The sequence below is a fragment of the Pleurodeles waltl genome, chromosome 2_2 (assembly GCF_031143425.1).
Source record: "Pleurodeles waltl isolate 20211129_DDA chromosome 2_2, aPleWal1.hap1.20221129, whole genome shotgun sequence".
Classification (NCBI taxonomy): Eukaryota; Metazoa; Chordata; class Amphibia; order Caudata; family Salamandridae; genus Pleurodeles; species Pleurodeles waltl.
In genome coordinates, this window is record NC_090439.1 from 42,276,998 (window position 1) to 42,349,086 (window position 72,089).

Below are 72,089 nucleotides of genomic sequence, written 5' to 3' on the forward strand. Positions count from 1 at the left end.
TCTTGGGCCTGACGGGAATTCCTTGGTAATTCCCTTTCCTCTCTCCTCTCTTTAAATATGGTTCAACACACGGGACGCGTGCATTTACGATTAAAAATACGGGCGGCACACGGCCGGGCCCTTAAACCTTTCCAGACTTACCGGCCTTGACACTTTTTGGAGCGAGCAAGTTAGAGGATAACTTGTTATTTGCACGTGCTTTTCAGGTACACATGGCGAACTTTAGGGTGCTTTTCTCTGAGAGAGATTTAACTTTCCAAAACGCATCTTCTTTCATGCGTAGCAGGCCAATTGTTATTTACATATATATATATTTTTTCTTTATATTTCTTTTGTTCCAGGCTTATTATGTGCCTTTTAGCGGTCGTCTTGTACCAGTTTTCTTTCACATCATCAGGAATATCACACTGGTATGTGCTGCCCTCCCCCCCCCTTTTCTTCGACTTACCCTCTTCTTTCTAAATCCTCTCATAATCTATTTTACTCTTTCCATCTATGGGAACGTTGTTTTCAGGTTGGGGTACCGTCTTGGTTTATACTTTTAATACATTTTCTGTATACTTTTTTTCCATTAGGAATTTGATCCTATCACGCTTTCAATATGGTAATTTTCTTTAATCTCCAAGTAGCTCACGTTTGCACTTTTTTGACGTCGTTGGTGTGTGCTTTATCTTTCTTGCCGGCTTTTTGGTTCACGCGCTATCCTTTCTCTTTTCTCGATTAATACTATACTCAAATAGTTTAGAGAATGTAACAATTTAGTAAATATTTGCAAATTTGTAAAAAATTGCTTTGTTGCACTATATTTGGGAATCATCATTACATAAATGTGTTTACTCAGATGTTAGCATCTAAAACTTAAATATTACACCAATTGTTAATATCGTCTTTTTTGATGGTTCATGGGTTTTATTATTATTATTTCTTTGTTGGTCTTATGGCTATATGTTACTTTTGCAGCCCTGAGGAAGCCCCCTGTATATGAGGCGAAACGCGTTGGCTGCTTTCGTGTTTATGCACCTTTCTGCCATAACAAGCTCCATTTGCCTACAATAAAACATCTTGGGAATACAATCTGAAAGGATCTTCGCATTATTTCTACGACATTGGACTTTTTTTACTGTGATCTTTGGAGGTTCTCATAGTGGTGCACCCCCGAAAAATTGTTTATCAGGTTTTCAGAGTGTGTTAGGGTGTGGTCCCTTTTCCAGGGCCTTCCGAGACTTTCCCTGCAACATGCCTGGGCGTGGTTCTGGGCTGGGCCAAGACTCTATAAAAGAGAGCCAGCCCAACTCCCAGTGGTCACTATTCAGAGGTCCCGGTGCAGAGCAGCAGCTTCTTCCTGAGCTCCTGTCCCAGCGGCCTATTTGGATCTTCCAGTCTTCTGCCCTTCATCCTTCATTGGTGATCATTGTTCCAGGCGGTAAGACGGTGGTTGGACTACCCCAACACCGTTATTTAGAATTTTCATATTCTTGGTTTAATTCTTAAATGAGTAACAGATTACTTGCGCGCTACCACTTCTTTACATTTATATGGTAGTTTACAAATAGGCAAGACGCGCGGTTTGTTTCATAAAGGTCTGACTTTGTTATTCATTACGTGCTACCATTTCTTGACATTGGCAGGGTGGCTTAAGAATCGGCAAGACATGCGATTCGTTTTATGGTGTTTAAACATTGTTGTCGATTGCGCGCTACTATTTCTTGACATTTACATGATGTTTTATGAATTGGCAAGACGCGCAACTCGTTTCATGAGGATTTAACTTTGTTGTTTATTGCGCGCTACCATTTCTTGACATTTACATGGTGGCTTAAGAATCGGCAAAAGAAGCGCGATTCGTTTCATTGTACTTTGATCTTGTTATTTATTGTGAGCTGTTGTTTCTTGACATTTACATTGTGTTTTACGAATCGGCAAGACGCGCGATCCGATTAATGATGATTTGACTTTGATATTCATTGCATGCTACCATTTCTTGGTATTTTACATGGTGACACTTGAATCGGCAAGACGCACGATTCTCTCCTCAAGTTTAATTCTTGTTGTTTATTGTATGCCACTATTCTAAGATATTTATTATATAATATTCGAGTTGACAAGTTATGTGATTTGTTTCCTGAATCCATATTGTGTTATTCATGGTGCACAATCCTTTTATGGTTTTTACTATATATATATATATATATATATATATATATACATATACAATACATATATATATATATATATATATATATATGCAATATGTGCAATTTGTGTTGAAACATTTTAAGAGTACACAGAAGGCCAGAGTTTGTAGATTTCTAGATGCAATATTGTATGGTCCTAGTATACATTCTCAAAACAGGATTTATATGACTGGCTTAAAATTTAGTCAGAATGTTTTTCTGATTCTCATGTAAAGGAAAGTACTTGAATAAGAAAGTTTTCATTTAATTCATCTTGATTCCCCTACAGGTGTCCGGCCATCTTGAAACTTAGTCATTTTAAACTTAACTCTTAGATTGTTCATGTTTTCAGAGTGACTAGGCTTAGAATCATAGTCTAGTATTGATTTCAGGAGAAATATATTTTTTATTTTGTGTTCTAACCTTTTTCTTACTACAGGTCTCCTTCCCAGCTGTTCCCTTCCTAATCCCCTCTTCCCCTCTTCAAGTCTCTCAGTCTCTGTGATTTATCTATCAGAGTCTTGGAGCTGTTCAGTGGTGGACGTGTTGGGAACGTGCACAGACCCCAAGGATCTGGTGACTCTGACATAATAGTGAGCCTACGAATTATTATCCTCCTGGCTTGTGTATGTTCTCAGCATGGCCATGCTAGACGAGTTAGTCAAGGCTATCACCCAGCTCCAAGCAGAGGTGGTATCATCCTAAGAATTGACAACTAGCTTAGCAGGGAGAGTGAGTCAGTTGCAAGATAAGGTAGAGAAGAAGGAACAAAGTCCCACAGGTGTGTCTTGGCCAGGTACTTCTTCTCAGGTTTCTGGAATTAATCCGATTTCCTAAATGTACCTCCTGCAATTCCTTTAGCTCCCCCAGAATGTTTCTCAGGTGACCCTTTGAAAGCACAATCTTTCCTGGTTCAAGTGGAACTACACTTCACCTGAAAGACCAAATAGCTTTCTTGTTATCATATCTGTCTGGGGATGCAGCTACTTGGGCAATTCCCCTTGTGCGTAAAAATAGTCCCTTATTGTACAACTGGAGAAATTTAGTTTGAGAGAGTTTTTGATCGTAGAACTGTAACACAGTCAGCAGATTGTGAATTATTAGATTTACGCCAAGGGAATCAAGACCTAGTGTTGTATTTAGCCAACTTTAACCGGTTGGTTGCTGAGACATCCTGGCCTGAAGAAAAACAAGCGGTCTTGTTTTACAAGGGACTCAAAGAGGAACTAAAAGATATCTTAGCGTAAATCGACCCACAACCTACAGACTGTCAAGAATTAATAAATCTTTTCTTGAGACTTGATCATCGTTTAGCAGAACGTGAAGGAACGCGCAAAAAGATTAAAAAATATTCATGGCGCGTTCATGGTAACAGAGGCTCAAGAACTCCGAAAGAAAGAACGCCGGAACCGATGGAAATTGGAACCATCAGAAGACCTTTGACCAAAGATGAAAAGGACCTATGCAGAAAAAATGGACAATGTCTTTATTGTGGGCGAAAAGGTCATTTTGCCAAAGATTGTCCAATCAAGCCAAAGAACAAGCAAGGTCCAGTTCAGAAGGTCGCAGCCAATACACCAGTCAAGTTGGAAAACTAAAACACCCAAGATGCAGAGAAGGGTTGCTCTTGGGTGTCATTGTAGACCCTTCACAATCTAGACATCTTAAACTGGAAATAAGAGTTCAGGTCAAGAAAAAGATCTATTTCAAAAAGGCTCTAGTCGATTCTGGGGCTACTGGGAACTTTGTTGATGTCCAATTGGTTTGTGCATGGGGGATCCCATGTATTGAAAAGAAGACCCCAGAAATCATCCAGGCAGTCGATGGAAAACTCTTGACTGGAGGTCCGGTAACTCTTCAGACTATCCCCTTGTCGATGATTTGTGAAGATAAGAATCAAGGAAAGAAACATAAAGAGAAAATCATCCTTGACGTGATCCATGCTCCCCAATATGGGATTATCCTCGGCTTGCCATGGTTAACTCTTCACAATCCGGAGATCAAGTGGGCAGAACGAAAAATCGTGTTCTCATCTGCACTATGTAACGGACAATGTCTCCAAAAGATTCAAGTACCAAAAATGTGCAACTCTTACATAGCTACTGCCGCGGAGAAAGAAATTCAGCTGCCCAAACAGTATTCATCTTACAAAGATGTATTTGATGAGAAAGGAGCAGAGACTCTAGCTCCTCATAGACCTTATGGCTGTCAAATTGATCTAGCCCCAGGTGCGATACTTCCCAACTGTCATGTATATGCCCTGTCAGAACATGAAAATCAACATTTACGAAAATACCTAGATAACTTTTTTGGAAAATGGCTTCATTCGCCCCTCTAAGTCTCCTGCAGCTTCACCTTTGTTTTTTGTTTCAAAAGCTAATGGAGAACTTCGACCTTGCATCAACTATAGGGGTTTGAACAAAGTCACCATCAAGAATAAATATCCTTTACCCCTAATTCCGGTCTTATTGGAACAAGTAAAGAGAGCAAAAATCTACACGAAGCTTAACCTTCGAGGTGCTTATCATTTGGTCAGAATGAGAGAGGGTGACGAATGGAAAACAGCGTTTAAGACAAGATATGGCCTTTTTGAATACACCGTCATGCCTTTTGGTCTGTGTAATGCTCCAGCAGCATTTCAATTTTTCTTGAATGACGTTCTTAGAGAGTACCTCGACATATTTGCCATAGTCTACATCAATGACATTTTGATCTACTCAAACAATGAAAACGAACATGTCCAACATGTCAAGAAAATTCTTGCAGCCCTTCGAAAACACCATTTATACTGCAAACTAACCAAGTGTGAGTTTTCATGTTACCACAGTTGAGTTTTTAGGGGTTATTCTTACCCCTCAAGGTATGGTGATGGCAGAAAAGAAAGTAAAAGCCGTATCTGATTGGCCCACCCCACAATACTGTTTGTGATGTACAATGTTTCCTGGGATTTGCTCATTTTTACCTGAGGTTCATAAATCATTTCTCCCAGACATTAACTCCAATCACTAAGCTACTAAGAAAGAAAGAAACATTTGTATGGTCCCCAGAAGCTGATCAAGCCTTCTTGACTTTGAAGGAAGCTTTCTCCACTTCCCCAGTCCTGACTCATCCTGATGCAAATTAACCTTTCATAGTGGAAGCTGATGCTTCAGATGTAGCAATAGGAGCCGTCTTATCACAACGAAATAAAGACACTGGTCAACTTCATCCTGTAGCTTATATGTCTCGGAAGTTGAACGAAGCCGAACAGAGCTATGTCATTGCTGAAAAAGAACTTCTGGCGATTTGTGATGCCTTTAAAGAATGGAGACATCATTTGCTGGGTGTCAAATACACAGTCACAGTATATACTGATCATCGTAATCTTCAGTTCATGAGTTCCGCCAGACTTTTAACCGCTCAGCAATTACGCTGGATGCTTTTTTTTGCCGAATATGATTTTGTAGTAACCTTCCGGCATGGTAAAGATAATCGCAAGGCTGATGCCTTGTCCTGTCAAGAGTCTACCACATTCCCTGCATTTCAAGCCTCCAGAGCTATCATTGCTCCTGACAAGGTTCTAGGTAACATAAAAACTGAAGATTTCTTTGAAGAAATTCGCAACTCGTTCACTGTTGAAAAATGGCAAACATGGGCCCAAGCAGATCCCAAAAGGTCAATCAAGCAAGGTTTACCCTTTCATGACGCTTGTTTGTTCGTACCCAATACCAAACTTCGCGAGATAGTGTTTCATTGGTTGTATGTTATACCTACGGCAGGTCACCCAGAAACTCCTAAAACTCTTGAACTGATCCAACACTATTTTTGGTGGCCTACCCTAACAAAAGATGTAAAAGCAATGGTAAACAACTGTGACGTTTGTGCTCGCATTAAAACAAGTCATTCAAAACCAAAAGGGTTGTTACATCCACTTCCAACCCCAAGTCGTCCATGGGAGCACAGTTCTTTAGACTTTATTACCAGTCTGCCAGTGGTTCAACAGCATTCAGTAATTCTGGTGGTAGTAGATAGTCTCACAAAATATGGACATTTCAGCGCCTGTAAAAAATTACCCACCTCTAGTGAATTGGCAACTATTTTATTGAACAGAGTGGTTCTTTATCATGGACTGCCAAAGGTTATCCTCTCCGATCGGGGGTCACAATTTTCCTCCAATTTCTGGAAGACATGGTGAAAAACACTCCAAGTGACATCTATGCTATCTACTAGTCACCATCCTCAAACAGATGGTCAAACGGAGAGACTAAATCAGACTTTGAAACAATACCTACGTGCCAACGCTGAAAAGGCACTTCATTCTTGGGCATCTATGCTCTGGTTAGCTGAGTTAGCTTACAATAACTCATTCCACACTTCTATTGGTGTTACACCCTTTTTTGGTTTATTTGGCTATCATCCTGACACCTTGCCCATCACAATTCCTCAAGAAAGTTCTCTTACTCCAGCTGTGTCAGAAACCATTCAGCATTTAAATCAAACCCAGAAACTGATTCAACAACATTTAGAAAAAGCCAAACAAAAATATAAAAGGCATTATGACAAGAAACATTGTGGCTTTCCACAAAACATATAGGGGGTCATTACAACATTGGCAGTAAAAGCTGCTTTCCGCCGTGCAGAAGACCGCTGCGGCAGCAGAAAACCGCCACAGCTATTATGACCCACGTCTCGGAATCTGCTTAAATTCAGACACCCACACAACTACGCCACACCAAAGGTCAGTGATAAACTGACGAAAACAAAACCTCCACCGTCACACCAACAGAAACACGCCCATGCTATCACGACCCACGAATCCATGCGGCAGCCTTTCAACCGCGGTATTCCATTGGCGGTACATACCGATGTGCTCAAAATACACACACATCTCCATTACACTGCCACATTGGACAATTCCAAATACACACACCTGATACACATACAAACACCACTCCCACACACCCAACACAATATAAAACATACACCCACATCACCCACAAACCCCTACGACCAAAAATGTAGACGAAGGCCAGAGAGAGAGCACAGCATAGACAACCCCACCACACAGAGGCACACGACACCATCACCCACACTACTTCCACGCACAAAACACCACACACCCCTACATATCACCACACTTATCACCACATACACCACCCCACACATCACCTACACCACCCCATGGCACGGCAAAGACACCTCAGGTTTTCAGAGGAGTAGCTCAGGGTCATGGTGGAGGAAATCGTCCGGGTAGAGCCACAGCTATTTGGCTCACAGGTGCAGCACACCTCAATTGCAAGGAAGATGGAGCTATGGAGAAGAATAGTCGAAAGGGTCAACGCAGTGGGAAAGCACCCAAGAAATTGGGACGACATCAGGAAGAGGTGCAACGGCCTACGGGGGAAGGTGCGTTCCGTGGTCTCAAGATACCACATCACGGTACAGCGGACTGGCGTCGGACCCCCATCTCCTCCCCCACAACTAACAAAATGGGAGGAGCAGGTTTTGGAGATTCTGCATCCTGAGGGCCTCGCAGGAGTAGGTGGAGGAATGGACTCTGGTAAGTCAAAACTTTAACTACCACATCCCCCACCCCACCTGCATGCTATCATAGACCCCCACCCTCGCCCCCTCCCATATCACTCCAACTCCTCACTAATGTACTAATAACACATTCCACACATCCCAACACCAAGCCCTGCATGACACAACAAAGCATGGATACCCATCACTAAAGCATGCCCACTGCACATACCCAAACACCCCCCTCAACCATCATCACACAAGCCCCCACACAGGAATGCTAGCAATGGGGTACACGCTCACCCACCCATTGCACACCATGACACACACAGATGCAATAATCATGCTTTTACACCCCTGCAGGACCACTACCCAACGTCACCAGACAGGAGGGTCCAGACATCTCCACCCCACCCACAAAAGAGGCCCACAGTGATGACAGCAGCTCTGTCCAACTGGATCCAGATGACCAGCCCAGACCATTGTGGGCCTCAGGACAGTCAGTTCCCCACACCCAGTCACAGGCCACCACAGAGCTTCCACCCTCTGGTAACACCAGCACAGCACCCACCCAGCGGGCCCATACCTCTGTCCCCAGGACACGTCAATCAGCTGGGTGTCCACCACTACAGGGAACCCAGGATAACCCACCACCCCAACAACAACAGGGACCTGGGGGCAGTGGCAGTGGGCACACGGTCTAGGGGACGGAGGCCCAGGAACACAGGGGAACTGGGAGGGCTGCTGTGCGACAGGGGGCGGACAGGCCTAGGGAACCCACTCTCCACGAGGCCCTCTCCTCCATCATGGGAGCATACCACCACTCCCAGGAGACGATGACAACGGTCCTGGCCAAGTTTCAGGAGACCCAGCGCATGCAGGAGGAACAGTATTTGGGGTTCAGAGAGGAACTCAGAACCATCAGCTCTGCCCTGGGCACCATCGTAGGGGTGCTGAAGGAAATACTGAACACCAGACGGGACACTGTGGCACTCCAAGGGGCCCCTGACACTAGCCTGGACGATGAACTCCGCCGGCGCTAGTGGACAGGAGGCACGCCACAGGACCACAACACCAGCACCCCACCCCCTGCAGATGGAGAACCACCCCGCAAGCGGTCCCTGAGATCCAGGAACAAGACAGAGCACGATGCCAAGACCCCCGCCAAGAAATGAGACCACCCTGATTGTCATCCCACTGTCCCACTTAGTAACCCTGTCCAAATTTAAACTGCCCCAGCTCCACTTCCTAACCCCATATGGGCAATGCACCTGTGAGACGAATAGACTGGACTCTGCCATGGACATTCCTCCACCATCACCCCAGCCCATTTTACAACGACCCTCCAATATTTAGCACATCAATAAACACCCTTGAAGCAAAAAACTATCTGGAGTCAGTCTATGATTTTGAATATGTGTATTAGCAATGACAGTGACAAAATGCGTTTTCAAATGTAATGTCAACATACCTATGTCACACATCTCAAGTCCATGAGGAATCTAAGCAGATGATACACATTGGAAACCACACCTGTGAAACCGTAAGGGAAATGTACAACTCAGTTACCATATACTGGTTGAAATCGACAGACAGGATAGAGGTGGAAGTGTGAAAGTACTCGTAGTATGCAGGAATGTGTTCTCACCTGTGTGTCACTGGAAATATTGCTGGATAACTGAGTCCCTGTTGTCAATGTCTTCTTCCTGTGTTTCCTCCTCATCACTGTCCACAGGCTCCACAGCTGCCACAACACCGTCATCTGGACCATCCTCCTGCAGAAAAGGCACCTGTCATCGCAAAGCCAAGTTGTGAAGCATACAGCAGGCCACGATGATCTGGCACACCTTCTTTGGTGAGTAGAATTGGGATCCACCTGTCATATGCAGGCACCTGAACCTGGCCTTCAGGAGGCCGAAGGTGCGTTTGATCACCCTCCTAGTCCGCCCATGTGCCTCATTGTAGCGTTCCTCTGCCCTGGTCCTGGGATTCCTCACTGGGGTCAGTAGCCATGACAGAGTCCCCTAATAACCACACCCGGTGCCTCAGGAGTTGACCCATCACATAAGGGATGCTGCTATTCCGCAGGATGTAGGGCCCATATTTATACTTTTTGACGCACAACTGCGCCAACGCAGTTGTGCGTCAAAAACTTTACCGCCGGCTAACGCCATTCCAAAGCACCATGCGGGTGCCTTATTTATTGAATGACGTTAGCCGGCGCTGCGGACTGGTGTGCGTAAAAAAAAATGACACACACCAGGCAGCGCCGGCGTAGGGGAAAATGGAGGTTAGGCGTCAAAAAATGGGGCAAGTCAGGTCTGAGGCAAAATTCAGCCCTCAACCCGATTTGCGCCATTTTTTTTTACGCCCAACCCCCATTGAAATGACTCCTGTCTTAGCAAAGACAGGAGTCATGCACCCTTGCCCAATGGCCATTCCCAGGGGACTTATGTCCCCTGGGCATGGTCATTGGGCATAGTGGCATGTAGAGGGGGCCAGATCAGGCCCCCCTATGCCACAAAAAAAATACTTACCCCAACTTACCTCTACTTCCCTGGGATGGGTCCCTCCATCCTTGGGTGTCCTCCTGGGATGGGCAAGGGTGGCAGGGGGTGTCCCTGGGGGCATGGGAGGGCACCTCTGGGCTCCTTCTGACCCCACAGGTCCCTTAATGCCTGCCCTGACCCAGGCGTTAAAAAACGGCCCCTGTAAGGCTGGGCGCCGTTTTTTAAGGCCTGCCCCCTCCTGTGCGTCAAAATGATGTCACAGTATAAATATGGGGCACAGGCCTTAAAGTCATTTTTTGGAAGGGAACGCCTACCTTGCATATAATTAACGCAAGGCTGGTTCCCCCTTTCAAAAAATTACGCACATGGTGGAACTTTGACGCCCGCGGGGTCGGACGTCAAAGTATAAATATGGGGCAGAGTTTGCGCTGATTGTGCGTCAAAACTTTTGATGCACATTCGGCGCAAACAGAGTATAAATATGCCCCTAGGTGTCATGCACAGAGCCAGGGAACATAGCATTTACCTGGGAGATGTACTGGTCTGCCAAACATACCATCTGTACATTCATCAAATGATAACTATTCCGGTTCCTGTACACCTGTTCACTCCTGTGGGGGGGGACCAGAGCTATATGGGTCCCATCAATGACACCTATGATGTTAGGGATATGTTAAAGGGCATAGAAGTCACCTTTAACTGTAGGCAAATCCTCCACCTGAGGGAAAACGATGTAGCTCGGCATGTGTTTCAGCAGGGCAGACAACACTCTGGACAACACGGTGGAAAACATAGGCTGGGACATCCCTGATGCCAAGGCCACTGTTGTTTGAAATGACCCACTTGCTACGAAATGGAGCACTGATAGCACCTGCACTTGAGGGGGGATCCCTGTGGGATGGCGGATTGCTGACATCAGGTCAGGCTCCAACTGGGCACACAGTTCCTGGATTGTGGCACGGTCAAACCTGTTGGTGATGATCAAATGTCTTTCCTCCATTGTCGACAGGTCCACCAGCGGTCGGTACACCGGAGGATTCCGCCATCTCCTCACATGTCCCAGCAGACGGTGCCTAGGAATGACAACAGTGACCACAGAGTCAAACAACTTAGAGGTATGTACCCACAGTCTACACAGAACACCATTCATACACAAAATGTGTCCTTTATTTGCGTTGTGATACATGGCCTAGGTCTGTATGACGCAGTTGGTAATTAGGGCATAGGGGGCCCTGAAATGGCGGCTGTCTGACCTCTAAAGTGGGACAATGGGATGTGAGGTAATTGCGCTGGTGTTGTACACCGTCGCGGTAGGCGGACGAAGACCGCGGCGCAATGCTGCATTGATTAATATTGGACCCTATGGGTCCCAGGAGCCAATGACGATGTACACCGGTGGTGATGGTACGCACTGCCGCAGATGTGACCGCCGCAGACGTGACCGCCATTTTCTATCCGTTCAATCACTCGATACCTGATCTTCGACAGGAGAGGACCTACACTGCAAGTGCTGCTGTGCCCTCGGTCTGGAAGAGACAATGGCTTGTGCGTCTGGGGAAAGGGCCCCTGCCTTCACTGCAGAGGAGATGGAGAAGCTCATGGACGGTGTCCTCCCCCAGTACACGCTACTCTACGGTCCTCCAGACCAACAGGTAAGTACACAAGGAGCATGTTGTATGGGCTATGCCTGTGTGGAGAGGGCTGGTTGTAAGAATGAGGGGGGCACAGTTCTGCGTGCATGAAGGACTGTGAATGCATGTGCCACATGGCAAGGGTAGGGATGGGGGCCAATCACTTAGACGGTGCAGTTGTTAATGACTTCTCTTCTTCCCCTGTACATGTCATGTAGGTCAGCGCACACCAGAAGAGGGATATTTGGCGTGCCATCGCCAAGGATGTCCGGACCCTGGGGGTCCACCACAGACGGAGCACCCACTGCCGGAAAAGATGGGAGGACATTCGCCGCTGGAGCAAGAAGACGACGGAGGCTCAGCTGGTGATGGCCTCCCAACGTGGGAGGGGTGCCCGTCCCACCATGACCCCCCTGATGTTCTGGATCCTGGCGGTGGCCTACCCTGAGTTGGATGGGCGCTTCAGGGCATCACAGAAGACACAAGGGTGTGAGTACACTATCATTCAGCGGACTTTGCGCGCAGTGAAGGTGTCTGGGTGGGGGAGGAGGGCTTTGGGTTTCCCTAGGCCAGGGCGAGTTCCGTAGGCTAGGCTCCTCTGTAGTGCAGGCCATGTGGCACCCCAGCCCACCTCTGTAGAGTGCCAAGTACAGGTATTCATGCCCCTGTGTCAACTATGTGTGCAGATGTCGTCCATAGCCATGTAGGCCATATCCCAGGAATTGCATCTGTAGAGCCCAACAACGCGACTTACTGCAGGGGGCTGCTGTTTCTGTATTGTCCACCAACGGTAGCGGTAAGCCATGCACTCAACCTGTCTTTCTTCTGTCTTCCCCCCTTTTTGTGGCTCCCTGTTCTTGTGTGCATCAGCATCATCAGGCAGAGGTACAGTGACACCGGAGCACGAGGGAGCTGCATCCCACATGGCCATGGAGGCCCACACCACAGACTCAGAATACACCAGTGGGACGGAGGGCGAGGGGAGCACCACGGCAGTCACAGGATCTGCAACGAGCGACACAGACTCGTCCTCCGATGGGAGCTCCCTAGTGGTGGTGGCAAAATCTGTGCCCCCCACTTCTACAGGTACAGCCGCCACCCCCCTACCAGCACCGCCCTCCCAGCAGCCCCTCAGCCTTCGCCCCGTGCCCGCTCACCCAGGAGGGTGGGCATCACCTTTGCCCCAGGCATCTCAGCCCCTGCCCCTGTCACCTCTGCTGCCCTCAGTGAGGAGGCTATTGACCTCCTCAGGTCCCTCACTGTTGGGCAGTCTACCATTTTGAATGCCATCCAGGGTGTAGAAAGGGAATTGCAACACATAAATGCATTCCTGGAGGGCATTCATTCTGGTCAAGCTGCCCTTCATCGAACACTGCAAACTCTGGCCTCAGTACTGATGGCAGCCATTGTCCCTGTGTCTAGCCTCCCCCCTCCAACTTCCTCTACCCGACCCAATCCCCTGTACCTAAGCCTATCCCAAGCACACCTACAGACCAGCATGCACACACGTCAACACACAAGGGAAGCTCAGGCAAACATAAGCACCACACATCCCACAGGCACTCACGCAAGCATCACACACATACAGACACACCAACATCCACTGCCTCCACTGTGTCCCCCTCCTCGTCATCTCCCTCCTCCCTCCCAGTCTCGTCTACACTCACACCTGCATGCCCTACCACTACAGCCACTACGTCCCGCAACAGCACACCCACCACCACACCCCGCTCACGTGCACTCACCACCCCCACTCCCATTCACACGTCCCCTGTGTCTTCTCCCAGTGTGTCTGTGGCGTTTGTCCCAAGATACACAAACGCAGGCACACACCCACCCAACAGCCATCCACCTCACTACAGCCTCCAGCCGATGCACCTGCACCCAAATCCACAAAACGTACACCTCCTACAACCACCACTGCTTCCTCCACTCCCAAACCCCCTCCATCTACCCGTCCCAGTGTCTCCCAAATACTTTTCCTGGCCCCCCTTAACCTATTTCCCACCACCCCCCTCAAACTCATAGGTCCCGTACTAGCACCTCAGCCAAAAAATCTCCGGGACCAGTGGTGCCTATTGTTACAGGTATGTGGAGTGCACCAGCTACCAGGCCAGCCAATGTGGCACGGAGCCACAGCACAGCCAGTCCCCCCCAGTGAAGCACCAGAAGTTCGACAGTGCCCGGCGGGAGAGGGGGAAGGCTCCAGCCAGTAAAGCCGCTCACAAGCATCCTGGGCGGAGTGTCAACTCAGCTGTGACTCCTCCCAAGGTGGGGAAGGGACAGAAGAAATATCCAAAGTCTGGGAGGAGCAGCACGGCAGAGAGGACCGCCATCATCCCCGCTGCCCAGGAGGCCACTGCCAGAGTCACTGCCCAGGAGGCCAGCCCCATCGTCACTGGCCAGGAGGCCACCGCCAGAGTCACTGCCCAGGAGGCCAGCCCCATCGTCACTGGCCAGGAGGCCACCGCCAGAGTCACTGCCCAGGAGGCCAGCCCCATCATCACTGGCCAGGAGGTCACCGCCAGAGTCACTGCCCAGGAGGCCAGCCCCATCGTCACTGGCCAGGAGGCCAGCCCCATCGTCACTGGCCAGGAGGCCACCGCCAGCCCCAGAGTCACTGGCCAGGAGGCCACCACCAGCCCCAGAGTCACTGGCCAGGAGGCCACCGCCAGCCCCAGAGTCACTGGCTAGGAGGCCACCACCAGCCCCAGAGTCACTGGCCAGGAAGCCACCGCCAGCCATAGCCCAGCTGGCCAGGAGGGCCCCGCAAGCCACAGTCCAGCTGACCCATGAAGGACCACCAGCCACAGCCCTGCTGGGCAACGAAGGACCGCCTTGGCAAGCACTGCTGAACCGGCCAGGGACCACTGAACAGGGCAAAGACCGCCATGGAATGCACCGCTGAACAGGTCTTACACTGGCAACGCAAGCACCGCTGAACAGGCCAGGGACCGCTGAACAGGGCAAAGACCGCCATGGAATGCACCGCTAGCCCATTTGCGGCAGGGGCAGTGATGCAACTGGGACCGTCACGGTGTGTGCTGCACTCTGGACACCAGTCCCCCTCCAGAACCAGTGGAGACTGTTCTCCACTTGAGAGACTGTGGCTTTGCACTCCCCAGGATTGAACAGTGGGCAACCCACCCACTGTAGAGACTTGAGAGACTGTGGCTTTGCACTCCCCAGGATGGTACAGTGGGCAAACCACCCACTGTAGAGACTTGAGAAACTGTGACTTTGCACTCCCCAGGATGGTACAGTGGGCAAACCACCCACTGTAGAGACTTGAGAGACTGTGGCTTTGCACTCCCCAGGATTGAACAGTGGGCAACCCACCCACTTGTGAGATTTGAGAGACTGTGGCTTTGCACTCCCCAGGATTGGACAGTGGGCAAACCACCCACTGTAGAGACTTGAGAGACTGTGGCTTTGCACTCCCCAGGATTGAACAGTGGGCAACCCACCCACTTGTGAGACTTGAGAGACTGTGGCTTTGCACTCCCCAGGATACATCAATGGGCATAGAGCCCCCTTGTGGATCTGGCATGGTGCACTCATCCGGCTGAGGTGCCCCCTTCCCTTCCACCTGAGGTGCCTGTTGTATTCCTATCTGATGCCCCAGCAGTGTTCTCTCCGTTTTGATCAGGTATCTTGTGTGGGCCTCGCCCATGCATTTTGGGCCCAGTGGTCCACGGACAATGAATGGTGCATTACCTGCACTACTAATCGTGGTGTATATTTTGTTGATAGTGTATATATGTATATATTTGCTTCCTGTATTTTGATATATTACAATGGTTCAACTCATTTCCTTTTGTGTTTGCATTCTTCTGGGGGGGTTGGAGGGGTTTCTGTAATGTATGGATATGCATTGGTGTGTGTGTTGTAGTGGGTGAGGGTCAGGTGGGGGTTGGAATGTTGGTTGTGTGTGTCCCTTTGTTTTTGCCTCCCCCCTCCCCTATGTCGTAGGTGCAGTACTCACTGTGCTCTTCGCCGCCTGAGTTGATGATCCTCATATAGGAGCAGGAAGACTATCGCTGGCAGAATATGGAGTTCTGGCTCCATGGTGACCCTCTTCCTTGTGGGGTGTGTAGAGGTGAGCGTTTTCCCTTTGAAATGGCTGTTTCCGCCGTGTTTTTATCCGCCGTAAATCCGCCCCGGAAAAGGTGGCGGATTGGTAGGTTGTGATACTGTGGGCGGTACATTGTCCTCCGCCTGTCTGTTGGAGGTGACCGCCGCGCTGTTTGTCTGTACCGCCGTGGCGGTCGGAATGTTAAAGTGGCTATCTTTGTTGGCAGTTCCCGCCACGGTCATAATTGCAATTTTTTTACCGCCGGCCTGTTGGCGGTTTTACCGCTGCTTTAACACCGTCCGCCAGGGTTGTAATGACCACCAAAGAAAGAAACATAAAGAGAAAATCATCCTTGACGTGATCCATGCTCCCCAATATGGGATTATCTTCGGCTTGCCATGGTTAACTCATCACAATCCGGAGATCAATTGGGCAGAACGAAAAATCGTGTTCTCATCTGCGTTATGTAATGAACAATGTCTCCAAAAGATTCAAGTACCAAAAGTTTGCAACTCTTACATAGCTACTCCCGCGGAGAAAAGAATTCACCTGCCCAAACAGTATTCATCTTACAAAGATGTATTTGATGAGAAAGGAGCAGAGACTCTACCTCCTCATAGATCTTATGACTGTCAAATTGATCTAGCACCAGGTCCGATACTTCCCAACTGTCGTGTATATGCCCTGTCAGAACATGAAAATCAACATTTACGAAAATACCTAGATCAGTTTTTGGAGAATGGCTTCATTCGCCCCTCTAAGTCTCCTGCAGCTTCGCCTTTGTTTTTTGTTTCAAAAGCTAATGGAGAACTTCGACCTTGCATCGACTATAGGGGTTTGAACAAAGTCACCATCAAGAATAAATATTCTTTACCCCTAATTCCGGTCTTATTGGAACAAGTAAAGAGAGCAAAAATCTACACGAAGTTTGACCTTTGAGGTGCTTATCATTTGGTCAGAATGAGAGAGGGTGACGAATGGAAAACAGCGTTCAAGACAAGATATGGCCTTTTTGAATACACCGTCAAGCCTTTTGGTCTGTGTAATGCTCCAGCAGCATTTCAATTTTTCTTGAATGACATTCTTAGAGAGTACCTCGACATATTTGCCATAGTCTACATCGATGACATTTTGATCTACTCAGACAATGAAAATGAACATGTCCAACATGTCAAGAAAATTCTTGCAGCCCTAGGAAAACACCATTTATACTGCAAACTAAACAAGTGTGAGTTTCATGTTACCACAGTTGAGTTTTTAGGGGTTACTCTTACCCCTCAAGGTATGGCAGAAAAGAAAGTAAAAGCCGTATCTGATTGGCCCACAACAATGACTGTTCGTGATGTACAATGTTTCCTGGGATTTGCAATTTTTACCGGAGGTTCATAAATCATTTCTCCCAGACAGTGGCTCCAATCACTAAGCTACTAAGAAAGAAAGAAAAGTTTGTATGGTCACCAGAAGCTGATCAAGCCTTCTCGACTTTGAAGGAAGCTTTCTCCACTGCCCCAGTCTTGACTCATCCTGATGCGAATCAACCTTTCATAGTGGAAGCTGATGCTTCAGATGTAGCAATAGGAGCCGTCTTATCACAATGAAATAAAGACACTGGTCAACTTCATCCTGTAGCTTATATGTCTCGGAAGTTGAACAAAGCCAAACAGAACTATGTCATTGCTGAAAAAGAACTTCTGGCGATTCGTGATGCCTTTAAAGAATGGAGACATCATTTGGTGGGTGCCAAATACACTGTTACAGTATATACTGATCATCGTAATCTTCAATTCATGAGTTCCGCCAGACTTTTAACCCCTCGGCAATTACGCTGGATGCTTTTTTTTGCCGAATTTGATTTTGAAGTAACCTTCCGGCCTGGTAAAGATAATTGCAAGGCTGACGCCTTGCCCTGTCGAAAGTCTACCACGTTGCCTACATTTCAAGCCTCCAGAGCTATCATTGCTCCTGAAAAGGTTCTATGTATCATAAAAACTGAAGATTTCTTTGAAGAAATTTGCAACTCTTTCACTGTTGAAAAATGGCAAACATGGGCCCAAGCAGATCCCAAAAGATCAATCAAGCAAGGTTTACCCTTTCATGACGCTCGTTTGTTTGTACCCACTACCAAACTTAGCAAGATAGTGTTTCATTGGTTGCATGTTATACCTACGGCAGGTCACCCAGGTACTCCTAAAACTCTTGAGCTGATCCAATGCTATTTTTGGTGGCCTACCCTAACAAAAGATGTAAAAGCAACGGTAAACAACTGTGAAGTTTGTGCTCGCATTCAAACAAGTCATTCAAAACCAAAAGGGTTGTTACATCCACTTCCAACCCCAAGTCGTCCATGGGAGCACATTTCTTTAGACTTTATTACCAGTCTGCCAGTGGTTCAACAGCATTCCGTAATTCTGGTGGTAGTAAATAGTCTCACAAAATATGGACATTTCATCGCCTGTAAAAAATTACCCACTTCTAGTGAATTGGCAACTATTTTATTGAACAGAGTGGTTTGTTATCATGGACTGCCAAAGGTTATCCTCTCCGATCGGGGGTCACAATTTACCTCCAATTTCTGGAAGACATGGTGTAAAACACTCCAAGTGACATCTACGCTATCTACTAGTCACCATCCTCAAACAGATGGTCAAACGGAGAGACTAAATCAGACTTTGAAACAATACCTACGTGCCAACGCTGAAAAGGCACTTCATTCTTGGACATCTATGCTCTGGTTAGCTGAGTTAGCTTACAAGAACTCATTCCACACTTCCATTGGCATTACACCCTTTTTTGGTTTATTTGGCTATCATCCTGACACCTTGCCCATCACAATTCCTCAAGAAAGTTCTCTTACTCCAGCTGTGTCAGAAACCATTCAGCATTTAAATCAAACCCAGAAACTGATTCAACAACATTTAGAAAAAGCCAAACAAAAATATAAAAGGCATTATGACAAGAAACATTATGAGGGACCGCAATATCAACCAGGTGACAAAGTGTGGCTTTCCACAAAACATATAGACTTCAAGAAGAAGCACATGTTTAACCCCAAATTCATAGGTCCTTATACTGTCCTTCAGCAAATCAATCCGATGACCTTTAAACTACAATTGCCCAGATCTTTACAGATTCAACCAGTGTTCCACACTTCCCTCTTGAAAAAGGCAGTCCAAAAGGTCCACCCTCATCCAGCTCCTGTTCTAGTACAAGGGGAAGAAGAATACAAAGTCAAGAAAGTGTTGGATTCTAAACTGAGAGGGTGTAATCTATGGTACTTAATCTCATGGAAAGGTTATAGTCCTGAAAGTAACTCATCATCTTAATCCAAGCAAACCAGGCCCTAGAGCGCGTCTGAGGGAGAGGGGAGTACTGTCAACACCAGAGCAGTACGCCCTCTACTGGCGACAAAAATGCAAAAACCCAGCACTCTCAAAACCACATAATTTATGCATTGGGCTGACATGTTGTGGTTTAACCTTTTGCATTGCAGAGTTCAATCCTGAAAACGTATTTTTAATATGCTTACAAATACTGTTCCTTTGCAATTTATTGTGAGTGTGTTAGGGTGTGGTCCCTTTTCCAGGGCCTTCCAGAGACTTTCCCTGCAACATGCCTGGGCGTGGTTCTGGGCTGGGCCAAGACTCTATAAAAGAGAGCCAGCCCAACTCCCAGTGCTCACTATTCAGAGGTCCCGGTGCAGAGCAGCAGCTTCTTCCTGAGCTCCTGTCCCGGCGGCCTATTTGGATCTTCCAGTCTTCTGCCCTTCATCCTTCATTGGTGATCATTGTTCCAGGCGGTAAGACGGTGGTTGGCCTATCCCAATACCGTTATTTAGAATTTTCATATTCTTGGTTTAATTCTTAAATGAGTAACAGATTACTTGCGCGCTACCATATCTTGACATTTATATGGTAGTTTACAAATAGGCAAGACGCGCAATTTGTTTCATAAAGGTCTGACTTTGTTATTCATTACGTGCTACCATTTCTTGACATTGGCATGGTGGCTTAAGAATCGGCAAGACGCGCAAATCGTTTTATGGTGTTTAAACATTGTTGTCCATTGCGCGCTACTATTTCTTGACATTTACATTATGTTTTACGAATTGGCAAGACGCAACTCGTTTCATGAGGATTTACCTTTGTTGTTTATTGTGCGATACCATTTCTTGACATTTACATGGTGGCTTAAGAATCGGCAAAAGAAGCGCGATTCGTTTCGTTGTACTTTGATCTTGTTATTTATTGTGAGCTGTTGTTTCTTGACATTTACATCGTGTTTTACGAATCGGCAAGACGCGCGATTCGATTAATGATGATTTGACTTTGATATTCATTGCGTGCTACCATTTCTTGGTATTTTACATGGTGACACTCGAATCGGCAAGACGCACGATTCGTTCCTCGAGTTTAATTCATGTTGTTTATTGGATGCCACTATTCTAAGATATTTATTATATAATATTCTAGTTGACAAGTTATGTGATTTGTTTCCTGAATCCATATTGTGTTATTCATGGTGCACAATCCTTTTATGGTGTTTACTATATATATATATATATGTATATCTGCAATATGTGCAATTTGTGTTGAAACATTTTAAGAGTACACAGAAGGCCAGAGTTTCTAGATGCAACATTGTATGGTCCTAGTATACATTATCAAAACAGGATTTATATGACTGGTTTAAAATTTAGTCAGAATGTTTTTCTGATTCTCATGTAAAGGAAAGTACTTGAATAAGAAACTTTTCATTTAATTCATCTTGATTCCCCGTCAGGTATCCGGCCATCTTGAAACTTAGTCATTTTAAATTTAACTCTTAGATTGTTCATGTTTTCAGAGTGACTAGGCTTAGAATCATAGTCTAGTATTGATTTCAGGAGATATAATTTTCTTATTGTGTTTTCTAACCTTTTTCTTACTACAGGTCTCCTTCCCAGCTGTTCCCTTCCTAATCCCCTATTCCCCTCTTGAACTCTCTCAGTCTCTGTGATTTATCTATCAGAGTCTTGGAGCTGTTCAGTGGTGGGCGTGTTGGGAAAGTGCACAGACCCCGAGGATCTGGTGACTCTGACAATTATCTTCAAACTAGAGAGCAAAGGATCTAAACATGCTCAAGGTTCAAAATCCTTAAGTAAGGCGCAATACTGGATGCATATTTTCTTGTATTGAAAAAAAATCTTATTTGTTTATTTCCTATGTTGCCACTATCTTGTGGCCTGTGAAGAGGAAATATCCATGCATATAATTAACAGAAATGCATGGCCCTACTCAGAGGCCATCTTAAAGTAGCCCACCCATTAACTAGGGTCACTGCTAACATCATCTAGATGTATGGAAATGTTAAGAGACCTTGAAAACCAGGTTGGATGGGGATGGGAGAGGAGGAGGGAAGAGGGAGACAGAGAGGGAGAAAGGTAGGAGAAACTCTTATCGCTGACTGTTCTGTTATAGATAATAGCATTCTCCCACAATATTTTGATATTCAGCCCCCGTACTTGTGTGTCCAGTGTGAAGATCAAATAAACCTCTCTTCCTTTCCTTATTCCTATTGAGTCCATGCCTCCTTTAGTGCCTATTTTTACAGAATCAGCCATCTTTTGTTTATCCCTCTTGGGCCCATTTTCCAATTAGTGTTTTACTAGGGGTGCGTTTATTTTGCCCGTCTTAATTGCTGATCTGTGTTATATCATCCTAGTTGCAATGCTACTCCCCGTCTATGCTACATATTCTTGACCACATGGATATACAACTAGCTAAACAACTTTGGTGGTCTTACAGTTTGTGAGTGACCTTAGCAGTACTGTGTAGCGGTTGATGATATATTAACTCAACCTCAATGGCACTGTCACACACCTTAGACTGCATGTATTTGTAATTGCCATGCACTTGAGAGGTCCCATTCACTTTAGGAAGGTGTGATCTAACTATATTGTCTTTAAGATTTCTGTTACGCCTATGTGCAAATGAGGGTTTAGGAATAGTTATACCTTGTTCGACATCACTGTTCAACATATGCCAATGGGCTTTTATAGTTTGACCCAGTTTTCTATTAAAGACTGACTATTACTTTCAATTAAAAACACCTTGAAAGTTACTAAAAACACCGAAGGCTGAAGTGATGTTATAGTTAGGCATGGTTATAATATCACTGCTTATGTCTTCACATATTACATCACTCATGACATTGTCGCTTAGGTTCTCAGTATGCTAATGAGGCTACTGTATTTGGGTGGCATAATCACATGGATTGTGGGTACTGAGTACGATCCCACCCAATATGAAACCTGTCAGTCTAATCTGGGTTCTCTGGCTAACTAGCAGCGCTTTATCTCTGGCCCAGATGATTGTGGCAACCAGGCGCATGACAAGAAAGACTCCTCAGGGGAATCGTGTTGGTTCAGATCTCATCCCCTTCTCTCAGTTACAAAAGTCTCACATAGGCAAAGACAACAGACGTAGACTATAGTTCAGTAAGAATTTATTGAAGTAACTGAATCTTAGAAAAAATAGCATGTAATGCAATAACTAGGTTGATAAAACACTATAAAAACAAGAATGTGACTAAAAGAGTGAAACACAAAAACAGTCCTACTATACTGTCAAATAGGAGTGATATATAGTCCTCCTGCCTACGCTATGTTTGAGCACAGCTTAATAAGCATAATCTGCCCTTCATTTTCCCCCTGGGAGAACATCATCCCTCATACCTGGAGAAAGAAGCCTGTAGTCTAGAGAGATACCAACCCCATATGGATCAGGGGTTCAGCCGTCTAAGCAAGTAGCTGTAGCAAAGCAATTGGCAATCAGCATTCAGTAGTGGTTGTCTGGCTGAAATATCCCTCTAATGTGTTTGGGACAAAGGGGCGTTTATATAATAAAACAACTGACATTCGAAAAAATGGTCCACATCTTTGAGCATGTGTTTTTCTGAGAATGTTGGAGATACAGCATACCATATTTGTCAGCAACCCTATCTGACTGTAGCCTTGGAGAAAGCACAGAGTGAAAGAAGTGTCCTACTAAGAATGTAATGCTTTTCTAGGTAAAAGGACAATGAGATAGTAAAAATAAAACAACACTGCAAATGTGGCTATTGCTAGAAATATAAAGCAATGCTGAATAAAATGTAACTGGGTAAATGTGGGAAGCAGCTGCCCTAGTTAGCTAAAATAACATGTCTAAAATATGGCTAAAATAGCTATACAACAATATAATCTATGACATCATTGATAACATCAATGTGACATCTGAAATTGCATCATTGATAACAACACTGTGCATGGTGATGGTGCAAGTTTTTGGTCACTTCAGTTGATTATAACTAGCGACTAAAAGTGTTTTGGGGGTTAGAAATGTTGCATTTTAACTGATATTTTCACCTAACTGTGATATCACTTTAATGTGTGGTTGTTTAATGAGTTTCTAGGGATTTAATAAATGTTAAGTCAGATAATATTGGCATGTCTAACTATCACCTCACTTTAACCACATATGTTTGTATATATGTCACTGGGTACTTATAGTTAGGACTACCTTCCCAGAGGAAATGGCTTGATAAAATGACCAAATATAATTACACCAAATTTGTCAGAGAGCTAGATCTTGATCAAGAAAGTGTACTTTTTCTGATTTTGTAATTTATGGATTAAAAACGTTGTATATCTGAACAGTTGGATTCTCAGGACTCTCACAAGAGTCACTTGATCATGTAACTTCAAATACATAGGGAGGTCTGATTGGCCGAGTCGCTTTTCTCCTTAAGGCTGACCCACTCCAGTGGGAGTGAGAGTCCTGTGAGAGCAAGTGCTCTGATTGGCTTGTGTTCACATTAAAAGAAATGTTGAAGCAGCCATTATAGGACATGGAGACTAAGGGCCATATTTAAAAGGCCCATAGCGCAGGAAGATGCAGAAAGTGCCTTGTTTCACTGCCCTGCACCAATGGGAAAGGGCAGAAATGCACCATATCTACAACATACAGTGCACTTCTGTCCTATCTCCCTGCGCTGGCACATAAACTTCTGCCAACTCTGACACCCTTCCACCACAGTGCAAGGGTGCCTGTCTTGTGGGGGTGATTGTTGTTGTACAGGAAGGGACAATTTCCTGCACAAAACAGTAAATGGAGGAGAGTTCCTTCTATGTCTGCTGCAGAATGCAGCATACATGGAAAGAAGAAAACGTGGGGAGAAATAATTGTATTTCTCTCTGTTGCACTGATCTTACTCCAGCCCTGGGGAGGTGAAGGCTTTTTTATGCATTCCAAGCTGTACAAAAACTTGTAAATCTGGGAATTCATCAAAATCAATTGGTATAGCATGGGAGCACCCATGCAACACCCATTGAAATGCCTCCCTGGTGCAAAGTAAGGCAATGCAGCTACTTGCACTGCATTGCCTTACTCCACATCTGCAAGGCCGTTCAAGCCACAAAAAGTGAATATGGGTGTGCAGCCTGCACCCTTGGTGCATCTCAAGAAGTAAAGCACTGGTAGTGAAGACTGCTTGCATATATGAGCATTAGGGCCTGATTTAAGAGGCAGTAGCACACCTTAGCATCACCATAGCGTAATATTTTAATGCTACGGGGGCGCTAATGGAGCTTTTACACATGCCATATTTACAAAGTGGTGCAATGCCGTGCACATTGCACCAGGCATAATGTATGCATGGGGGCATTCCACCGTTAGGGGGGCCAAAAAATGGTGCAAGGAAATCTAAGAGATTTCCATGCACCATTTTTTCCCACTTTTCAAGCCTGCTCAGACCAGGTATTAAAAGGGGCCATGCCATTGATTACAATGGGCCCCTGTGTTCCAAGGTTTTGGCGCTACTCCTGCAGAGTACTTCAAAAGAGTCAGGAATTCTGACGCTATTGCTCCCTACCCTGCGCCATGGTGCACTGTATTTTAAAAACGGTGCACACATGGTGGCAGTAGGGGGATGCTAATGGGGGAAGGAAAGTAGCACTGCACTGGGTGCAGCACCGCTTTTCTTAAATCAACCCGTAGTCTGCTGTCATGATAACATTTTTTTAAAAAAATATGAAGGGGCAGGTTAGGGATACAATGCTCCCCTAGTCCTAGTGGAAGGGTTCCAGACAGACCCTTCCCCATATGATTAAAAGTGTTTTTTTTCAGCAATCCCGCAGATGGCCCTGTGGACACCATCCCATGAATCTGCATTCACTTAAAAGTGGAGGGGGTCTTGACGTCTCTCTCCCCCAGGCTTACTCAGGCCTAGGGACCCCATCACCTGGTGCTGATACATAAGTATAAAGGAGGGGGCCCATCTCCTCAAGCCTTGGATGGCCCTGGGTACCACTTCCTCTGTAGCCGACTAAATCATTATGTCCTGGGAAGTTCACTCCCTAATGACCTAAAGTAACTATAACTCATTCCCTCACCATGCATTGCTTATGATCTTTTATATTACATTATTAAAGTTAAGGTCTATGCCAACAACTGTGCATGGTGGGTGCGAGTTATAGTTGCTTTAGAGCATAAGTTATAGGTACTTGAGATAACTATACCGTGAATTTCAGTGGTTTTGTTTACTTAAAATGGTGCATTTTAAATTACATTTTCACTTAACTATAAACCCCCTTCAACCTTTAGTTTTTTTCCCAGAGGATTTCCAGGGTTTCTTTTAACGCAAAGCAAAAGTTTATTATCATACTATAACATTACCTTATCCCTTGATTTTTATATATATATATATATATATATATATATATATATATATATACATACATACATACATATATATATTCTAATATTCTAACTAGTGGCGGTTAGTTATATCTTCACGAAAGGTTCCCCAAAAAATTCAACAGTCATGTGAGCTGCTCACTGGAAAGTTTCAGAGTGGTCCATCAAACAGGGACCAAGATAAAAGGGGGGGGGTGAAATTTATTGTTTTCAATGTTAATTCCCATATGAAAAATTTAACAGTGATAGTGCACAAACCACTGAACGGAATTAAACCAAATTTGGCAGAAAGGTAGCTCTTAGGGGTATGAACACTCTTACCCCCTTGCTCTGATGCTGGGATCCCAAAGGGGACCCCCCTCCCCCCAACCGGGCTACAAAGCATTTTTTAGAAAACAATTATCACAAATTTGCGAAGGGGTCACGAATCCGTGGCAAAAAAAAACATGCACTGGCTCCTGCAATGGTTTTTATATAAGCCACTTAGTGGGCCAGGTCCCAGGGACACTCTTTTCTTTTAAATAGGAGGTCTCCTGCCCCCCACCCATAGCCATGGGGACCACTATCTCCCCAAGGCGAATAATGAAACATGAGTGGGGGGGTCACATGGCCCCCCTACCCCATGGACCACCATCCCCCATGGCTAAAATACTTTTTATTATGTAGGGGAGGCCCAAATGGCCTCCCCCACAGCCTATGGGGACAATCACCTACCCAAGGAGAAAAATGAAACATGAATGGGAGGCTGCCTTGCCCCCCTGGGACCACCTCCCTGGTACAAAAATGCTTTTAATATGTACCTATATGGCATATGATGGCCTCCCCCACAGCCCTGGGGTCCACCACCTCCCCGGGGCTATAATGAATTCTGAGTGGGGGCAGCATGGCTCCTGCACTGTCCCGGGGACCACCACCTCCTTAGAGCACATACTAAATAATGTAAAGTGGTCCATTTCAGACCCACATTCATCTTGGGGACCACAACATCCACAGGGCTATTCCTGCATTGGAGTGGGGCTGCGCAGCTTTGAAGCTGCAGTCAAGTCACAGTAAATACTCCAGTTTCTGACAGCTGGACCTGAAAACTGGAGCTTTCATCTCTGTCTCCTACACATAGGTATACCTGCAGGGAACAGAGATGAAAGGGTTGCTTCAGTGAGCACGGAGCTGCTTTTAAAGGCAGCTCCTTGCTTGCTCAAGCAATGGCAAAGCAGGATAGGCTTTGAGGCTTACCATGCAGTGCCAGAGAGCACTTAAAGGGCATTTTGTGTAGTAAAAATATTATATTAAACGATATAAAAACATGAAGGCTCCCCCACGGTCACAGATAGCTCATAAAGGGTTACAAAACAACAGGAATAAAAAACAAAACAAAAAGGTCAGCATGAAGGTCATGGACCTTTGCACTGAGGGTGTAAGTCCCGCAGGATTTGTTTCCCTCTTTTTTTTTTTTATGCAAATGTTTAAAGGTAAAATAGGTGATCTTATTTTTTTAAAATAAAAAATACATTTTTCTTTTTAAGTTGAACAGAAATATCTCATCCTAAATATATCATACATTAAAGCCTAAAAAAGTCTCTCACTTTATCTCCCTCCCTCTCACTCATTCTCTCTCTCCCTTTCAGTCTCTTTTTCCCACTCACACACCCACTGAGACACTTACGCACCCACAAGCAAACCCACTCAGATACTCACAAACCCACTCACTGACCCAGTCAGGCCCGAACGCGCCCACTCACAGACCCACTCAGACAGTCAGGCACCCACTCACAGCACACTTAGACTCTCACACACCCACTGACAGACTCACTGACACCCTCATGCACTCACTCACAGACCCGCACACACACTAACACAACAACTAAAATACTGATATTTGCACTGTCATACCCATACAGACACTCTCACAGGCACTCTCATCCCCAGATACACCCTCACACACCTATTCTTAGACCCAGAGAGCTCGTGGCCAACCTCCGCTGCACACGGCCAAAAGGCTGCACAGAGCATGGGGCTTGGTGGTTAGGGGGCTTGGCTGCAGGGACTGGCTGCAGGCCAGCCCTTGTGTGCAACCCTTTTGCTTTTGATGCACAGGCAAAGGCAGTGTACGGTGAAAGGTTCACAGCTTTATTGGGAGTTAGCCTCCACACTCGGCCAAACATCCTGTCCAGTGGTGGTTGGAGTAGCATATAGTAATGAAAATGATTATACTTTTTTTTTTAAACATAGGAATTCACTGAAAAAAACAAAGGTTACAAAGACAGTATAGTTAGGAAATAGAATGTAAGCAAAGGTTACATGGACATTATAGTTGGACTCACATTTTAAACATACAAAACAATACGAAGTCACCAGTTATAGTTAGAGTTACATCACTGAACTATATTTCGCACCCTAAGGTAACTATAACTTGTTCTCCTACCATGCACTGCTAATTAACACACAAGTTACAGCACTCATAACATCTTTGATAAAATCATTGATAATATCAATGTAATAGTTGTGGGTTACATTTTTCAGAAAAAATCTTTGAATGGCGGGGGCACGAGTTCTAGTTACCTTAGGGCATGAGTTATAGTTACTTGAGGTAACTAACTCTATTTATAACTTCTATGAAGTTATAGTTGTAGTTACTATGGAAATTATGGAATTCCTATGGTTTTGTATGTTTAAAATGTGAGCCTAACTATAACATCCCTTTAATCTTTGTTGAATATATATATACGTGTAGACACACACACCCCTATTTGTTAATAGAATATTTCCTGCTTCCTACATTAGTTTTATATCTTTGAATTACTTTCTTTTTAACTAAATTAATTTGGGAATCTTGCCTTATTTATTTTCTGTCTTGCATTTTGTTTTTTGTTCGACTGTCCCTGTGTTCATGTACCACATGCTTTTTTTCTAAAATAGCCTTGCTGCTTATGCCAAGCTATAAAGGGTAAATTTTGGATTTCCCACAGAAACCTGCATTTATTTATAGGAACTAGTTTGTCTAGCTTTGTAGCGGCGAAACCCGTTACTCCTATTGAGGCCAATGCATGTCTCTCGCATTTAACAGTCGAGTTCCTTACACTAAGTTGACAGGCAGAAAAAAAGTAACACGTTTCTCTGACTTAGCTCTTGACACCAACCCTTAAAGTAAGAACAAATTACAACCCTGTATTAAAAAAATTAAACGATGCTTGTATGAAGAAAGGGGGCTTTATTTGTGCATGATGGTCTCAGCAGTGTCTAAAGTTTGTCAACATTTGATCTAGCTTAATAAAACCTTCTTAGTTAAATTTACATAATAATACAGTTCTTTGTCATACTCAGACTCGTGTAAAATGTATATACATAATTCCTAAATTGTTCCTGTATTGTTTAATATAGCAACGGGTTTCGCAGCTTGATTTAACAATCTATCAGTAATGTCTTATCGTAATACTGGAACGAAAGAAGGCAGTTTGTAACTACATAACTAGAAGTTATCTTCCCTCATTGCTATGAAACGGTCAGGATCCTTCAGCAGGCCTCTTCTGGTTGTAATTAAAACCCTGCATCAGTGAATAATGTTTTCGAAGCATGGCCCTCTCCTTACAGTCGGACAAAAGATTATATAATTGATTATGTTGACAATTAAGCTGTGCGTGATTATAATATCAATCAGTCTATACAGGAACTTTCTGCATTAAATTTAAAGAATGGTAATGAATAAAAATATGCTTTTGTTTCTTCGTGCTTTAAAACTCCAATTAAGGAGGACTCTGGAGTTGAAAACTACTGGTGGATAAAGATTTTGCAGACTGAAGAAGCAAACATTAAAACAGAATGTGTTTTAAGTATATTTATTGAACTGTAACATCAGTTTACTGTTTTCCATTTGGCATCGTAGGTAATGCATTTTTACAATGTTATGATTAATTAAATTTGTCTACTCAGGAGGCTGTCTGGTGCAGTCAATTATGACGATTTTTACGTTAGCCTTGAGGCTTTAGTCTCAAGCTTCATTTAGACAGAGTCTAATGAACTTATATTTACCTAAATGCTCTGAATACCTAATGATTTGCACCGTTTCCACATTTGCTTCTCAAGAAGAAACATTTCTAACTATAGGATAAAATCAGTCCGTTCAAACGAATTATCAGGTAATTCGGCTTGTTGCATCTCTCCATGTCGATAAGGTGCATTTAACCCTGTTTTGCATTTTCCATTTAAGCACCGGTGCAGTCTGGGTCATGTAGTCTTTGCTAAAGTTCACCCAAACTGTATCGCACACCTGTTAAGAATAAGTTTTCGAAAGGGGCCTCTTGAGTGTTTTCAACTTGCCTTTGACAAATTTTAAATTTCAGCAAGTCAAACCACTATATTTAGTCATATTTCTATATACCAGTTTGGTCACGGGAATGAAATACATTTTTAGAAGGTTCACAACTGGATATGTGTCCGCTATTGTATGGTATTCACTGCATAGTTTTTTTTTATGTCATTACTACTACGTAGAAAGAAGTCAGCAACATTAGCAATAGCATTTCAAGGTATTTTATTCATGGCTTTGTATCTAAGTAAGATCCCATCTCCAAGAAGTTAAAACGTGCTTTGAAGTAGCACCCCACAAAGTATTTGCACTTCACAGGCTAGTATGGTGTATAGTGTCTGATCATCAGATCACAAAAATGATAACACTTGAAATGGTGTGTACATTTGGGGGGGGCAGTCCAAGATATACCACTGTTTTTTATGTTGTATGTTACATGCGTTAATACGTACGTCTTTATATTACACAGATTTGCAGTTTGACGCGCAGGAAGCCAAAGTGATTTTCCAAAAATGGTATGATTTATTTTGATAAAACACTGAACTTCAGTTCAGGACGCAGTCCCCTAGTATTCACCACATGGTCCCTAAACGAACAACTGCATCTTCCGTATATAAATGGGACTCAGTACAGCACTGCGCTGAAGTTGAACGGTATGGTTTTGTTACAGGGCAGATATTTTCCCTGGGTCTAGAACAGTAGCACACATCAAGCGCAGAGCCCAAGTTACTCCCACCCCACTCCTCATTGGCTATGCAGAATGGCTCTTTCATTCATTGTTAAAAAAAAAAAAAAAACACAGAACTATCAGCAGTGCACGACCCAACTCAGGGAGTGGGAATGTGCAGTGCAGACATGGCAAAAGGGAAAAGTAGTATACAGTGCTTAATTATTAAATAAAAACGTGCCTGTGCCCAAAGCTCTTCTCTGAAACAGGCAACTGCTGCAATTAAATGTGTGAGCACGGAATACTGATGCAGCATAATCCTAAAGTTATCTGGGGACTCTTTAATCCATTTACAGCCACTCCCTGTCCCTTCAACTCACTCTGGCAGCTTTTGCTTTCTCACTTTGTGGCGCTTTTTGACTTCTTCCCAGCACCCCACCTTTCTTTCTGTTTAGACTGTTCCTAGTGGGGTTGATTTAGAATGTTGATGAAGTCTGTTAGATCTGCACTGTATCCTGCGCCTGAAGAAACTGACATAAAGCCCCTCCGGTCCAACTCTATTTTATGTAGGCCCCACCTCCATCTTATTCAATTGAAGTTGCCATCTTCCTCAACTTAGACAATAGACACCACCATATTACTTGATTTATGCGGAATCATTGTCATGCCTGCCTTTTAATACAGATGTCACCAGACCTCTTCGTTCTAGATACAATACCAAATGTGGCATTTGTCTGGGTCAAATGTCTCCTGTTCATCATGTGAGGGTTTACTAAGAACATGTCTAGACATATAACCTAATATAATGTTTATATGTCCAGGTTAATAATGGACATATAAACCTGAATTGATGTCCATTGACCTTATATTTTCATAAGGAAATGTCTGCGGCGCCATAACTTGATGAACATAATCTATGTCAGATATTCCTAAACTTATGTCAGAAATTTCAATTTCTAAGACTTAGGATATTACATTTGACCACTTGTCAGGAGAGATCCTTCACCCATATTATCACCCATGAATCTTTTAGAGATAATCCCACCTGCTGTCAGCGCACTTCACACTTTGTGGATGCTACATTCTGCCTTAAGCATGAAGCTGATAAAGACAAGTCCTGGAGGAAGACTGACTCCTGCCACAGCACACATTTGCAATTCAAGGGGAACACTGTCTTCACGCCTCCACCGATAAAGACAGAGTTTGATGTCAACAAGGTATGAAGTGCATCTTTTCTCCCTTAAAAACTCTAGACTGCAAGTTGCTCTGCCTTTCATGCTCTCATAGTATAGTGCATTGAAGTAGGCATGAAGTATTAGTTTTTCAAAAACATTTTAAATGAAGTTTAAGCAATGCTGGAAATGTTAATTTTGTTCTCATTATTTATACTTTTAACATAAAGGGCATAATTACTACTTTGGCGGATGAAAAAGCCCACCTGCCAAAGTTCTGACGGGGAGGTAGCCGCCAATGTAGCTGCCTCCCCGCCAGAGCCATTACGAGTTTCCCACTGGGTCAGAGGGCGGAAACTCTGTTTCTGCCCGCTGGCCCAGAAAGAAACAGCCAACAGCATTGTCTCAGGCTCATAATAGAACCAGCGGCAAGGCTGTAATGCGTAGGGTGCATCAGCACCCGTCAGACAGTGAACTTTGCGACAGGGCTGGCCAGGGGTCTCCCTGCACTGTCTAAGCCAAATGCATGAGAAGTGTAGGGGCCCCCCTGGAACACCCTGGACCCTGTCTCCGCCAGCTTTTTTATGGCAGTGCTTCCGCCATGAAACCTCAGGTGGAGAAGGGGGTTGTAATCCCCATGGTGGCGCTGCTTGCATGGCTGACCTGGCGGATTAGGATCGCCAGTACCCCCAGACCGTCGTGTTGATGAAAACTGGTGGTGCTGGCAGTCCGACTGCAGCGCTACCGCTGCAGTTGTAATGTGGTGGTCCGACCACTGCATTTGCAGCAGTCCGACCGCCCCCATGACCCTGGCAGTCGTTGGACCGCAAGGGTTGTAAAATGGGACAAAGTGTTCATTGTTCTTAGGACAGTGTGTGTGAGAGACTGTGAATAATGTAAAAAGGTTTGTTGGTGGTTCCAGGGTGCTCCAGATCCCTTCATGGGATTGTTAGTAACCCAAATTGAGTACTTCTATGTCAATTACGCATTGAATAGTGTTTTGAGAGGCTACAATAACTTGTCTTTCACATTCATCGCTGATGCATTGAACCAAGTTCACCTGTGTCTTTCATAGGTAGGAAAGCACACCTTGTAGAGTTACACCAAAGTTCCACATCAAGCAACAGTTGACGCCCAACATGGGACTATATCTTATGGCTATGCCTTGGGGAGTTTACACTCATCACAAAAATTTCAACCATTATTACGTCATTATGGAGACGTCTGTATAAATCATGGTTGCCTTCTGCTAGAGATAAGGGAGCACCTATTTCTGAAGGTTTGTCAAGGTTGACTCAAAAAGGGTATTCAACATTCAGTGGGTTCTCTAATTCTTTGATTCCAGTTACAAATTGAATCCATTGATCATGGCAACACCTATCATTATAGGGGCTAATTGCAGGGAAGCAGATATCCAACACCTCAAAGCTTGAGGTGTCCCTGCTTGGGAGGGCAGTTAGCTCTGATTGAGAGGGACAGTTAATTTTGTAATAGCTGCACATCCAACTTATGCCTTTAAGACATTTTACTCCTGGGTGGAGTTCGAGCCTATTGATGCTGCCTCAGGGCAGTTTTATGAATACACAGTAGTGAATCCATCTGAACACTATAGGGTGTATCCTCTAGTTGTAATTCCCTGTAACAATCTAAGAACACTATTATTGGTTTTGTTGTCATTTGGCACCAATGCACAGACATGTTCATTTTTTGGGTCTCCTAGCAATGAGGGGGTTACATGATCAGTCTTGGCTAGTTACAGTTCTGTTCCTTGCCCTGAAACAGTATCCTATGCAGAGGTTGTCAGGTTAGTAAATTAAAAAGATTGTTTAGACAGGAGACTCGTACAGTTTGTGCAACATACCTTGAACTTCAGACCTGCTTTCACAGCAGGGCTTGCTGCTTCTGCACAAATACAAACCATTAGTCCACAGACTAGTAACGCTATCATAGGCAAAGTGCCCACGATGTGTGAAGAAATGGTTTCTGGATTGCTAACAAGACCAACCAGTTAGAAGCAATGTATCCATACAAAACATCCCAAAACAAACACAGAATACTGACTGTGTCTTTCTCATGTGATGGTGCCTACCATAGAGAAGTGTAACTCCTGGGGAAGCACCTTTGCATGCATTTATACCAGTACGCATGGTACGCCTTCATTGGTGGTCCCCCCAATGTACTTAGACAAGTGGAAAACAAATACAGAGCTGACCTAGCTCTGGATTTAGGAATGAAGTTAATTGGAAACTTCTCTGCAGTTTCCTCTATCATTCTAAGCAACAGTAAGGGAGAAGCCATGGTTCTTGAAATACATCAGAGACTGGAAGCAGTTCCAGTTCAAGCCCATAAATGGGTACTACCAAAAATAATCATGGATGATTACACTTCTGTATGTAGAGATATCTTAGGTACTCAACCCGTTAAGCCACACTCTAAACTTAAAAATGACACAAAGGGCTCTGTGAAGAAAAAGTCTGCAACAGAAGAGAAGAAAAACAAAAGAATAAATTAAAAGATGGACTGGATCATCCGCTTCTCGAGAATCCAGCAGGGGTTGTTATAACTTAAGAGACCATGAAAACATTTTAAAAACCAGACTGGGGTCAATTTTCTGAACAAACTTCTTCATGTATTTTTCCTGAAACTGAAGGTAAAAGGACAGAAAGGGGGATCTGATTTGAGTACCGGAAAAAAGAGGAGCACAGTAAAAATAATTGAAGGAAACTGTAGGGGGCTGGCCCTCTATGTAGCATGCAAAGATAGGCACCCTCTGCAGGAAATCCAGGCAACCACACATTAGTTTACAGAGGTAAAAACTAGACGACCTAATGCTCTAATTTTTATGGTAGCTTGTTTGAGTAGTTAGGCTAATCTTGGAGATGTGCAAAGCATTTGATGTACTCACAGTATCAATAAATCGAGGCACACACTCAAAAGAATAACTTGAGACCAATTTTCAAAAATACTTCAGATTTGTATAAATGTTTTAATACCAAGAGCATCAAAATTTGGTAAGTACTGTTTAAATTATGAATTTGTAATGTTTTAATAAAGTTAGTCTTACGCACCATAGAAATCAATGGAGAACTATTTTGAAAATTCAGAGTAAATCAAGTAAATTGTTTATCAATGTCTCCTTTTGCAGGTATGTCGAGGTCTTCAATGGGTACCGTGAACCAGATGGAGAAGTTCGGGCTGCCCCAGTTCTGGCAAGAGCAGCTGCAGAAAGTCAATGGAGCTTGTGCCTGGTCACTGCCGGGGACCACTTGGAAAATCACTGCAAAGGTGGACTTAAAGGTATGTCCAGTGAGTCCCCTTGGGGTGTCTAGGACACAGGGGGTGTGAGACCCTTAGGGCACAGCTGGATCTTTGGTGGAGGGCACAAGGCAGCTGTGTGAGGAGCAAATCAGTGAGCAGGAGCTGTGCGCAAATGTGCCCTTGGAAGCCAGATATAGGCCACTTTGAGGGTTGCTTGCACGTCAGCAGGGGCACTGTGGTGGGAGGTCCAGGTGGTTTAAAAAGTCCTTCAATGGGGGATTCCTCCTAGACCTTTTTCAGTCCAGAATGGACTGTCCTTCTGGGTGTCCTATGTGAGGTGACCAGTACCTATGGCTATTGCACAGTTTGGCCATTGGAAGGCACAGTGAAACCAAACTTGGCACACTGGTAGGTTCTGTCCTTTTGGTCCGATAGGCGAAGTTTGGTCTGGCTGCAGAATCTGGTTACTTGGTCAGAAGCCGGTCAGTGAAGTGGCCTTCACTGGATCTTCGGTTCCTTGGGGTTGCAGAGTGATGCCTTTCCTCTGGAGGGAAATCATTGGCAATTTTTGAACAGTGTAGGCCTTCTGGGGGTTTATAGAGTCTGTCCGATGTCCAAGCAACCCCTCATTGGCGATTGTCAAGTCCTGGGTGCAGCAGGTAAGGTTTGGTGCCTTTTTCTTGGTTCAGAAGTTCTCAAGCCTTGGGTCTTCTTTGTTGCTGGTCTTCTTTTGTTTGTGTAATCTGATTTCTTTGTCTAGGAATGCCCACTAAACACTGTATTTAGCAGGTGTTTTAGGGGGTACCAAGTAGTGACCTATGGGTCATGTACCTTAGGGTGGCTACACCCACTAAGTGACCACTTCCTGTGGGAAGAGGTCATTTCCATACACCTGATTGGCTATTTCCCTTCCATGCAAGATGGAGGAAAATTAAATGGAGAGGTCACCTTGCATGCAAAAAAGTGGGGGTTTGCAAGGCCTACGGGCTAAATTTCATGGGTGGTAAGCGCTTTGAAGCTTGTTGGCAGAGCAGTGCACATTCCTGACGGAGGGGGTATTAACACCTCCACCTAGGAAGGGCTTTGTTCTGAATCCCAGAGAGAAGAATCTCTCACCCCAATGATTCAGACTATTGTCTCATGGCAGCAGGCTGATTATGGCAGGCCAGCAACCATGCCAGGGTAGTTAGCTTTTGCAGTGGGCACCTCTAAGGTGACCCCTGGGTACATTTTGTAATAAAACCAATATTGGTACCAGTTTGGATTTATCATTCTGAGTTGTTTGATACCAGACAACCAAGGATTCAGGGCAGCCATCATGTAGCTGTGAAACTCAAACTGACCAGTGTCTAGCACATGCATTAAAATGGCTGCCCTGTTCACTTACTATATCCCAGGTTTGGCAAGGACACAGTAGGGACATATTGCTCATACATATATGCCCACACATACCATATAGTGCACCCAGCCTTAGGGCTGGAAGTCCTGCCAGAGCGGTGACTTACCTATAGTGCATGCAGTGCATGGTGGACAGGGCACACAGGCTGTGTACCAGGTTGAGTTTGCCTTTTAGGATTGCATCAGACCACTCACCCTGCAATAGCAGTGCAAGGTGCTTCTGTTGTGTAGCCATTTTAGTTATAGCTCCATGCACGTTAGTTTAACACACTGGGCCGCTGTGCACTTTGAACTAGATATATTTTATTCGGCTTCGCATTGTTATTTTTACAATAACCAGTTTTACGGTCTTGTTTTATTTTCATCTATCTAACTGTTTTGCTTAGCCCACCACTGTGTTCTCAAACAAGACATTCTTGATCACTTTGTGCTTCAGTCAAGGCTACAGTTTGGTACATTGCCGGTGAACGTGGTAGAAGTTTAGTCTCCAACATTTGTAGAAAATACACATCCTTACGTAGGGACATTTTCCTAGAACATCAGCGGTGTTATTATAAAAACACTTCCTAGTCCCATTACACATTAAGAGGGAGATTACAGCCACGGAACCACGACTGTATGCTGACTGCTCAATGCTTCGCTGCAGATGCTAACGCAGACTACAGGCCTTTGCTCAGGTATGAGGGTTGATGTCCTCCTGGGGGAACCTGAAAGGCAGAATTAGAGCTTAACATGCTGTGCTCAGATTATGACTTATATAGGAAATAGTCTAGGAATCTTAGTAACAATATGATAGCATTATTCTTATGCTTTACTCTTCTCGTCACCATTTTAATATTGGCATGTTGTGTCGTCCTGGTTATTGCAGCTCACGCTTTGCTATCTAAAATGCAGTTGTTTTATTAAACCAGTCTTTAAAAATCATACTGCTTCTTATTGTCATTCATATATGAGACTGAATTGTGAATGAGAGAACCGGATGTGACCTGAGAGACCACGACTTCCCTGAGAAGTATGATATGTCATGCGCTTGACTGCCCAATCGTCTCTACCCCTTAGTAGAGACGAGGCACTACTAGTTAGCCGGAGCAAAACCCGGATTTGGAGCAACAGGTGTTACCCACAGTGAGTCAGACTCAGTCTCCCACACCATGGATGATCTTGCTGCTCAAAATCCAGTAGTCTCATTAGAATCACTTCTGGATGCATGGCCCTAGAGGGTGGCACAATCTGTGCTGCTGCCCTCAGGGGCCTATCCTTAGTACTCCATGCCCTGGGTACCTAGATACCATTTACTAGGGACTTATAGTAGCAGCTGAAGGTGTTGCCAATTGTGCCAATGCATCATAACAGTTTTAGGAAAAGAGATCTGGCCTAGGGAACTAGGTTAGCAGGGGCTCTGGGCTCTAACAACTTTGGGGCTACATCACATACCGGACAAAAAGTTGGGGCTAACCATGATAAAAAGATGCCTTTTCTCACAGAGACGCAAGACTGGTGTTAGCGTAAAGAAGGAAGAGAAAGGATAGGACCCTAAAACCCCAGTAAAAAAGAAGGCAGTGACAGGACTTTCTAAAAAACATGCCTATTCAACTAAGAGTCCTACTGAGAAAAAGTACTTGGACAGAAGTGCTTCTAGACAGCTCTGCAGAAGTCACAATAGTATAACAGACACTTCAGTGGTTTCTGGATATGAAATCCACCTGATGAATTTATACAAATCAAGACTCCAGATCAATATTTAAATCCTCCTGATGGGGTTTATAACTTAAAAATACAAATTGAAGGGGACACACCATGTATAATTAAAGCTGTCTCCCAGACCCAATTATTGGATGATTAGGATAATGTTGTAGCAGCAGAAGACAAGACCCCAGCTTTCATGAGAGAAATATCTTGGGGGAAGAAGAAATAAAGATAGCCTTCTCCCCAGTGCTATCTGAGGATAGCTGGGAATTTTATGCAAGTGATTGGGTAGTAAGACAGGCTCCAACTTTATATAGAAATCAAGCAGGGTTAGACAAAAGCTATAGTCAACATGTCATTCCCATACGCAGTGAACCACAACCTGAAGAACAATACCCTTTAAATCCAGAAGAAAACCATGGTATTAAAGCAATATTAGAACACTTGCAAAATCAAGGCATAATAAAGCCTTGGCTCTCACCCATGCACACCTCTTTTTCCAGTCTCTAAGCCAGATTGTTCCTATAGAACAGTCTTTGACTACTTTGAATTTGCAAACCTGAACATATGCAGTGCGAAATGTACAAAGCAAAGGTTTAATGACACATGTGGTGTGGAAAAAATACAAGATGACCCTGGCTATTTCCAAAGGGTGATTCAGTCAGAATATAGCTCTTAACACTGAGTATCTAACCAATTTCAGTTTCAGGGGAGTTCAGCTTTCAGTCCGACGATTGCCTATGGGCTCTAAGAATAGTCCTAGCTTGTTTTCAGCTCTAATCATGGAGACATTACAACCAGATCCTGAAGTATTGCCATATATTAAGGATATCTACTTAACTGACAATGACTTGAATCTACACCGTACCAGAGTAGACAGAGTAGCGACTATGTTAACATCACATGGTTATGAGAATAATTTGTAAAAAAATGGAAGATCAGCTACCTTTCAGCCTCTCAACATGCTGAAAAAGTTGAAATCCCTGTTGGGGGTTACTCAACTTTGAACAGACTTATTTTCCTCACTACACAGAGTGAAGCCTCTGTATGTCCTGATTTCTATTACATTTTGCTCTAAACAGTGGCTGAGTGTACATACTGATATCTTGTGTGCTGTACAAGCAGACATGCTTGAGATGAAATATTTACAATCTAGGGTCAACACAACAACCTAGTTATTAAAATCATACCCCGTTACTATGGTTACACCTACAATGAAGAAATTACCGCCCCCACTGCCTACAAGTCTCACCTGTATTCCCTGGCTGAAGCATGATTTTCTTATATTGAAAAATCATTACAGCTATTCAAACAGATATTCTAAAGAAGTGCCCCTTGGTGCAGGTAAAACATATCTTCAAGCACTATAGGTGGCCACAAAGGCAAGCTTTCCCAATTCTTGTGCCCTATACCCTAGATGGGTGCAATGGGCTTCTTCTTTAAGTGCAGTGGGTGTAACGATTCAGTATGATCTCTTTCTTTGTACACAAGCTATTCTCTAGTATGAACAGGACACTGTTTTGACTCCAGACACATTACCTTTTGAGTCTTACCAAAGAACATTTCACACAGATGCCTCTGCCCAACTTGCAGTAGGAACCAGATGCCAGTACTCTACAGCCTGAACAGCTGTACAAGGAGTAGTGAAGGATAGTGAGTTCATCCCACAACTCACACACACAAAACTCTTATGTGATAGTACAGCACAACATGCAGAATTGCATGCCCTGCCATTTGCATTACAAAAGACGGACACTTATTGTGACTGACTCAGCGCTCTGTATGCAAGATTACAATGTCGCTTTACAACATTGGCAATTGAATGGATTCAAGGTTTCAAAGGGAAAACCTATAAAGAATAAGCAGCTTTAGGGTAGCTTCATTCTAAGACAAAGTTCCAATGGTCCATGTTAGGTACACTTTGGGCCACCAGCATATTGGTATTCACCCTAAAGGGAACTGTGCAACTGGGCCAAGTGGCAGAAACTGCAGTTCAGACAGTCTGAGTAGCAAGCCTCACCAGATCCCATATGAAGATTGGCACACATATAATAACAGTCATAAATAAAGCCAAGCAAGCTGGAAAACCTCTGACAGGTTTGCCTCCAAAATACTCCTACACCCTTAATTCAGATAGCATTCTGATATTTACAATGTCAGGCATGGGTGACAGAGTAATACCAAATAATCTGTCTAGGTTATAATTAATCAAAGAATCATACAATGGGGTGGCCTCTGCACAGGTAGGACAAAATGCATCTGTAGAAATGCTACAGCAATGCTAATCTATATAACCAAACTAGGGACTATGTTAGACAATGTGATATTTGTCAGCAAATTCTGTGGTTTAAAGACCTTCGCCAGCTGCCCTTATGACTTAAATATCACCTTCAGTGTGATTCATTTGGACTGCAGTGATCCCTTATTGGATATAAATACATATTGGTAGCTATTGATCCATGTTCTTGATTGCTATGGGTTTGACCGCAGAGAAATTCAACCTCTTTCACAGTTGTGAAAGATTTGCAGTGCCTACTGTCAATGGGGGAAGTTAATTCATTTCATTCAGATAACCATCCTGCATTTGCCTCCAAGGCTTGCAGGCAATCAGTGTCTGCTCTGTGAGTTTGTCTGCAATTAATCAACCCCTTCAAATGGCATTGTACAGAGAGCCAATGGCATTATTAAACAAGCTTTGACTGCTAGGATGTGAAGGTTAAGTTCAGGTCTTGGCTGATATCATAATCTATATGGAGTTCAGAGAACATTGAATGACTTGTCTAGATGAGTATTTGAAGGACACACTCCATAACAGGTTCTCTTCAGAGCTCCTACACATGTACATGGCTTGAATAATTCTGGGAAAGCGGAGGATGAAGATACATTTTGACTTGGAGAAACATTTAAATGTTTTACCGAGTATCCAACAAGTCAGAGACAAGCTGTCTAAAACAAACCCCTTTTACACCACCACCTATGAAGAGAAGGTTATTACAGCTGCTGATGGGTGAGTTCCCAAAGTTGGAGACCTAGTCTGTGAGAAAAACCACAACAAGCAAGCTTTTGGGACATCCTACAGACCACGCATCATGGTTCCTGGGGTAAAAAGCAACAGAACTTTTATCCTGCCGCCCTTGCCTAGATCTAGAGGAAACAGAAAGGTGTCTATTGAGCATGTTAAAAACACTATGTGGCCAGAATTCTACAGGTGGTAGCCGCAGACCCAAGAAGGATTCAGAGTAGTGCCTCCTAACCTCTCCCAACTCTGAGTACCCTACCCCCTAAACAAAGCAGTAACATTTCTAGCTCTTCTTCCCAGCCAGAGATTTTTGAGGGGAACACTCTACGCAGAACACTGACTGAAACAAACACTGCTGATGCTGCCGACATTACAATTGCTACTATTCAATGTAATTCTGTGGTCTACCATGAGATTCCACCTGATGCTAAGCCATTTGAACTGGTACCCTTTTGAGAGTCCTGAGGGATCAACTATGTTGAAAATGACTATTGATATTTTTCAGAAGATTTTTCAACCTATTTCACAGGTACTCATCGCCAAGCACTGCTTTGTGCCTTTCAGTGGTTTTGTGACAAGTATATGATTCCTCCGTGGTACTATGCATGAATCACCTTAGGAACCTTTCTTATCGTCCTGTGGTTGTCAATGATTTTATCATTCTATTGCTACTTGACTGACATTTTGTCCCTGCACGGACTGTTGTGGCATCGCCTTAGTGCTGGTTTAGACACCCTTATTTTAGCATCACCTGTGGGTTGTGAACTACAGCCTTATTTTTCGTCCCACCTAACCTGAAGATGATTCTATGCTTTAAACCTTACAGCTTATCCTGTGCCCGAGGCCATACCTGGAAAAATACTCCATTTATGATTTTTGGACCTACTGAGACATTGCAAGTTCCTTCTGTGTTAAAAGCTTTGATGAATGATGTTGTAATACCCGGTTCTCTTTCATATGATTGGAACATTGAGACTTTTAAAAGAATGATGCCTGATTGGCAGGCATATCCTTTTTGAATAGTGAGAATCCTTATTTAAATTCAGCAAACTACAAACAAATTGATTGCAGTCATCATTATGCACAATAGTTTATACATAGGACTAGTTATCCTAGAGAAGTTCACAATTACACACAATGGGAACATGTGAGGCCCCACCTCATGAGAGCCATTATAATTTCCCTCACTTTCAGAGTGCTGACGAGTCACACTCTTCAGTCTTTTATTTTACACAGATGCCACAGTAGCTTCTGAAAAATATAATAATTACCCATAAGCTGATTTACTTCACTCAGTTTGGTCAAAACCTGGCTATTCAAGTATACGAGTGTTGGGAAGAAACTTTTGGTGAGAAAAGCATTTAGGGAACCAAATTCTGGCAGATTTAAGCAAAAGAAGCCTTATTTTGAGCCTGCATAATACTAAAAGAAATATTATTTCCAAACAAACTATCCAGCAGACTACATGTCTGGGATTGAGAACGATGGAGGATTTAAAGAAACATTCTATTCCAAAAATTCAATCTGACTATTTTTAACATTTGGCAATTTCACATGAATATGTCTGAAACAGACATACATTATATGATACAGAATGGAACCTACGCTTCAACACAATTCTCTGTTGAAGATTTAGGGCCTTACCGCCGGCACCTCCAACATACTGCCAGGCTTCTGCTTGGCGGTCATAATTCCCAGGGCAGCGGTGCAAGCACCATTGACCTGGGGATTATGAGTCCCTGACCGCCAGCCTGGCCACGGAGGTAAACACTGCCATGGAAAGGCTGATGGTAAGTGGGACTCAGAGTGCCCCTGGAGGCCCCTGCACTGCCTATGCACTTGGCACCCGCTGCACATCAACATTGCCGCCGGCTCTATTATGAGCTGGCTGCAATGTTAATGTGACTTTTCTGCTGGGCCAGGGAACGAAAACACTGTTACTGTCCGCTGACCCAGCAGAAAAGTCATAATTGGGAGCCAGAGATACCGCCAGCACTGGTGGTATACTGGCGCCCGCAGCTTCGGCGGTCTTTGATCCTGCCATTTAGTACCCTCATGCTCATGTGCTCTAGTGCCTCTACCAGTTGTTTACCCCTTGTGTCCAGTCTTTTCTGTGCTGGCACTAATATGTCCCATGCTGGATTGGTGCATCTTATCTCTTCTACCTTGTTCAGTAGTTCATCAAAGAGCAGTACTTTCCGATTTTTCCGCGGATGGGCATAGACATTAAAAATGACTAGCGGGCGTGTTGATTATTACTAAAGGTCTTTGTGAAAGCCAACTGCTCTGTTGAAACAAGAAGTGCCGTAGAAATGTATGTGGCTAGACCACCACTTGGCCTACCTGATTCCTTTGATTTTTTGGCACTAATGTGGTGTAGTGAGTAGCCTCCAGCCAAGTTTCTTGTAGTAGGATTATGGAATAGTTGCAACTGGTCATTGCTGTGAACCCATCTGCTATGATAGTTTTTGCACCTGCGATGTTCCAGGACATTATGATGACAGCCAAACTTTGATCTATATTTACTGCATTTGATGCGCTAAGTCAATTATTTCTCCTCAAATTTAAAGTGTGAGCCATCCATCTTGATTCATCTTGCTCTTCTTTCAGTACAGTTGGGGGGCCATTGATAGTTTTTGAGTTGGGTACCTTCCATTTAAACTGCCTTTGAACCAGTTCCCCGGATTCCGGGCCCCCTACGAATTCAAGGGCCATTGGCTGTTTTCCTCTAGAATTTAGCAATAGGGGAAATGGATACCGTTGACTGGATGGTTCTGATAACCGTATGCCCCAAATTTCAAATTGCTGTTTGACTGCAATAATTAATGTAACAATATCACTTCTTCTCCACATTGTTAGTGTTTGTTCCAGCCCGTTTTGAGCGCTGCCAGAGAGGAATTTCACCGATGTCAAGTCTGCGGATATGATTTTCTTAGCTGATGGGAACTCAGCGAGAAGCCTCAGAATGTTACCCCTATTTAAGCTGTCTTGTTGGCCTCGTGATTTATATTGCGGGGTAAAAAGGATCTGCCTTACTTCCCGATCGTTCTCGGTTGCACGAGTGTATTGTAATTGATGGGGGTGATCGGTGTTTTTTTGTGACGATGGCCTTCTCAACTGGCCCTCCTCCGACTGACTACTATATGGTACCATTTCTAGTATGGGTGTTTGATTGAGGAAATTTTGTTTAAGAGATTGGTTGCTGAAGTTTGCCTATTATGAAACATAACTTTTGTTTTTATTAGCCCTTGATTGTTTGTGATTGTAACCACCCTAGAGGGATGGCTATAACTTGGGCTTGTTATCTGGTGCTTTTCGCTGCTGATGTTATTAATGCAGGATTGCTAGCCGTTTGCTGAGAGGGAGAGTTTATGATTCTGACTTATGGACTGTGATTTTGCCTCATCAGTATTTTTTCTTGCGTGTGGTTTGTGGCTTGATCGATTACCCGACATTGTATCGGGGGAAATTTCAATGACTTGCGTAGCACCAGCTTGGGTGCAAGATCCTTTCCGTGGGTGTAACTTGAGGCTCAACATGATGCCCTCTGTAGTACCCGGGGGAGTTGCTGTGAATTGTGTGGCAGCTGCGTGCGAAGCGGTAGCTTGGCAAGGTGATACCTGGGGCACTGGTTGCTTCTTGTTCCTATCGGATAGAGTGGCAGATGATGCTGCTGCATGTGGAACGTCCTTTGATCTTAGTATTCCAGCTGTTATTGACCCTGGTGAGTCCTTTCTCTGTATTAGAGCGTCTGGTTGGTTTGAAGATTTTTCACTATTCATGTGCGTTTCTTCCGTTGGACACCTCTGTCGGGGTGCATGGTCCAGAAGTTCCATCACCCTCATCTCCAAGGCGTGCGGGTTAGACTGAAATTGTACTGTCGACTGAGACATTTTTTGAACAGCTGACTTTGGTGAAGCAGCAGTTGGCAACGGACCTGAACCATTGACTGCCCCAACCCTTGTGGCTTTCCCATGATTTAGGGCCTTCTGATTCCCTAAAGACCCAGAGCCTTGGGTTTATGGTTTCTGGAACACCAAAAATATTGGGTAAAGATTGTCATTAACAGCTTTGGCACACGTTTGTTTCCTTGCCTTCCTGGCTCGCTTTTTTTGTCTCTTAGATAGGGGTTTCGATTTTAGAGCTGGACGCTCGTTTGTACACTCAGAGTTAGTGGGCACTATTTCTTTTAGCTGTGTTGATTCATCCGTACTAATTGAGTATATACCCTGGGTATTTGCCTCTTTTTTATAGGACTACTTGCCACCAAACCTGGTGTCTTTTGAAGTATGACTATATCACCTGAATCGTGGTCTATATTGTTGAAAGTTGCTTCATCGATATTGCTTGTTTTAACTTTATGCAGTATCTCTGTTAAAATAGTTGGTAACGTGCTTAGTTTATCTATTACTGGGCCACAGTTGCAAAAGGCTTGCTGTTGACTAGATATTTGCTCCAATGGCCGGATGGCCAGCAGATCCAACTTACGATTGATGTCGGCCATGTGGATGCCATAACCTTCGTTAGATCCATTTGTAAGTCAAGCTTATCCGATTGCATGTTAAGAGCCGTCGTTGAAGTATGTAGAGCATTTAACAGTGAGGCATGTAATCGAGTGAGATCTTCCATATCGCTGCTCGGGTAACCTGCATTAGTGGAACTTTTGGAAATAATTTTACCTTCTCTATTGATAGTCTCCAGGGGAGAAATAGTCAGGTTGCTTCTTTCCATTGCTTCGACGTCATGTTGTAGTTTGCTTATACTACTTGAAAATCCATAATTGATTTAGGCGGCCTTTCTTGTTGCAGTATAGAGGAACTGTATTTGGTGCTGCCCACCAGTAGTGGTTGGTTTGAATACTGATCTTTAGGATTCATTAGGTTAAGGGTTTTTAAGTCCAGTGCTTCATCTAGATCTTTGTTATTTGTTATTGAGAGTGACTGCATCCAAGAGTCTTCCATTATTCCTGTAGCTACTTCAAAGACCATGTCCAATCTCTCATTGCTCCCCTGGGTATTAAGATTTAACCGCAGGATGGGGGTCGATTGTTGGCGCATTCCCTCATGCACGATGTCGTTGTGTACCTCTGTTGAGAAACCTGTGGAGAATAGAGGCTCTGTGTTACTGGGATTGATAGATGCACCCTGCTGTTGGTCACTTTGAGGAGATTCCCTCTCTTGAACATGAACCTGAGCCGTGATCACAATACTGCCCGCCTGCAGGTTTTTACACACTGTTGGGCTGCTAGTGACCCTGGAGATGTTTAGTCGTTCATGAGCTGAGCAGTCATTATGCACTTCGGGGGCCAGACGCTTTGAAGCTTCCTGGACGGGGAAATCAACCCCTAATTGTTGAGTTGGGTTTGTTGACACCTCGAGCCCCAACTGCCCAGTGACCATTGATTGTGGAACCAAAAGGGTTGGCAGACCCACGTCGGTGTCAAGATTTGAGAAGAAGGCTGCAGCTGGATCTTTTAGAAAGGCAAACTTGTTGGAAACTCCTGTTTTCTTGAGGTAGACTTGCAAAGGAGTGAGGGGCGATACCTGCTGATCCGGCCTACTACTTTGCGGGCTCTGTGCGGAGCAATTTACCTTCCTTTGTGCCCTCCTTTGAGGTCTTGAAGTTTTGACTTTACCCTTTGTTGGCAGCCTGAGTCGTCCTGATCTCATGGCTGCTTTCTCTTAGCCCAGATTTCTGCGGGTGGGACTCAATTTGCTTGAGACTGATGGACTAGTGTTGATGACCTGAGATGCTTGGTGAGCGGGGCACCCGGGACTCTCACAAGCCGCACCCGGACCTGGCGGGGCCGCTTCCGTGTGGCCCCGGAGCTCTCTCCCTGCTGCAGTTTTCTAAGACTGCTGCGCTCACCCGGGCTGGAAGGAGATGGATGGGTCCTAAGCACAAAGCCTCCTGCTGAATGTTGGTAGGTAAGGTGATGCAGCAGCGAGCTGTGAAACCTGAAGAGTTGGACTCCTCAGGAACGAGGGGTTGTCGAGGGGTTGTCGATATTTGGTGCAATTGGTGAGCGGGGCACACAGGGCGCCCACAAGCTGCACCCAGACCTGGCTAGGCTGCTTCCGTGCTGCCCTGGTGCACTCACTCTGCAGCTGTTAACTAACACAGCCTCGCTCACCCAGCACTCTCCTAGCCAGCAGTGCAGTTTGAAGGATTCTTGGCACAGGTTTCCTTTTTTGATTGTTTGATTGTTGAAAAATGGTTTAAGATGATGTAAGGTTGGCTAGATGGGCGCAAGCCTGGTGAGAGGTGAGTGAGTGAGGGGAAAGTGAGGAGAGGGGAGATGAGAGGGAGACCCTGGAGGAGAGGGAGACGAGGCTGGAGGGAGAAAACCGAGGGGAGATGGTGATGGAGCTCAAGGCGGGTGGTATGGGGGAGACAAGCGCCGGGGGAATGTGGTACGCAGAGGGAGTGGGATCGCGCAGCCACACTGCCAATCTCCACCACGCTTTTGGCGCGCTCCACACAACCCGGCGTCACCCCTCACTGACCGGCCACCAACCTCTGACCACCACCCTGCACGCCTCACCACTCCTCACCAAGCCCCACCCCCTCATAGGAACTGCCAAGGCCCTCTGCCCCGCAACGCCTCGACCCACCTGCCTCACTCACCATTGGTACGCCTGCACCCACCAAGATTTCCACAGGATTCTGATCCTCCTGGTCCACTGCCTGGCTCCTAGATGGATCCTAGATGGTCCAAGTGGCCTCGGGGTTTTCCCCTCCTGGTTATCCTGGCTAGCCTGCCACTGCCGGTGTGGAACCAGGCGTCAGCCTCGTGTGCCTCGTGTGCCTCGCGTTGCTTGTGTTGCTCGGGCGGGCGGGGGAGCACAGGCCTCAACAGCTCCCTTCTGCACCTGCAACCTTGTCAAGTCGCGGGGAGCAACCCGCTCTCTCCCGGCTCTCTCCGCTGCCTCCCGCTGCACTGGCCCAGGCGCTGGGGCTTCAGGGCTCCAGGGCAACAGAAGGGGCTTCGGCGTTTTGAACGACAGACGCACGCGGTGAGACGCAACTCCTTCTCCTTCCTTCTCCTTCCACTTCCAGTTCAGCCCAAAGAACAGCGTCAGTGAGGGTAAAGTGCAAGTCTTGCCACTGAATATTCTCCAATAAAGGCCAGCTCTGTAAAAATGTGACTTAACAGTTTGCTCAATCGTCATTTGCCTTTTATTTAGCTTTGAATTATCTCATTTACAAGGACGTCCAATGGACCCAAATTATAAATTATTCATGTTGGTGGTTTTAAATTGCACCATAATTGATTCTCTACCCCAACCTTCTTTTCCTGGACTTTCAAAGGTTGACATGGTATTCTTCCATTGTCTGGTTCTTGATTGTACTCCAAGAACAAGCACCCAGTGAGGGTGGGGTCTTGTTCGGATAAGGGAAGCTCCTTGTGCGATCTTCATCATTCATTAATAGGAACAATATGGCTTCTTTACAGAGCCATTTTTCCTGAGTAGTAATTTTCCTACTCTAAGTTATTGTCCATCTCTTCATATACAGCATAAGGATAATACAGAAAAATACCTTTATCTGCGTATGTTCTCAGGTCTAAGCATACAAGAGTTTATGTTTTCAGTCCTGGGCTCAATATATATGTGTGGAGTGCTGTGTTTCTGTACTATTATGATTTTCTGTTGAATGAGATCAATACATCTCCTGTGTATTTCACTATGTAGGGAAATTGCTTTTCCTTATCTTGGATAAAACAGTTCACCGTAAATGTTCAATCAGTATCGTCTTGGGAGAAAATGTAATCTTCGCTGTAGCAACTATCAGTGGGGATGATCTAGCTTTCAAGATTTCAGAAAATTATGTCAAATTTGTTGCAAAGATGGATGTAAGAGGTTCTCTCCGGAATTCGCCATGGCTTAGTGGTAAATAAAAGTCTCAGATGGTCCCTCAAGTAAGTCAATATGAGAATAAATCAAGGATGCTCCTAGCGCTATCGAAAGGGTCTTAAGATGGCGCAAGGAGGAAGGGAGGGCTCACATTATAAGCTGGCACAATTCAGCTTAACCAATTGAAGAAGGGAGGGGGAAGCTACAGCAATGTTCTGATTACGGACATATCTAAAAAAGCAAATAAATATCAACTTTTGAAACATTTGGGGCCGATTTATGAAATGTTTGCTCTGCCTTGGCGTCATTTTTTGATGCAAAAGCGGTGCAAACTTACAAAATACAATGATATTTTGTACATTTGCACTGCTTTTGCTTAAAAAAAATCACGCAAAGGCTGCACAAACTTTTCATAAATCTGGCCCTTGGTTCCTAAGTACTTGGGCCCATATTTGTACTTTTTAGCACCTCATTTGCGTCATTTGTTGACACTAAACGATGCAAACTTTCAAAATACAGTTATATTTTGTAAGTTTGCTCCGCTTTTGCGTCAAAATATGATGCAAATGCAGCGCTAAAAAAGTATAAATATGGGCCTTGGTACTTTGGTCTCTGTGCAAAAAACAAACCATGCAGCATGAGACAAAAATTTTACAATGGAAAATAGAAATCACATAAACAGTGATTCTGAGTAGGATGCCATTTTAGACTTGTGAATAAAGCTACAGGACAATGCTTTTTTGGATTTCCAAATGAAAACTGACTTCAGTTGTATTTTGCAACAACTCCAAAAAATCTCCCAACAATTACCTGCGTGTCATTTTGTAAGTATGTCACTGGCCATTGCTTATGCCTTTGGATAAACCCCGAAATGCACATCCTTAATTGAATCCACACATTTATATAGGCGCCAAGAGGCCTAATTTATTGCGATAGTTTGCAGTTGTAAAGTCTACGATGCCCAAAAACACCTTCCTGGAATGTGCAAACAACATTTTTTCAATCGGAAAGGTCTTTGTAACTTATAAGATAGTTTGTGCGACACATTACAAAACACAAATAGAAGGAGGGTATGGATGTTTTTTAAAGTCGCAGCAGTATTTATCAATCGTTTAGCATCTCAAACTACAGATAAATTAACAAGGCCTGACTTGCTGTGTTAACTGATTCACAAAAAATCTCTCTTCATTGGATAACCTGTCTTCACGGAACAGCCACCCATTTGTAAAGCATCTCTGGTTCTATAGGAGGAACAAACTGCTTTTGGGCCCCCGAATATCTTTACCTCAACGCAAAACTGCCTGCTTAAAAAGATATGTTCATACTGAAGGCCCTGGGCAGGTCTCCATCTCTGTAATTGCAGGCATTTGAAAGCATTTGCCTCATTGCTCATTAATAGAATCAAGAGGTTTTGTGAACTGCCAAGAAGATTCATTCATTTGCCATGTGAATGATTAGTACGCTAGTCACACCCAAATTGTGAATTGCTAGGCTAGTTGGAAGGTGCAAATTGCAGATACTAGGTCATATCCTACCCAGTGATACTTCAGGCCCAAAATCAGAAGACATATGACCATATATTTCTAGTGCTTGAAAAGATCTGATATCCTGAATATAAGCCAAGATGAATCAATTCAAAGGCCTGCTGGATTGTCCGAAGACAGCCGATCCACCATTTCAGGTTTAGTATTACAGTGAGCTTTGCACATTTTGTATAAAAATAAGGGCCTGATTTAGATGTTGGCAGATGAGTTACTCCATGATGGATTACCTGTCTGCCAATATCTAAATCCCATAATACATATCCATTGTGACTGAGTAACTCACCCACTAATATCTAAATCAAGCACTAACATTCTCCAGGAGAACCTATACCATACTCTCCCACTAAATATGAGGGGGTCAGTCTTTCCATATTGCTTTTAGGCACACATGCTCTTGCATAATTATGGCCACATAATTCTGACTTTGTGAGTGTTTGAAATAGACTATGTCCCTCATTATGACCATGGCAGCCAGGTGACCGCCATGCCGGGGATGTCGGTAGTACTGTTGCCAGGCTGGGGGTAATGACTGCCAAATAATGCCCATGGTGGTGATCCCTCCCATAGACAGCCAATGTACCACACCAATCGCCAGAGCGATACGACAACTGAACACAGCAGTAGCCACCTACAGGCAGGCAGAAGACAAGGATCCACTGACCATATTATGACAGCACACCACCAGGATTCCCGGTCGGTAGCAATGCCACCAAAAGCCTGGCGTAAACACATCATATAAAAGAAGACACTCACCTCCAGGGGCACAGAGGAGTCCGCGGCCGCCATGGAACCTGAACTGCAAGTCTTCCTGATACTGTACCACGCCACGGCCATCTTGGAGCACCAACGCCGACGAAGAGGACGACGGTGGGTACAGCTGCCTAGCACACAAAGGAGGGAGGGAAGGAGGGGAGAGTGACACACATGCACAACACACACCATACACACACCACATAGCCAGAACCAGCTGCAGAGTAAATTGACTTTAGCAGGACCCAGGAGCAAAGAAAGCCAGGATGCATACCTCTGTTCCAACCACTGTAATCCTGTTAGATGAAGAGCCCAAATCCAAAAAATACCGAACTGCATATTTACATGCGGGCCCAATGGCCCGTTCAAAGTCTGTAATGCCCACAGGGCAAAGTCCAAACCCCAACTTGACTCCTGACAACATCGGGACTCCACTGTTCAGGGGCATCATGTTGGAAATGGGCAGGCACCTCAGGGGGAAGGGAGGTGGGTTTGGGGGTTGGGGACCTTTCATTGGGAGGGGGCTCCTTGGCATCAGATTCTGGATGGGGTCCTTGCCCTCTGTGACCTCTGGTTCTGGAGTGGGCTCCTTCACCTTAGTTTTGGGAGGGGCCTCCTTGGCCTTAGTTTTGGGAGGGGTCTCCTTGGCATTAGGTTTGGGAGGGGTATCATTGGCCTTATTTTTGGGAAGGGGTCTCCTTGGCCTTTAATTTGGGTGGGGTCCTCTTAGCCTTTGTTTTGGGACAGGTCTCCTTGGTCTTTGGTTTTGGAGGTGGCTCCATGGTTTTGGTTGTTTGTTTGGGAGGGAGCAGCACTTTAGCCCTCTGTTTTAGGGGTGGAGGTGTGTCCTTGGGGCAGGGGGCTGGTGTTGCACTCATGTGCCCCTTACTGGCAGCTGGAGACTTTGGGGGTGGAACAGGGTCAGACTGGGTGCTGGAGGTACTGGGTTGGGGGGACCTTCCTCTTACGGGCAGGATGGGGGAGGGACAGGAAAGAGGTTAAGGCGGGAAAGGAAAAGCCTCTTAGGGCCAATAAGGTGGGATGTGGGAGGAGGGATGGGAGTGGAGGTAGAGGAAGTGATTATAGGAGGAGGAGGTGTGCTGGTCTTGGGTGCATGGACATTGTGCATGTGTGAAGTGGATGGCTGTTGGCGGTCTGAGTGTGAGCATTTGTGTGTCTTCAGAAGGGGGGCAGACAGGGTGGGGGAGGTCATATAGGACATGTGGCTGGATGTTGTGGTGTGTCTGAAAGTGAGGTGGGTGTGCTGCATGAGGTGGCAATGGTAGTGATGCATATGGTGTGTGGGGTGCATGTCTGCGGGTCTGCTGTTGTGGTGACTGTGGGCAAGGCTGTGCAGGTGGCAGGTACAGGGGCTGTTGATGCAGTGAATGCAGGTGTGAGTACAGATGTGACTGTGAGTGAGGAGGAGGGGAGACAGTGGAGGAAGTGAATGATCTGTGTGAAACTGTTTGTTGGCTGTGTGAGTGCTTGTGGACTGAAGTGTGCTGCCTGTGTTTGTCTGTGCAAGTCTTGTGTGAGGTTTTGTGTGCATGCTTATCAGAATGTGTGTGTTGGATGGGTTTGGGGTAAGGAGACTGGGACTGGGAAGTGGTAGCTGGAGGGGGGATGGAAGAAACAGGGACACCGGCTGCCGTCAGTGAAGAGGCCAGAGCATGAAACAATCTCTGTAGGGCCTCCAAGCCACTATGAATGCCGTCCAGGGAGGCATTGCATTGTTGCATCTGGGATGACAGGCCCCAGGTAGTATTCACTATGGTTGACTGCCCTACAGAGATGGATCTCAGAGGTCAATAGCCTCCTCATTGAGGGCAGCAGGGCTGTTTGGGGCAGGGCCTGAGGTGCCTGGGGTGAAGGAAATGCCCACCATTCTGGGTGAGAGGGCACAGGCAACTCAGTGAGGGCTACTGGGAGGGTGGTGGTGGTACAGGTGTGGCGATAGAACCTGTAGCTGGGGTGGTCCTGGAGGGGTCAGCCACCACCAGAGTCAGTGGTATCAGCTCCTGTCCCCGTCGTGGTGCTCCCCTTGCCCTTTGTCCCACTGGTCCTCTCGTTGTCAGTGGACTCTGCCTCCTGGGTCCTGTGGGCTGCAGCTCCCTCACTCGCCGGTGCCCCTACTCCTTCGCCAGATGATGCTAATGCACACATGTACAGGACAACAAAAGGAGAGAGGGTGAAGAAAGAAGGGGAGCACAGGGTCAATCACAGCACCAACAGCACAGATGGCATACACATCACTGTAACACTTTGAGAATGGGCCATATGGACCATACTGGCATACCATTGGCTAAGTACTACAGCTGGTAGGAGCAAAACACTGCCATCTGCACACTAACTGGGACCAACTAAACCCTGTCTGCCATGGAAAGCCAGCTACCTAGCTATCAAAAACATGCAATTCACCCAATTAACCTAAGCTGGATCACACAGCAATGTCTAAACTGGCATATTAGGGCATCCACTGACTAGTACCCTGCACCCAATCCCATACCAGGCAACAGAGATGGTTGTCAAACACACTGTACTCACCCCCTTGTGCCTGTTGTGATGCCCTCATGCACACATCCAGCTCTGGGTAGGTCACCGCCAGTATGTGGGCCATCAGGGGTGTCAGGTTCCGACAGGCACCCCTCCCTCATTAGGAGGCTGTCCCCAGCTGGGCCTCTGTGTTTTTTCAGGCCCAGCGTCTCAGGTCCTCCCATCCTTTCCTGCAGTGGGTGTTCCGCCTGCTATAGACCCACAGGGTCCACACGTCCTTGGCGATGGCACGCCACAACTCCTTCTTCTGAGGGGCGCTGACCAGCAGAGGAAACACAAACAGAGGGACACCATGAATCAGACAATCCAGCCTGTCACACATATGACCTACAAACTTCATTTACCCCTCATCAGGCACATATATGACCCGTATCTCTTCATTAACATTGCCACCAGCCACACCCCCCAAATGACACTGCCAACACACACACACACATCTACATGCAGCCATGTTGCATGCAATGTACCCATGGTGTACTCACCTGACGGTCTGGAGGCCCATACAGGGGTAGGACCCCATCCACGAGCCTTTCCAACTCCTCCGATTCGTTTGTTGCACGGGCCATGGAAGGTTCAAGACACAGGTCACAGCAGCACACGCAGTGGAGATGTCATCCTGTGGAAAGTCAGGAATCAAGTGAAGTGGTAGAAATAAAATGGAGGTCACGTCCACGGCGGTGAACACCCTCACCACCGGCGTTGACCATCATTGGTTTCCATACTCCATAGAGGGCCATGTTTAGCCAATCAGGAATTGCACAGCGGTGCAGACCACCTCCCGCCATGACGCGGACACCTGCGGAGTAAGGTCACTTCCACCTGTCCCTGCATATGGGATAGGCGGTTGCCATTTTTTACTGCTAGTACACATGTACAGATTTAAAAGTGTGTCATTGTAGCAGAATATACACACCTAGAAAACTCCAGTGTCCAACATACACGCATCATCTGTGTACACTGCTGTAGTGTGTTCATAGTTCCTGTTGTCACACCCTTCTAACTTTTGGGTCCTTTAGGTGCCAACCACTGCAGAGGAATAGGAGGCGGAGGCACACATCTGTATACAGACCCCTTGTGGACTTGGCTACGCTGAAGGACAGGCACATGATACTCACCTATCATCAGGACAGAGCCACAATCACAGAGCTGTGTGCACAATTGGAGCCTGATCTGTTACCTGCTATCCATTGCAAAACCGTAATCCTCCCTCTTGTGCAGGTACTCTCAGTGCTCCATTTCCTGACAACTGGCTCTTTCCAGGTGACAGTGGGCTTGACTGCAGGAAAGTCACAGCCATTGTTCTCTATTGTGCTTGCAAGGGTTTTGGCAGACTTGCTCAAACACATGTGCAGCTACATCACATTCCCCCAGGTAGATGAATTACCCACTGTGAAGGCTGGATTCTATGCAATGGGACATATACCACATGTTATTGGGGCCATTGACGGGACTCATATTGCCTTAACCCCCCCCCCCGGGCCAATAAACAAGTGTACAGGAATAGGAAGAGTTTCCACTCACTCAATGTCCAGATGGTGTGCCTTGCCGACCAGTAGATGTCCCACATCACTGCCAAGTATCCTGGGTTGGTGCATGATGCTTTTGTCATGAGGAATAGCAGCGTCCCACAGCTTATGGCACAACTACAGAGGCACAGGGTGTGGCTTATAGGCGAGCCTGAGTCCCCACCCAATGTATGTCAGTGTATGCCATCAGGAGTCTTACCCTATGCCATTGTGCAGGGCTAATGTGTAGCCCTCACTTCTTGCAGATGATTCCGGCTACCTAAATCTGTCCTGGCTTCTGACCCCTGTTAGGAATCAAAGAACAGGGGCTGAGAATAGGTACAATGATGCTCATGGGTGCACCAGAAGGATTGTTGAAAGGACCTTCGATCTCCTGAAGGCCAGGTACAGGTGGCTCCATGGGACAGGTGGATCCCTATGCTACTCCCCTGAGAAGGTCTGCATGACTGTTGCTGTGTGCTGCATTTTGCACAACTTGACCCTCAGACTCCGTGTGTCCTATTAGCAAGAGGAGTGGGGTAACAATGCAGCTGTAGCAGCATTGGACATTGAGGGCAGTGAGGAGGAGGAAGAGTAGGAGGATTTGGACAACAGGACACATATAATACAGCAGTACTTCCAATGACACTCAGGTAAGAATGTTGAACTAAACATTTCTCAATTTCAGTTTTGTGCTGTGTGGCTGTAGCATAATGCCAGTCATTACCTTTGCATTGCACCTGATTGTCACCTATGCCTTCCATTTTTGCAGATGTTGCTGTGGCTACAACAGTGTAATGCTGTGATGTGTACAGACTGCTGAGATACATGTGTAGGATGGATCAACATATTACTGGACATTTGCACAGTATCATGACATTCATTACAGTTCAATACATTGTACATTACCTTCAGATAAAGCACTATTACTTAAGTTGTGTCCAAGGGTCTTTATTCAAAATTGGCATACATTACAAAGTGCAATATAGTGGGGTGATGGTTGGGAAAAGTACAGTGTAGTGGTCCAGTCTGTTTGTTGCACAGGTCCAGTGTCCAATGGACTATTGTATGTGAACAATGTAAGTTCTAAGTGCACAAGGTGACACAGTGTGACACAAGGGGGACGTTCAGGAAGGGCTCATTTCCTGGCAGTGGTCTTGGCAACTGCCTCTGGTGTCTGTTTGGGTCACAGGGACCTTTTGTGGGGTGGTTCACCTTCTGCAGGGGGAGGGGTGCTGCTGGACTGTGAGTCTGGGGTAGGGCCTCCTGTCCACTAGCTGCAGCAGATGTGGATTGCTGGTCGGTACACTGGCTAATGTAAGGGGCCCGCTGGTGTGCTGTGTAGTCCCTCATGATGTTGGCCATGTCATCCCACACCCCTGCAATGGAGACCATGGTGGTATTCAGGGACTGCAATTCTTGTTCGATTTCCTAGTGGTGTCCCCCCTGCAGCCACTGGTTCTCCTACATGATGTTTAACACCTGACCCATCTTGTCATGGGATTGTTGGCAAGGCCCCAGGACATTAGTGAGTGGTCCCACGGCGTTCGCCCAGTCCACAATCCTCCGCCATAGCTCAATCTTCCGAGCAGTGGGTATCTGCTGGACCTGTGGTCCACACAGCTGTGGCTCTACCCTGACTATTTCCTCAACCATGACCCGCAACTCCTCATCAGTGAAACAGGGATGCCTTTGTGGGGACATGGGTGTTGTGTGGTGTGTGTACGTCATGCAGAGGGTGATGTGTGATGTGGTGGGGTGTGTGGTGCGTGTCGGATGAATTGATAGTTGTGATATGTGTGTGCAGTTCTCTTTTGGATTAGTGTCGCAAAGTGTAGCCATCTTCTCGTGTTTGCAAAGGATTGTGGATGATGTGGGTGTGGGGTGTGTGTTTTATAGTGCTGTTGGTGGGTGTGTGGGGTGTGTGTATTTGAGTCAGGTGTTGTTTTTTTGTTCTGGCCAATGTTGTCTTGTTTTGTATTTGGGTGATCATATCCTCTGTGCCGATGTTCACCTCCAATGGCTTACTGCTGTTGAAAGTCCGCTGTGGTGATTAGTGGGTCATTATTTGGAGGGCTTAGTTTTGGTGGCGTTACAGTATGGGTGGTAGTACCAACAGTTTATTAGCTTCAGTGGGTCTGGTGGATTTGTGGTTGTGACTGTTTTCTGTCTGTTTTGTATGAATGTGTCACATTCTGGCAGACGGCTGTCCGCCTCGGCGGCGGTATGCTGGCAGCAGTCAGTGCAGCGGTATTGGGTATTTACCACCAAGTTCATAATGAAGGCCTCTGTTTGACTCCCCCAGCATAACACAGTCTCCTGTTTACATCTTGGGAAATGATGCTAAGATACACTGAATTTACCTCAATAGAAAGTGCATTAGTTTGGTTTTGCATGCTTCAATCATTTTATGCACATACTGAGCAAGACAATTTTGAACATTGGGCTTGTAACAAGCACAATACAGAACTGATGGAAAAACATAAACACAAAGGATGATCAAAGAAATACTAAGTTAGATAAGGTAACTCTCACCAACCAGACAGATTTCTCTGAAATCAAACTGGACTTTGTCATTATTTTATAGTGGTCCAATATGAGAAAAGTGTGATTTAGGGGTAGCAATTAATCTTTCCAGATTGTGTGCCTGTTATCAATTAGTTTTGTACCAATTGTTTTACTCTTCTTTAATGGTGCTGCAGTACTCACTGACCTGATATTAAAGACAGGATTATATCCTTACACATGGCATAACATTCACATTCTAATTCCTAACATCCATAGAATCTCAATTATAAAACATGTTTACAATATTATTTCAACATTACCTAGAAAATTCTCTCATTACATTCCAGTACTACATATTGACATCCTCCAGTGAAATTCTAAAATCCCATGTAAATAATCTCTTGGTACTATTTCAACAAGCCCTCCTCTATGTGAAATGTCACCCATGTCATAAATCAAGTACTATACTTCCAATTATTCCTACCAATCATACTTATTCATATTTCAGTTAAACCCAGATTTCCCGTTTTTCTTTCACAAAATCATTGTCATTAGTTATTTATTATCCATACCTTCTTGTTAATACTGCAGGTTAGTCTCCATATATAATATTCTTAACTAATTATGTTGAATTGGAGCATCCTCCTATGAGATTAAAAAATAAACCGTATCACGATGCTACTTAGAGTGTAAAGTGCAAGTGTTCTATTTCAAATCCTAATTGCCTTATAGCAGCAAACCTTAAAGTACATCCTTTCTCTAGCTTAGTGCCATCTGCAATTTCCTTGTGCAGAGACTGCCATTCAGAACCGCTGCTCTATTAAAACTGGGATTCCAAAATAGCTGCCACCACATGTCCACTGTTGTGTGGTGTTTTAAGACTCTATTGTGTTTTTAGCTTCATATTCTGATGCCCCAAAACAGTTTTCTCAATATAATTACACTACTAAAACCACAATATTTTAATTCCAAGAATCCTCCTAAAATTGGAACTGCTTATATTTGAGCACATTTCGGGCCATATTTATACTTTTTGACGCAAAACTGCGCTAACGCAGTTTTGCGCCAAAAAAATTAGCGCCGGCTAACGCCATTCTGAAGCGCCATGCGGGCGCCGTATTTATTGAATGGCGTTAGCCGGCGTTAGTCGACCGGTGCTGCCTGGTGTGCGTGAAAAAAAAACACGTACACCAGGCAGCGCCGGCGTAGGGAAAAATGACGTTTGGGCGTCCCAAAATGGGGCAGGTCAGGCTGAGGCAAAAAAATCGTCTTAACCCGATTTACCCCATTTGTTTTTGGCGCCCAGACGCCATTAACATGACTCCTGTCTTAGCAAAGACAGGAGTCATGCCCCCTTGCCCAATGGCCATGCCCAGGGGACTTCTGTCCCCTGGGCATGGTCATTGGGCATAGTGGCATGTAGGGGGGCACAAATCAGGCCCCCCTATGCCACATTTTTTTTTTTTTAAAAACTTACCACAACTTACCTTTTCTTCCCTGGGATGGGTCCCTCCAGCCTTGGGTGTCCTCCTGGGGTGGGCAAGGGTGGCAGGGGGTGTCCCTGGGGGCTTGGGAGGGCACCTCTGGGCTCATTCTGAGCCCACAGGTCCCTTAACGCCTGCCCTGACACAGGCGCTAAAATCCGGCGCAAATGCGGGTTTTTTAGTCCCGCCCACTCCCGGGCGTCATTTTTGCCCGGGAGTATAAATCCGTTGCAATAGCATCGGAGTCATTTTTTAAGACGGGAACGCCTACCTTGCATATCATTAACGCAAGGAAGGTGTTCACGCAAAAAAATGACGCTAACTCCATGAACTTTGGTGCTAGACGCGTCTAACGCCAAAGTATAAATATGGAGTTAGTTTTGCGTCGAATTTGCGTCGAAAAAAACGACGCAAATTCGGCGCAAACGGAGTATAAATATGTCCCTTCATGTCTTCAAGTAAAAAGGTCAGTAAAACGTTTTCCTTGAGACATCGATTCAGTTCAAAATAATACTCAGCTATTTTCTATACCCATAGCACTATTAATTATTTATGATCACCAGACAAAACTATAGTGTTTTAGAATTATCTAGCATATCATTTACCAAGCATTCAAAAGTTACTTGGGTGTTTTCGACCCCAATGGTAGAAGTTAGCTAGAAGTTTGCATATAGTAGGGAATAGGTCAGTAATTACAGTGACATTATGAGTTAATACGCATGAGATACTGAAGGCTGATATTTCAAATTAAGATGTTTACACAGGAAGTGTGTGCATTTTGTGATTTAGGTGTAAATCCCATCCGCAGTTTTGTACAAATTTAGCTTCAAATAATAAAGATAATTGAATGGTTGGGTCCCACATTGACAACAAATAAAATAAGAACAATCTGATTAACTGCAGAAGCTTTTTTTCTACTGGACAGTTCAGTCCCGTAGGAGCAAGTGGGACTAAATGATGTCATTGGCTGGTGGTTACAAACAAAAAAACAAACAAACAAAAGAAAATGTTATTGCTGCTATTACAGGACATTGGGATTGGTCCCGGTATCCTGAAAGGTAAAAACAAATTAGAGTAGTGGGAGGGTGGGTAGGGGGTACCCTGACAACCTGTTCCTTATGTGAGGATCCCAAAGGACTCCCCCCAGGGCCCAAAATATATTTTAGGCAAGTCTGTCCCATGGGACTCTCCCGTGAGATTTTGACAGCTCCTGGAGGAATCCCATGGGACCTACGGTGGCCCTTTGTATTAACTAAAGGTGGACTCTCGGAGGAGACTGTGTAGACCATTGTGTTCCCACATGAACCTCGAGAAATCAAAAATAATAAATAAGTAAAGGGAGAATGTAGGGGAGGGTCCATGAGTGATTGCGCACTGATGGGGGCTTGAAAGCCTGCAGGGGTTGAAAGCAGGGCCTGCGGTCAACTCCATGCTATGCATGGCCAAAAGACGTGTGCGTCAAGGGGATTGCTGACTATGAGGATTGGGTATAGGTCCTGGCTGCAGGCTAGGAGCTGTGTCCAAACCCATGCCATGCACAACACCATGTGAGGTTATCTGCCTTCAAGGGTTGAGAGCAGGTCCAAGCTTTGCAGCCAACCCCCTGCTGTATTAACCCCTTCGCTGCCAGGCCTTTTACCCCTCCTGTGCCAGGCCTTTTTTTGCCTATTTGGAATAGTTCTCGCTTAGGCCCTCATAACTTTTTGTCCACATAAACTACCCACGCCAAATTAGTGTCCTTTTTTTCCAGCATCCTTGGGATTCTACAGGTACCCAGACTTTGTGGGTTCCCCTGGAGGAGGCCAAGAAATTAGCCAAAATACAGTGAAATTTTTTTTTTTCTTCAAAAAAATTGGAAAAAGGGGCTGCAGAAGAAGGCTTGTGTTTTTTTCCCAGAAAATGGCATCAACAAAGGGTTTGCAGTTGCTAAAATCACCAGCTTCCCAGATATCAGGAACAGGCAGACTTGAATCAGAAAATCCAATTTTTCAACATAATTTTGGCATTTTACTGGGACATACCCCATTTTTACGATTTTTGTGTGCTTTCAGTCTCCTTCCAGTCAGTGACAGAAATGGGCATGAAACCAATGCTGAATCCCAGAAACCTAAACATTTCTGAAAAGTAGATAAAATTCTGAATTCAGCAAGGGGTAATTTGTGTAGATCCTACAAGGGGTTTCCTACAGAAAATAACAACTGAAAAAAAAAATATTGAAATTGAGGTGAAAAAAACAGCAATTTTTCTCCACGTTTTACACTGTAACTTTTTTCTGTAATGTCAGATTTTTTAAAGCAATATACCGTTACGTCTGCTGGGCTCTTCTAATTGCGGAGATATATAGGGCTTGTACGTTCATCAAGAACCCTAGGTACCCAGAGCCAGTAAATGAGCTGCACCCTGCAGTGGGGTTTCATTCTATACCGGGTATACAGCAATTCATTTGCTGAAATATAAAGAGTTAAAAATAGCTATCAAGAAAACCTTTGTATTTCCAAAATGGCCACAAGATAAGGTGTTGACGAGCAGTGGTTATTTGCACATCTCTGAATTCCGGGGTGCCCATACTAGCATGTGAATTGCAGGGCATTTCTCAAATAGACGTCTTTTTTACACACTCTCTTATATTTGGAAGGAAAAAATATAGAGAAAGACAAGGGGCAATAACACTTGTTTTGCATTCTATGTTCTCCCAAGTCTCCCAATAAAAATGATACCTCACTTGTGTGGGTAGGCCTAGCGCCCGCGACAGGAAATGCCCCAAAACATAACGTGGACACATCCCATTTTTTCACAGAAAACAGAGGTGTTTTTTGCAAAGTGCCTACCTGTAGATTTTGCCCTCTAGCTCAGCCGGAAGCTAGGGAAACCTAACAAACCTGTGCATTTTAAAAAACTAGAGACCTAGGGGAATCCAAGATGGGGTGACTTGTGGGGCTCTGACCAGGTTCTGTTACCCAGAATCCTTTGCAAACCTCAAAATTTGGCTAAAAAAATCAAATTTTTCTCATATTTTGGTGACAGAAAGTTCTGGAATCTGAGAGGAGCCACAAATTTCCTTCCACCCAACGTTCCCCCAAGTCTCCCGATAAAAATGATACCTCACTTGTGTGGGTAGGCCTAGCGCCCGCAACAGGAAATGCCCCAAAACACAACGTGGACACATCCCATTTTTTCACAGAAAACAGACGTGTTTTTTGCAAAGTGCCTATCTGTAGATTTTGGCCTCTAGCTCAGCCGGCAGCTAGGGAAACCTACCAAACCTGTGCATTTTAAAAAACTAGAGACCTAGGGGAATCCAAGATGGGGTGACTTGTGGGGCTCTGACCAGGTTTTGTTACCCACAATCCTTTGCAAACCTCAAAATTTGGATAAAAAATCCAATTTTTCTCATATTTCGGTGACAGAAAGTTCTGGAATCTGAGAGGAGCCACAAATTTCCTTCCACCCAGCGTTCCCCCAAGTCTCCAGATAAAAATGATACCTTACTTGTGTGGGTAGGCCTAGCGCCCGCAACAGGAGATACCCCAAAACACAACATGGACACATCCCACTTTTTGACAGAAAACAGAGGTGTTTTTTGAAAAGTGCCTACCTGTAGATTTTGGCCTCTGGCTCAGCAGGCACCTAGGGAAACGTACCAAACCTCTGCATTTTCGAAAACTAGAGACCTAGGGGATTCTAAGATGGGGTGACTTGTGGGGCTCTCACTGGGTTCTGTTACCCAGAATCCTTTGCAAACCTCAAAAATCTGGGTAAAAAAACACATGTTCCTCATATTTCGGTGACAGAAAGTTGTGGAATCTGAGAGGAGCCACAAATTTCCTTCCACCCAGCGTTTCCCCAAGTCTCCCGATAAGAATGATACCTCACTTGTGTGGGTAGGCCTAGCACCCGGGACAGGAAATGCCCCAAAATACAACGAGGACACATCCAATTTTGTGACAGAAAACAGATGTTTTTTGCAAAGTGCCTACCTATAGATTTTGGCCTGTAGATCAGCCGGCATCTAGGGAAACCTAGCAAACCAGTGCCTTTTGGCCTCTGGCTCAGCAGGCACCTAGGGAAACGTACCAAACCGCTGCATTTTCGAAAACTAGAGACCTAGGGGAATCCAAGATGGGGTGACTTGTGGGGCTTTGACCAGGTTCTGTTACCCAGAATCCTTTGCAAACCTCAAAATTTCGATTAAAAAAACACGTTTTCCTCACATTTCGGTGACAGAAAGTTCTGGAATCTGAGAGGAGACACGAATTTCCTTCCACCCAGCGTTCCCCCAAGTCTCCTGATAAAAATGATACTTCACTTGTGTGGGTAGGCCTAGCGCCCGCGACAGGAAATGCCCCAAAACACAACGTGGACACATCGCATTTTATCACAGAAAACAGAGGTGTTTTTTGCAAAGTGCCTACCTGTAGATTTTGGCCTCTAGCTCAGCCGGTACACAGGGAAACCTACCAAACCTCTGCATTTTTGAAAACTAGAGACCTAGGGGAATCCAATATGGGGTGACTTGTGGTGCTCTGACCAGGTTCTGTTACCCAGAATCCTTTTTAAACCTCAAAATATGACCAAAAAACACTTTTTCCTCTCATTTCGGTGACAGAAAGTTCTGGAATCTGAGAGGAGCCACAAATTTCCTTCTACCCAGCATTCCCCTATGTCTCCCGATAGAAATGGTACCTCACTTGTGTGGGTAGGCCTAGTGCTCACTAAAGGAAATGGCCCAAAACACAACGTGGACACATCCCAATTTTTGACAGAAAACTGATGTGTTTTTTGCAAAGTGCCTACCTGTAGATTTTGGCCTCTGGCTCAGCAGGCACCTAGGGAAACCTACTAAACCTGCGCATTTTTGAAAACTAGACACCTAGGGGAATCCAAGATGGGGTGACTAGTGGGAGCGACCCTTGCCTACGGGGTCGCTCCCCTTGCGTGACATTGGCGCAAAAAGAAAATCCACTGTGCCTAGTTGTTTCTGCCCCCTTGGGGGCAGATTGACCTAAAATCGTCTGATCTGCCCCCAAGGGGGGGCAGAAATGGTCTAAATACAATTTGCCCCCAGAGGAGCGACCCTTGCCTAAAGGGTCGCTCCCCATCTCTAAAAAAACAAAAAAAAAAAATTAGCCCTGACGCCTATAGGTTTCTCCCCCCCGAGGGCAGATCGGCCTAATAACAATAGGCCGATATGCCCCCAGGGGGGGCATAAATGGCCTAAAAGGGGTCGCTCCCTATCTGTAAAAGGGTCGCTCACTATCTGTAAAACAACAAAAAAAATCCCCAGTGCCTAGTGGTTTCTGCGCCCCTTGGGTGCAAATCGGCCTAATTAAAATAGGCTGATCTGCCCCCCAGGGGGGCAGAAATGGCCTAAAATAATTTTGCCCCCCAGGGGAACGACCCTTGCCTAAGGGGTCACTCCCCTTGGTGAAATTCACGAAGAAAAAAAAAACTCCCTGGTGTCTAGTGGTTTTTGTCCCCCTTGGGGGCAGATTGGCCTCGCAAAAATAGGCCACTCTGCCCCCAAGGGGGGCAGAAATGGCCTAAATATAATTTGCCCCTAGGGGAGCGAACCTTGCCTAAGGGGTCGCTCCCCAACTCTAAAAACAAAAACAAAACAAAAACATAACAAAAAAAATGAAATGATCCCTGGTGCCTAGAGGTTTCTGCCCCCAGGGGGGACAAAAAAGGCCTTAAAAAAAATGCCCCCCCCCCAGGAGCGACCCTTGCCCAAGGGGTCGCTCCCTTATGCCAATTTCCTCATAAAATAAAAATAGAAAATAAATCCCTGGTGTCTAGTGTGCGTTTCAAAAGCCGGATTGCTTTACAATCCGGCTTTTAAAACGCTCAGAGAGACTTCAAAGGGAAGGAAATTAATTTCCTTTCCTTTGAAGCCTCTCCGGCCTCCTCCACGTGATCAGAAGAGAAATGCTTTGCATTTCTCTTCCCATCGCGCTGGAAGCTATAGAGGAGGCCTCTGTGATTGTCAGCACGCGATGCGGCCTGATGTCACAGGGGGTGGGTTGCGGGATTCGGGGGTGGAAGGGATTCCCCTTCCATCCTTGACCGGGGGGTTTGGGTGAGGGGCCCATGGGGGGAACGCTAGCGCCCCCCCGGTTCCCAGGTGCAGGACGAGGTGATCTCGTCCAAGGCACCCGGGAACCAGTGCCTTGGACGAGATCACCTCGTCCAACGCACCTTAGCAGTTAATATAACAATTCAAAAGTGCTAGATTCTTATTTGTATTAGAAGGAACCCAGAGTTACTCAGACATAGTCACCAGACCAAAATTAATTACAAAGAAGACCAAACAGGGATTTATATAGTTTCCATTTTGCAATGTTTTGACTCCAATCAAGTGAAACAATCGACAAAATAAGTGAACATAGTGCAGATGAAGCAGTGCACCAATGGTGATTATATTCACAAAGAACTTATATTAAAAAAAAAAACAGTGTACAGTTCCCAATGGTTCTATACATTGATTGATACAATTCATAATAGGGTTTACATATGTCAGTATGGAATCCCTTGAAGTTAAATTATATGTAACAACCAAGAGAAAGGGTTCATCGACGTTTCAAACCAGTGTGGTTTAAGGATCTCTTCAGGACATACTTATCTGACTACCAGAAATGTTTCAGTACCAGGGTGTATCCTTAAAGAATCAGTACCAATCCTCTCCATACCATACATGGCAAATCTGGTTCCATATAGATCAAAACAGTATCAATATTAAGGCAAAATTTCCCAAATTATAATTTCGATTTATTCTTCAACAAGAATGTGCTGAAGTTAATCACTCTTGTTTCAATGCAATTGAAGGGTGCAGAGACTCAAATCGGTATGCAACCAGCTTTACCAGAGGTCTCACCCACATCAGATACAAAAATGTTGAATTTTGTTTTATTCTACAGTTCCACAAGTTGTTATTAGATATCTCTGTCCAGTCAATTACAAGAGCTTGTAACTTCAATTACAAACCTGAGGGACTGTGGCTTCAACCCAGAAATGTGCATATACACTATATCTACCTTAACCACTTTGTGTAGGATAAGTAAATAAATCAAACCTGGTTTATAGTGGGGTGTCAACACTGAAACTTACAGTAAGTGTCTTGAGAGTTATGGAAGTAGTTGATAACACCCGACTATACATAGAGACTAGCAGTCACTGTGAGGTACAAGTGTCTTGTTTTAGCTGTATGTATATATGTAGGAGGGAAAAATTAGATCAATCAAAGTGAAAACATACAATGACTAGTGTGGCAAGTTTGCAGATCTAAACTGTATGATGTGGGAGCATAAGTTGAGTTACAGTTGACTAATGTTGAAAGCATGTTTTGTGTGCTCCTAGTTTTTGAATATTTTTTGGGGGAAAACATGATGCTGGAAAGAGAGCTAAAACTTTAGGCCAGACTTAAAAACTTAAAAATGAAACTATTCGTAGACCACTTCATATTCTTATTTTGCAGGCCTTCTCTCAAGAATACTTGTGGGAATAATAGTTCCAAATGCTGCATTTCAAAGTATATAGGGCTTATATGGTTTATTACCAACATTTTAGTTTATAGCATGCTCAAGAGCAGATGATGACATCGTTGAAAAGTCAATCACCTGGGGGGGTGGTGGCCAGGATGACGACACAAGACTGCATACCTCATATGAGGTTCTGGGCTGGGGCTCCCAATTAACTCTGCACTGCCACAATGAGACCTCAGAGGAGATGGCGAGTGGCTGCTGCACCTCAGTGGACCGCTGAGAGACTGGTAGGAGAGATAGATGGGTAGGGGTGTGCCTCGGCCACAACCGTGTTGCTATGCACTTTCCTTCAAGAACCCAATATGGCAGTCTACATTGGAGCAAGGTTTTTGGCCAGGTGGAGCTGACACTGAGTGAAGCCACCCAACCCCTTCTGCAGACTTTAAACTGGGGCTGCAAAGCCTATGTGAACTCCAACTGCTACCCAGTGGCTGCCTGAGATGCTGGCCTGCAGTACATGAGCTAAAGGGACCCATGTGCACCACTATATATGACCTATAAGTGATTTTGGGCATATTTTGGAACACATGGGTCAGTTCTTTATCTACCACTGCAATATCTATTAACCAACCTTTACTGATGGGTCTATAGTCCCACAGTATTTGATCTACAGGGTGCCAGCTCATCCTCTGCACCACTACATATTCCCTATAAGTGAATTCTGGGCAATATTTGGAATGCTTGGGACTTTCCTTTTCTGCTGCTGCAAAGGTTCTGCACCACCTGCTACCAGTAGATTCTTAAGGAGGAGGGGGGCCCTTTATGGTATCAATAAGTCCCAAGTCCTCAAGTCTATGGGTGGGCAGAGCTCGTGGAGTTCCTCTAAGCAGAAGTCCGCAAAGTGGTTAAAAATATCCATCAGCACAGAATAATTCCACCTATGGGTGGAATTGCTTTGTGCGCCCGTTTGTACTACATTTTTCATGTTCAGGAGCACAACGGGCATTCTCATGTTGAAAATATCACGTGAACGTCACCAAGCAGTTTGCATGAGTGCAGCCATATTGTTTTCTCTGTTTCCCTGTGCATGGTGCTGGGCCTAACTTTAATCCACCCTAAATCTTTGCAATCCCACCTTTTCATAAATTATGACAGATGAAGAGGCGGTGCCGGTGCAGCCACTAGCCCCTTACCTTGCAGACATCAGCGCCACTAAGGGGTGCAGCCCCACCCCAGTTTTAGCAAGGCGGAGGTGGCAGCACTTGTGTTTTTTGTGCTGCACCTACTACCCTCCATGCGGGGATCGAGGTGTCGAGGCTTGGTGAGTAAATAGTTAATTATTTGTTGTGTGTGTTCCACAATGTTATTTATTTTCTAATAGCAGTGCTGCAGACTCTCAGAGGTAAGTTAAGTTAATTTTACAAGGAATATTATGTGATCCAGTTTGAGCTAGCCAGGTGCTAAGTCAGAGATTCCTGATTTTACTTGTCTGCGCATGTTTGGGCTGATTAGTTATTAAGCCTTGCAGAATGAGGCTCATCCGGTCACCAAGAATATGATAGTAGCAGCAGTAGTAATATCAGTGAGTTAGAATTCCCTTCTCTGTGCCTTTCTTTATTAGCTTATGCAGTCTCTCCGATCCCAATCTTCCGGGGTTGTGAAGTATCATAGTATGCATCTATGCATTGAAAAAGAGGGGGACTGAGTTGGCCGATTAAAGGTGGTTGAGACACAAAGATCATTTGTTGCAATATGAATGCATTAGTAGTGGTACGTAGTTGTGAATGTGGTTTAGGTTTAGGAAATGTTTAGAAGGGCTTAGGTGTAGAAAATTAATAGGTCAACTAGTGTTGATGCTAGTACTATAGATGATCTGATTTAGAAAAGTACAATGTTACTGTGTTTGCCTTTGCCTGTCAAAATATTGTTTGGGAGAATAACTGTAACACTAATCTATTTTTAACCTCAGCACCCAAAGGGAAGAAGAGGACAACATCTGAGATGGGTCTAGGAAATGAGGGTGCCAGTGCTACCGCCAGTGTGGCAGCTGGCAGATCTGCTGGCCCCAGTAAGTCTTCCTGTTATATTATTATTGTTTCCCTAAATTTTACCTCTCATTTCAAATAAATGTATTTTATTTTTACTGTGCCAGTCCACCTTTTTACCTCTATCTGAGCTTTGTTAAATTCTTGTCATCCCTGCATTTTTCAATTTTTTCATTTTTCTGTACCTGACTTTCTCTGGTCTGTACTAGCATGTAGCTTTCTTTTGCTTTGCTACTAAGCTTAGCTTTCCCTTGTCCCCTTATATGTCTTGTGGACCGCTGGTTCAATACTAAGAGGACAGATTTTCAGGACAGGTTCATGCCGACAGGATTGCATGCCAAAGTCAGCAGTCTATGAATGTTTGTGAAGTTTTTATTGCCCTTGCTCTCACCAATTGCATTTGCCAACCAAGGCCTCACCAGACGTCCTCCTGGATCGACCAAAAATATTCTACACCTTCATTGTAATTTAGTGACTTGGCTTTGCCCCTTCATTATGAAACATTTGTGGTTGATTTGACTACCTAGCTTTTCTAACATAGTTAACTGACAAAATTCCTAAAGTGAATGATAGAAGAAGATGGTGTCGTAACGATCTATTGCTGTTGAATTCTGTTGAATTCGTACTTAAAAATAACAAGGGGAGGCAGAAGTGTCTTCTAAAATGTGTAACATTTTTTCCAACCGGAGCAACCACCAGTGCAGGGGCCAGCAGCAGTACCAGTGCACTGGACTTGGCAGCGGTCAGAGAGGGGAGAACCAGAGGCAGCAGAGACGGACACTGGTAAGTCATATTGCTCTTGCTTGCAGACAATTACTAGTATACTTACTGCAAGGGTGTTGCTTATGAGCCCTCTGCTTTAGCAGCTACAGCGAGGATGAGTTCTTCATGATCTCTTCTTAGCAGTCAAAAGCTCATAATGAACAAGCGCTATGAGTGATGGGTTGGTGAAAAAGAAAACAAAGGATAGATGGCTAAAAGAAAGAATGGGTGAAATGGTATATGCATGAAAGGATGTGTGGGTGGGTGAAAGGAAAGTACGTGTAGGAGAGTGATAGGAGGTGCATGAATGGGAGAAATGATGGATGAAAAGTTAAGTAGGCAAAAGGATGCCCCGGTAGGTGAAGGGTGAATAGGTAAAAGGATGCACAGGTGGGTTAAAGGATGGGTGGATGTAACAAACAATGTGTGGGTAACTGGATGGATAGGTGAAAGGGTGGTTGAAAGGCTGGATTATGAATAGATGCATGTATGGATATACGGGTGGATAGATGGATGGCTGGACTGAAATGGTGAAAGACTGAACGAGAGAGAGTGTAAAGCTTAAATGGTGGCTATCAAAGGATGAATAAATGAATGAAAAAATAAATGGATAATTGCTTGGTTCAAGAAATGAGAGAGCTCCTCTGGAGAGGGATGTGTCTGTTCACCTACTTTGCTTTGTTTGCATGGTTATCAAAGCTTTGGTTTAAAGTGGAATGTACTTTAATTTTCTGTCTACTCTCTTAACTCACTGTAGTTGGTAAGCAAGGTGGATATGTATCCTTCCACCCATCATCATATCTCCCTCCCCAATAGTCACACATGTTACTATGACGTAACTGCAGCATGGTTCCAGTGGTCAATGTAATGGTGTTGTCTATGCAGTGTGCATCTGTCTTCAGTTAATACAGCATTCAAAAAGTTGTCAATGCATTGCAAACTTCAAACAAGGTGTGTTCCCCTTCCCTCCCAGTGCCCACTCTGTCACCTCTTAGTACTTCAGCCCTTTCTTTGTTTCCAAAGTTCCGACTCAGCCACACAAAGAAAAAATTAAGAATCCCTTTTGGCATGTGCCACATTTCTGTACTTATTATTTCATGGCTACCATAGCAGATTCATGCCAGTTTCAAATTTTACCCTTTTGACATTTGTCAACTACAGTGAGACATTTGTGGGTAAAAAATGGCCCTGTAACTCGTAATGAGCCATATCAAATTCTAATGGCCATAGGAGACCAAATATTTACTGCTACTGTGCCATTCTACTTTTAAAAAAATGTTTTGCACAGTGCACTGTTTATAATTTGTCATTTCCCTTTTCTTTCTTGCTATAGCTACTTCTGGTGGACATCCTCTTACTCAACGGGAGATAGCAGTCCTGCTATGGTGGCAGAGGCTGGAGGCCATCTACACTGACTCTGAGCCCACTTCTCCTGACTCGAGGATATCATTTCCTAAGTTTAGCATTAAATACTAGCTCCCTATTGCTCAGACAAAGTTGATATTGCTAGTTTTTATTGTTATATCGGGTCTTCTTTGTTCTGTGTCATACTGTCATTGTGGTAGTCTTTCTAAAGTTGAGTTATTAAATCCCACTAACTCTGTTTTCTTTCAATCTCGTTGACAGTGATAGACAACTGTTTGATTAACCCTACAATTATAGTTCCCATAAGTGGGAGTGCCACCTTGTGTCATTGCTGTTAGTACACTAGTGTGTTACTACTACTACCACCACCTTAAGATAAGATGCTACCTTGGGAAAACAATGAGGTAAAAGACCAAGGTAGCAGCCCTCACTTCATCTATTCAGGTAAGTGAAGAACTATGGATTGAAGTGAACTTGTTCAGTTAGTAATTAATTTCTACTGAAGAAGATGTTTGTGTGTATCTAGGTTTTTATAGGCCAAAAAGTTAGTGGCTATCACCCTCTAGTGGCGAATATAGTTACAGAGGGCAGAAGAGCAAAAGTATAAGCAACTAACATACACTTTCTTTAGCAGATTCAAAAAACAGGCTGCACTAAAGGACAGCAATGCAAATTAAAACATCCAAAAAAAGACTTGAATAAAAAATGAAGCAGAAAAAATAATTCCCCTTTAATTATTTAGAGAAAGAAAACCCACCCTTTCCACCATAAAAGGCCCAACCGTCTCCCCAAATAAATCACCCCGTCTCCAACCAAAGTCGAAAGAAAAGTCCGAAGTGAAAAAAAAACAGTTCCCAACTCTCATTCCCACCCTCTCCACCCACAACAAGTGTCCCTCCCACCAAAACAAAAAAATTAAAAAAGTATGAAAAAAGATGGTGTTCTCCACATGGGTCCAGAGACTGTCGAGGTTTTCCTCTATGTGTGCTACCTGGTGTTCCAGGAGAGTGAAGTGTTGCAGGACATGGTGCTGGAAATTGTGGTCCGAACATGAGGGAGCAGCAGTGGTGGGACACGGCAGGCTGATGCCATCTGCGGTGGCTCTGATGGTGCTGCTTAGAGGCTGGA